This window comes from Nicotiana tomentosiformis, chromosome 8, assembly GCF_000390325.3.
Source record: "Nicotiana tomentosiformis chromosome 8, ASM39032v3, whole genome shotgun sequence".
NCBI lineage: Eukaryota > Viridiplantae > Streptophyta > Magnoliopsida > Solanales > Solanaceae > Nicotiana > Nicotiana tomentosiformis.
The window spans coordinates 67,541,490-67,613,578 of record NC_090819.1 but is presented as its reverse complement, the minus strand read 5'-3'; the positions used below and the strand labels follow the sequence as shown (position 1 = coordinate 67,613,578).

The following is a 72,089-nucleotide window of genomic DNA, read 5'->3' as shown; positions in this document are numbered from 1 at the left end:
CAAAACACACTGTACCTGCCAACAGGCGAACTCTCCCCCAGTGGAAACACATAATGCCAGCAAACCCTTAAACACTCGAAATCGTCCGTGTCATCAAGAACTCATATACTTCCCTTTGAAACTATCTGCAACCTTGTACGTGCAACATTTCAACCCCACACGGCGCATCGCCTCTAATATGCTAACTTGCAACACTACGAAAATCTCATAGTCAACTATGAACCATAAGAAAACTGAACACCTCATCAACCGAGAATCTTTCATTTAACTCAATCCAGGAGAACACCACCATATGCAATATAACTTTTATACCTATGGTAAACACCAACCCCGACCGTGGTCATAACCATGATAAATTCTTCGAAACTCAGTATCACATAATCGAGTAATCAGAACCAATCGCCTCTAACTCAATCGGGTCACGCAGGCTGCCAACCCAAAAGTGACTTAATCCGATATGACCGCCCTGGGAACCCGAAGCCATTTCTTGCATTACTCCAACATTGACATGTAGACCTTTCTTGACAAGGAAATACCACCGATCTGATTACCATACGCTACCAATTTCAAGTCTGCCCGTAGACAAATTCAAAAGTCCTTAAAGGCTACATAAGACCTGGAACTCGCTAGAACCTCCTCGATGACTACTCATCTTACTCTGATCTTAAATACACAGCTATTTCGTGTCGAGCAACCCATTTTTCACCAGCATGTGCCCATTCAAAGGAATAACCAAGCAATCTCTCGGCCCAGAAACTGATACGGCCCATGATCCTACAATCCCATCGCATTAGCAGACTCCACCACTTAGTTCGAAGCCATAGATCACCTCATCAGTAATCCAAAGTACCATATCTTCACAGCATGTCCCGATTTCGCATGACTATTTAGCTGAATACTTCAAAACTCATGCAATATCGATCATAGAACACCTCGAAGACTCTGCCAAGTGCTTACCTATCATTGCAATAGTCAAACAACTTCCCCAAATGCTCTGAAATAATAACATATGAACTCCACCGAATTGAACCTCATACAAGACACACGATCCAAACTCATCATACAGGAGATGGCCCACCGGTTATACTCAAATCGACACCTTGCCATGAACTCACCTTAACCACAATGGCCAGGCCACCAGCCAACCTTCCCAAATTTGTGCTTACCAACTAGACATATGAACCCGCCTCATACCACAATTGAACAACTAGAAAATTTAACATTGCATCTGCTTCTGAGGCTAGACAACACATCGCGACGGTAATTAAGCATCAATGGCCCATTGTAATCCATCTGCAGCATCCCGATCGTCGGCACATAGCGAATCATGAGCACACAACATCACATATGAGCGATCGAGAAGAGTCAAAGTCATAGATTTCAAGCTGAAATAAGGCCGCACGATAAGGAAAGAAGAAAGGGAAATTTTTCCTAAATTCCCTATAGCCTCCCGAAGATAGGTATGGACGCCATCATACCGATCCGCAGGACTCTACTAGACACTTGCTCATGACTCGTAGAACCTACGAACCTACTGCTCTGATACCAACTTGTCACGACCCAAAAATCACAAGTCGTGATGGCACCTAGCTCGACCCGCTAGGTAAGCCAACTAACAAATGATACAAGCCAACACTACTAAAAATTCGGCAAAAACCGACCAAGATCGACCGACCAACTTTGGTCGGTAAAAACAACCGACCAAAAAACCGACCAAAGTTGGTCGGTTTTTTAAAATATTTTATTTATTTATTTATTTTTTACAAAACCGACCAACTTTGGTCGGTTTTCTTTGGCGCAAAAATGCGGAAAACTATTTTTGAGTCCCGCAAAATTTATGTTTCAAGAAACCGACCAACTTTGGTCGGTTTTTTAATTAAAATAAATAAAAATTAATATTAAAAAAAGGACCAAAATTGGTCGGTTAATTCGGCGGGTCATTTAAAAAAACCGACCAACTTTGGTCGGTAATTTTACTTTTTAATAAAACCGACCAACTTTGGTCGGTTATTTTCGTGCGAAAATACAATTAAAGAGTATAAATCAAATAAAAGACAATCTTAAAACAAAATGTACCAATGATCTAGTGGTAGAATAGTATCTTGCCACAGTACAGACCCCGGTTCGATTCCCAAATACTGAATTTTTTTATTACATAATTAAAATACCGACCAACTTTGGTCGGAAAAAACCGACCAACTTTGGTTGGTTTTTTTTGCAATATTTTTTTTTTTGAATTTAATTGACCGACCAAAGTTGGTCGGTAATTTCCGACCAACTTTGGTCGGTATTCCTTTCCGACCACAAAAACACCGTCCATACGTAAATCGTCGCGTTTTGGTCGGTTTTTGGCTATTACCGACCAACGTTGATCGGTATTTTTGGTCATTTTTTACCGAATTTCTAGTAGTGCAATTGAATTTATAAGAAAGTAAAATAGGATTATCTAAACTTTTACAAATTTTTCCAAGAACTGGTAGTACATATCATGAGCTTCTAAGACTTAGGATTTACAAAAGAAATCTGATACAAATAATTACATGACCTGTTTTCAAACTACATAAATAGATTATCAAATTCTAAAGCTACCAAGGACAAATGGCAGCTTTTATCCAGAATACACGAACATCTTCAGGGTCAACTCCCGACATCACTAGCAGCTCCGCTCTAAAATTCTGCACGCAATGTGCAGAAGTGTAGTATCGGTACAACCGACACCATTTACTGGTAAGTATCTTGTCTAACCTCGTCGAAGTAGTGACGAGGCTTTGGTTAAATGATGCCTACTGATAAAATCTGCAATGTAAACTAACGATAGCACTATACTACAGTGCAACAGAATAGAGCACACGAAACAAATATACAAAGCAATAACGGAGTACTATAAGAAACCACAACTCATCAGGTATCAATATCTCACCCAATCCTTTCCTTAGAGAGAAAGCCAATAAATCACAATAATCACCTCAAAATTTTCATAGTGTGAGAAACATACTCAAGACATCAAATCCAACGGCACGACAACACCCTTCGTGCATTTATCTCATCCTCACCAATACAAATAATTTATATGTCAAACCAATTAGCACGGCAACACCCTTCGTGCGTTCAACTCATCCTTTCAAATGTACATATAACAGAACCAATCAGATGATAGAAACATCGATAAAAGGAATTACAAAGTAGAAAATATACAAGTAACAACAATGGACGAGAATATACATGTGGGAAACAATAAAACACTAGGCGGAAAGCACGTGAGTAATAACAACAATTGGAAAACAAAGAGTATCAACTTCAATTAACTAGCATAATGGAGGCCTAAGTACAAATATAGCAAAAGAGAAGGAAACACATGATCTTTACAAGTTAACAAGTAAGGGCATGAATGACTAGCATGGTGGAAGGCTTATACTAAAGTGCAACAGAATAGATATGACATGAGTATAATTATAAAAGCAGGAAATAGGCATGGCATTTGCAAGTTAAGCAAGCAGAAGATATGAGCAACACAACAACAATTGAGATAGAGATCATGACAAATCAATAGCAACAAATCTCATCAGATCTATAATTATGACAATAACAGTTCAAGGTAAAGACATGAACATATACACGGGAAAACGGATATCATAACATAATGCATGTCCCTCATCCTCGCCTGCACGGAAACACCGATCGTGCCATGACCTCACGATAATATAAAAGCATACCAGTACAAACAAAATGGCACGACATCATCCTTCGTGCTTTATACTCTTATAACATGGCACGGCATCACCTTTCGTGCTTTTACTCTCAATAATATGGCACGGCATCATCCTTCGTTCTTTTACTCTTAATAATATGGCACGACATCACCCTTCGTGCTTTACTCTCAACAATATGGCACAGCATCACCCTTCGTGCTTTACACTCTCCCTCACATGATAATGTATAAACAATGGCAAAGTATCACCCTTCGTTCTTTACACTCTTCCTTACCAAGTATATGAATATCAATGACAAACAAGGCAGGAAGCATAAATAAGATCAAGGAGAGTGTTTTAACGATATTCCAAATAAATCCCAATCACAAATTTCCAAGTCAACAATGATTCAACAACCCTCAAGAACCGTATTTGTCATGCCCCGAACCTAGGAGCGAGACAAGCACCCGGTGCCTCACCTAACCTAGCATACCAAATTGCGACGAAGGGACTCTGAACACATAATGTCATACTTTGGCCATGGGGCCACCTTGTAAGACAATTTGCGAAGCAAAATATAAAACTGAATGGAAACTAGCGCTAACTAAACAATCAATATAAAGCTAGGCTGAAAAGGCCGTCATAGCTACTACAGCTGACAAACCACCAAATTATACATACCAGGCCTACAAACCCAACATACTGCACTAACCAACAGGATATGTCTACAAGCCTCTACTGATAGATGTACTATGATCGGAACAGGGCCCCGACCTACCCATAACATATATACAGATATACATAAGATGTACACAACACTCTAGACCTGGCAACTCCGAAAGACGTGGAGCTTACCGATCAGGCTGAACTCGGGAAACACCTACTGAGGAGATCTACTCGTCTGTCTATCTGAACCTGCATGCATGAAATGCAGCGTCCCCGGAAAAGGGACATCAGTACGAAATAATGTACCGAGTATGTAAGGCAATAACATAACTGAAAATCGAAACTGAACTGATAATATAATAACTGGAAGTAACTGGGAGTCAAAGATGATCTGGAGATATACTTACCTGCTGATACTGACTCAACTCCTTCAATATAGTAAGTAAAATAATTGTACGGCCTTATAAGGCTCGGTATATATAACTGCTCTGCCATAGTAGGCTCGCTCATAGGCGCTCGGCCATACTAGGCTATGTATCTCGACCATGCTGGGCTCGCTCATAGGCGCTCGGCCACAGTAGGCTCGGTATATAACTTTCCATCTGATCAGAGGTTGCCCAATAGGGGCCTGCCCATCGATTATAGCTCGATGGTAATGAAAATACTGTAATACTGTATATATAGGCTTGCTGCTCTCTTGACTGGAAGAAGACAATACTAAAATTGAATATAGAGTCTCGATAAGGAATAATATTGTAACTTATGAGACTAGAATAGTGTGAATAAATTCATGAATATGAACTTCTCTTTTTGTCTCATTACTAACACATGTAGCTACGAGATCATGCCAAAATGAAGGAAGGCTTAGCCTTAACATACCTTATCACAATCTTTCCAATCACCAAGTTGAACTCACCTCTTTGCACCTTAATCTACAAGAACGATAATAATACTATCGTTAAGTTATGAAAGGTACAACTATCGCACAACGAACGACAAACTTATTTTGTATTAAAACGGGCAACATCTCCCCTATAATCCTTACTTCCTCCAAATTCAAGATAACACCAACAATACAAGAACAGAAAAATAACAACATATATACATCATTTTCCAGCCCTATATACACCATCAAATACTACCAAACAGCCCAACACACCCCAATCTCTTCGTACACAAAACGACCACCGTAGTAGTGTCAAACGACCCGAAAATGTTATGACGAATGACCAGCCAACCACCCTACATTTATATAGTGTTTATAAACCCCCTTCCTCCTCCAAAACCCCACAAAATAGTTGTAAAACACGCAGCCCAACAGCAACACAAAACAGTCCACAAAACAGTCCGCTACAAGTGAATAACTCGAACTCACGGCTTCCGATCACCATCCCGTGAGTTCTTACAAGTATAGAATGACTTACCATGAATTTACAGAAGAAAAATTGGATGAAAGAGAGCAGTAAACTCACCTTATTTGTTGGATAACTCAGCTCTTATCTTGGTTCTTCAAACTCTAGGTTTTACCTCCAATTGGAACTTGAAAGGGAGAGAAAATCAATTAGGGTTTGTGGGAAATTTTTGGGAGGATTCTTTGCAGAGCTTATGTCTGGTTATTATGCTCTATTTTAAGTCTAATATATGAAGAAAATAGGCCCTTAAAAGGCCTCTTTGGACGACCCGAAATGGCCCATTTTTTTGGGCTCTCATTTAAGCAAGTAGGTGACACACCTACTTGTCACCTAGCAGCTTGCGCAGTATTGCACAAATGCCCATATCTTTCTACTCCAATGTCTTATTGACAAACGGTTTAATGTGTTAGAAAATAGACTCATAGATCTTTAATTTGATGGGTGGAACACCGCATAACTCTAAGTATATTGGGAGAAAATCGCAGTTACATTTGACCCAAAGTTTCAGTAAAACTTATGAATGTAACTTGTGATGACTTTCATCGACTTTTGTTCCACAACTCTCTTGACTTCCAAACATAACACACGGATGTCATACGACTAATATAAATCATAACATAATCTCCTTATCATGTTAAGCACCCTAGTCTCACCCCAAAGGTATATGTTATAACATTCCCAACTTGTCGACTTTCGACGAAACATTATTTTCTTCAATTGCTTTAGCTTCTGAACCGTCCAACCCTCTTTGTACTTGTTGTTCATGATCTTCAATATTTGTAACCTCAGAGGTAACATGATTAAATTAATTTATATACTTTTAAATATTATCTCATTTTTGGTCCTACATTAGTTTGCTTACGATGCATTTTTATGTACGAAAATATAGGGTGTAACATCATTCCCCCCTTGGAAACATTCGTCCTCGAATGTTTACTCTTAGAGACTTTGGAAACTTTTGCCAGAGTATCCTTCGTACACTAGGTTAAAACCAACCTGTACGTAGCTAGAAAACATACTATGCATGCCACACATGGCCAATGTTTATAAATAGCAACACTTTGCCTCACCAACCGTAAATCATAAATACTAAAAGTGAAAAATAAAAGCTTACCTGCTGACCTGCTAGCCTGAATAGAGCTGTGTTGTAGCATCCCATCTCGAGCCATATCTTCAGTTTGAAATAGGTGGGGGTATTTAGACTTCATTTCTTCCTCCGATTCCCACGTCATCTCTTCTACATTCTTGCTCCTCCATAAAACCTTTACGGAAGCTACCTCCTTATTTCGTAGATTGCGGATTTGTCGGTCTAGGATGGCAACTGGAATTTCCTCGTATGACAAGTCCTCTGTAATCTGTACATCATCCGTGGGCACCACTCGGGTAGGATCGCCAATGCACTTCCGTAGCATAGATACGTGAAAAATCGGATGGACAGACTCCAATTCTGAGGGCAACTCTAACTCATAAGCTACTTGGCCCACTCTCCGAATGATCCTATAAGGCCCAATATACTGTGGGCTAAGCTTGCCTTTCTTGCCAAACCTCATCACGCCCTTCATAGGTGATACCTTTAAGAATACCCAGTCATTAATCCTGAACTCTAAGTCTCGTCGCCGCACATCAGAATATGACTTCTGATGACTCTGAGCTGTCAACAGTCGCTCCCGGATAAGCTTTACTTTCTCTATGGCCTGTTGAACCAGGTCCTGGCCCATATAACCCAGATTCCCCAACATCAAACCACCCTATAGGAGATCTGCACTTACGCCCATACAAAGCCTCGTACGGAGCCATCTGAATACTGTAGTGGTAACTGTTATTATATGCAAACTCGACAAGAGGTAGATGTTCATCCCAACTTCTTTTAAAATCCAACACACATACTGTAACATATCCTCGAGCGTCTGAATTGTGCGCTAGGCTTGTCCATCAGTATGTGGATGAAAAGCTGTGCTGAGATTCACCTGAGTACCTAGACCTCTCTGAAATGACCTCCAAAAATGTGCTGTAAATTGAGCCCCACGGTCAGATATAATAGAAACTGGTACTCCGTGTAGCCGCACTATCTCCTTAATATATAACTTTGCATAATCTTCTGCTGTATATGTAGATTTGACCGGTAGGAAGTGAGCTGATTTCGTGAGCCTATCGACTATCACCCATATGGAATCGAACTTACGATTAGAACGAGGTAAACCCGTGATAAAGTCCATGTTTATCGCCTCCCATTTCCATGTCGGGATCTCTATAGTCTGCATTAGCCCTCCAGGCTTCTGGTGCTCTATCTTCACTTGCTGGCAACTAGTACATTGGGCGACAAACTCAGCAATGTTCTTCTTCATATCATTCCACCAGTACACATCCTTAATGTCATGATACATCTTCGTCGACCCAGGATGGATGGAATACCATGAATAATGTGCCTCTGACATAATCCTGTCTCGTAGCCCTGCTACATCTGGAACACACAAACGACCCCTATATCTGAGAACCCCATCTCCCTTTAGCTCTAACAGTGGTTTCTTCTGCTGCGGAACTCGCTCTCTCAGCTCGACCAACTCTGGGTCCTCGTACTGCCTTTCCTTGACTTTCGCTATGAGGGATGATTTTGTAGTGTTTTGGAGTACAACTCCACCATCCTCAGAATCTACTAACCGAACCCCCAACGAAGACAATTGATGAATCTCTCTAGCTAATTGTCTTTTCTTGGGCTCTACATGTGCTAAGCTACCCATAGATCGGCGACTTAAGGCATCTGCTACAACATTAGCTTTCCCTGGATGGTAGAGAATGTTAACATCGTAATCTTTCAATAACTCAAGCCATCGCCTCTGTCGCAAATTCAACTCTTTCTGCTTGAAGATATATTGTAGGCTTTTATGATCAGTAAATACATCAACATGAACACCATATAAATAATGCCGCCATATCTTAAGTGCATGGACAACCGCAGCTAACTCGAGGTCGTGGGTCGGATAATTCCTCTCGTGCTTCCTCAACTGCCTTGAAGCATACGCAACTACCTTCCCATGTTGCATCAGGACACATCCTAACCCGACACCTGATTCATCACAATACACGGCATAACCCTCTAGACCCTCTGGAAGTGTTAGAACTGGAGCTGAGGTCAACCTGTTCTTAAGCTCTTGGAAACTCCGCTCACAAGCCTCTGTCCATTGAAACTTAGTTTCTTTCTGTGTCAACTTTGTCAATGGTGCCGAAAGGGAAGAAAAACCCTCTACGAACCTCTGATAGTATCCTGCTAAGCCTAGAAAGCTACGAACCTCTGTCGGAGTGGTAGGTCTGGGCCAATATTTCACGGCCTCAATCTTCTGAGTGTCAACCTTTATCCCTTCATCTGATACAATATGCCCCAAGAATGCTACAGACTTCAACCAGAACTCACATTTAGAAAACTTAGCATGCAACTTACGATCACGGAGGGTTTGGAGTACTGCTCGCAGGTGGTCCGCATGCTCATCCTCTGAACGGGAATAAACTAGAATATCATCAATAAATACTATCACGAACAGATCTAAAAATGGCCGGAATAGGCTATTCATCAAGTCCATAAATACAGCGGGTGCATTAGTCAACCCGAAGGACATGACAAGGAACTCGAAGTGGCCATATCGGGTCCTGAAGGCTGTCTTCGAAATATCTTTTTCCCGAACTCTGACTTGGTGGTACCCCGACCTCAAATCTATCTTTGAAAAGCATCTAGCCCCATGCAACTGATCAAACAAGTCATCGATCCTTGGAAGTGGATACTTATTCTTAATAGTTACCTTGGTCAACTACCTATAATCGATACACATCCTCAGCGAGCCATCTTTCTTCCGCACAAATAATACTGGTGCACCCCAAGGTGAGGTACTGGGCCTGATGTAACCTTTCTCCAACAAATCTTTTAACTGCTCCTTCAACTCATTCAATTCGCCAGGTGCCATTCTATACGGAGGGACGGATATTGGTTGAGTTCCTGGAAGCAAATCGATGCTAAAATCAATCTCTCGCTCTAGAGGAATACCTGGAAGCTCATCTGGAAACACATCTGCATACTCTTTGACTACGGGAATAGACTAAAGTGTAGGTATCTCAGCATCTGCATCTCTAACTCGAACAATATGATAAATGCACCCTTTTGCGATCATTTTCCTCGCCTTCAGATAGGAAATAAACCTACCTCTGGGTGTTGGTGTATTACTTACCCATTCAAGGACGGGCTCACCCGGAAAATAAAATTTGGCTGCCTTTGCTCGGCAATCAACTGTGGCATAGCAAGCTGCCAACCAGTCCATGCCCATGATAGCATCAAAATCTATCATCTCTAGCTCAACTAGGTCAGCTGAGGTCTGACGACTACAAATTGTCACCGTACAACCTCGGTAAACCCGTCTAGCAATAATCGATTCTCCGACCGGTGTAGATACCGAAAAAGGATCACTTAGTATTTCAGGCACTATACCAAACTTCCTCACGACAAATGGGGTAATATACGATAAAGTAGATCCTGGGTCTATCAAAGCATAAGCATCGTGAGAGCAAATGGTTAATATACCTGTCACAACATCTGGTGAAGACTCCTGGTCCTGTCGACCCGCTAAAGCATAGATACGGTTCTGATTACCACTTGAACTGGAACCTCTACCTTTGCCCCGACCTCTACCAGCCGAAGACTGAGACTCGCGCCCTGAAGGATGCACGGACATAGATGATCCTGTTGCTGAACTCGCTGGCTGTGCCATTCCCCCCGAATCTCTATTTGGGCAATCTCGCATCATATGCCCTGGACGCCCACATGTATAACAAGCATCAGAACCTGCTCGGCATTAGCCCAAGTGTCCTCTACCACAGATGTCACACCGTGGAGGAAATGACCATGTCTGCGCAGATCCTCGCTGTCACTGCAAACCCGACGCCCGTGAGCTCTCACCTGGTCCTGACTGAGTATAGCGGTCATACTTGTAACCCTGTAACTGAGGTGGCGGAGGCCTAGGTGGCCGTCCGAAGTACTGGGTCCTATAACTACCCTGAGATTGCTCCTGAGACCTGGGAAATCTCATCCTCTTACGTTGCCCTTGCTCAGCCCTCTTTGTACCCTGCTGCCGACGCCTACCCCTTTCTATATTCTGGGCGAATGCCTGAATCCGGGAGATATCCATACTATCCTGCAATGCAGCGGTGGCACATGCCTCGGTTAACTCTGGGGCTAACCCTGCTATAAACCTGTGAATCCTGTCCCGCATAGTAGCAACTATGGATGGTGCATATCTGGCCAATGAGTCAAAATGGAGACTATACTCTCGAACACTCATATTACCCTGCTTGAGGGCTAGAAACTGATCGACTCGAGCCTGTCGGATCTCCCGTGGTAAGTACTGGTCAAGGAAGGCATCTGAAAAATTCCCCCAAATAGCTGGAGGTGCATCACGTCCCCTGGACCTCTCCCATCCCTCATACCAAAGGATGGCTATATCTCGGAGTCGAAAAGCTGCTAGCTCAACTGCCTCTTTCTCCGTGGCATGCATAACACGAAAGATCCTGTGAAGCTGATCTATGAAATCCTGTGGGTCCTCCCTCTGATCTGTCCCCGTGAACTCTGGGGGACTCAAAGCAATAAACTCTCGGACCCTTGAACTCCCAGACCCCTCAGAAGTTCCTGCACTAGCTGATGCCCTAGCCTGTTGCTGGGTAGCTACCAACTGTGTCAACAAATGCACCGCACTCCTTAAGTCCCGATCTGATGGAAGTGGAGGGGGAACTGGATGTGCGGTTTCCCTAGGAATCTCCGTAGTTGGTGGAGGAGCCGGTAATGGCTGAGTAGGGGTCTCACCTTGAGCCTCAGACTGGGCCCCATCTACTGGGGGTACCCTGCTGGTCCCCTCACCTACTACTGTATCTCTCCTCTGGCTAGCCGTAGTCTTCCTAGTCACCGTCATCTGTGCATGCAAACACCAACACATAAGTTTAATTCAAATTTCCTATAACTCAGTTCTATAGCACGATTTAGATTTCAAAGAAGGGTAACCAACTCCTAAATGCCCTGTAGTTCCCTGCTTATATAATGTGGTGCACAACACATCTATAAACAAGACCCTACTAGACACGGCTTGTAGACTTCCTAGGACAGAACTGCTCTGATACCAAGTTTGTCAGGCCCCGAACCTAGGAGCGAGACAAGCACCCGATGCCTCACCTAACCTGGCATACCAAATTGCGACGAAGGGACTCTGAACACATAATGTCATACTTTGGCCATGGGGCCACCTTGTAAGACAATTTGCGAAGCAAAATATAAAACTGAATGGAAACTAGCGCTAACTAAACATCAATATAAAGCTAGGCTGAAAAGGCCGTCATAGCTACTACAGCTGACAAACCACCAAATTATACATACCAGGCCTACAAACCCAACATACTGCACTAACCAACAGGATATGTCTACAAGCCTCTACTGATAGATGTACTATGATCGGAACAGGGCCCCGACCTACCCATAACATATATACAGATATACATAAGATGTACACAACACTCTAGACCTGGCAACTCCGAAAGACGTGGAGCTTACCGATCAGGCTGAACTCGGGAAACACCTACTGAGGAGATCTACTCGTCTGTCTATCTGAACCTGCATGCATGAAATGCAGCGTCCCCGGAAAAAGGGATGTCAGTACGAAATAATGTACCGAGTATGTAAGGCAATAACATAACTGAAAATCGAAACTGAACTGATAATATAATAACTGGAAGTAACTGGGAGTCAAAGATGATCTGGAGATAAACTTACCTGCTGATACTGACTCAACTCCTTCAATATAGTAAGTAAAATAATTGTACGGCCTTATAAGGCTCGGTATATATAACTGCTCTGCCATAGTAGGCTCGCTCATAGGCGCTCGACCATACTAGGCTATGTATCTCGACCATGCTGGGCTCGCTCATAGGCGCTCGGCCACAGTAGGCTCGGTATATAACTTTCCATCTGATCAGAGGTTGCCCAATAGGGGCCTGCCCATCGATTATAGCTCGATGGTAATGAAAATACTGTAATACTGTATATATAGGCTTGCTGCTCTCTTGACTGGAAGAAGACAATACTAAAATTGAATATAGAGTCTCGATAAGGAATAATATTGTAACTTATGAGACTAGAATAGTGTGAATAAATTCATGAATATGAACTTCTCTTTTTGTCTCATTACTAACACATGTAGCTACGAGATCATGCCAAAATGAAGGAAGGCTTAGCCTTAACATACCTTATCACAATCTTTCCAATCACCAAGTTGAACTCACCTCTTTGCACCTTAATCTACAAGAATGATAATAATACTATCGTTAAGTTACGAAAGGTACAACTATCGCACAACGAACGACAAACTTATTTTGTATTAAAACGGGCAGCATCTCCCCTATAATCCTTACTTCCTCCAAATTCAAGATAACACCAACAATACAAGAACAGAACAATAACAACATATATACATCATTTTCCAGCCCTATATACACCATCAAATACTACCAAACAGCCCAACACACCCCAATCTCTTCATACACAAAACGACCACCGTAGTAGTGTCAAACGACCCGAAAATGTTATGACGAACGACCAGCCAACCACCCTACATTTATATGGTGTTTATAAACCCCCTTCCTCCTCCAAAACTCCACAAAATAGTAGTAAAACATGCAGCCCAACAGCAACACAAAACAGTCCACAAAATAGTCCGCTACAAGTGAATAACTCGAACTCACGGCTTCCGATCACCGTCCCGTGAGTTCTTACAAGTATAGAACGACTTACCATGAATTTACAGAAGAAAAATTGGATGAAAGATAGCAGTAAACTCACCTTATTTGTTGGATAACTCAAGCTCTTATCTTGGTTCTTCAAACTCTAGGTTTTACCTCCAATTGGAACTTGAAAGGGAGAGAAAATCAATTAGGGTTTGTGGGAAATTTTTGGGAGGATTCTTTGCAGAGCTTATGTCTGGTTATTATGATCTATTTTAAGTCTAATATATGAAGAAAATAGGCCCTTAAAAGGCCTCTTTGGACGACCCGAAATGGCCCATTTTTTGGGCTCTCATTTAAGCAAGTAGGTGACACACCTACTTGTCACCTAGCAGCTTGCGCAGTATCGCACAAATGCCCATATCTTTCTACTCCAATGTCGTATTGACAAACAGTTTAATGCGTTGGAAAATAGACTCATAGATCTTTAATTTGATGGGTGGAACACCCCATAACTCTAAGTATATTGGGAGAAAATCGCAGTTACATTTGACCCAAAGTTTCAGTAAAACTTATGAATGTAACTTGTGATGACTTTCATCGACTTTTGTTCCACAACTCTCTTGACTTCAAAACATAACACACGGATGTCATACGACTAATATAAATCATAACATAATCTCCTTATCATGTTAAGCACCCTAGTCTCACCCCAAAGGTATATGTTATAACATTCCCAACTTGTCGACTTTCGACGAAACATTATTTTCTTCAATTGCTTTAGCTTCTGAACCGTCCAACCCTCTTTGTACTTGTTGTTCATGATCTTCAATATTTGTAACCTCAGAGGTAACATGATTAAATTAATTTATATACTTTTAAATATTATCTCATTTTTGGTCCTACATTAGTTTGCTTACAACGCATTTTTACGTACGAAAATATAGGGTGTAACAGTATTATTCAAATACTTCCACAAATTTTGCAAATGATCCACAACACATGCATAGAGTGTAGTATCTCAAGAATATCAGCATGTAATAATGATTTCGCATAGAGATGACCGAATTAGACACATCAATGTATTCTCAGAATTTCCGTCAAGTTTGATCATGTTGTAATGAGCTAAGTCTAGAATTTCCGTCAAGTTTGATCATGTTGTAATGAGCTAAGTCTTGATTTCTATCATTTAATATTATGTTCTTAGTTTCTAAGAGTCAAGTAAGGCATGAACCAGGAGATCACGAAATTCTACAAACATAAATGTAACATAGTCCACCCCTCTCCCCCTCCCCTCCCCTCCCCCCGAGCATGATTAACCCTTGCATATACATATACGCTCGTCACCTCATATATGTATCACCCCCGCATGTGGCAAACAATGACAAATAGGAGCAAAATTCCTTCAACAAAGTTAGGCAAAACACTTACCTCAATTCGGCTAACTCAATACTCAATTTAGCTTTTTCCTTTACAAATTCACCTCCGCTCGGCTCAATCTAGCCAAAGATGACTTAAATACATTACACAATGCAAGGGAAAATAACTTCAATTAATAAAGCTGTGATTTTTATTCAATTTCTAAAAAGTCAATAAAAGTCAACTCCTCGAGCCCGCACCTCGAAAGCCGATAAATTTTACAAAACCCCAAACACCCATTCCGATACGAATTCAACCATACTAAAATTATCAAGTTCTGTTACCAATTTGTCCTTCAAATTATCATTTTGCATTTTTGAAAGATTTTACAATTTCCCCCAAATTTTCCTTCAGATTCTCATGAATTTGATGTTAAATCATATATATAATCATGAAACGTAGTTGGGAAATGATTAAAGGTACTTACCTAATGATTTGGTATGAAAATTCCTTCACAAAATCGCCTCTTCTCAGACCTAGGGTTCAAAATGGGATAAAATGAAGCTAAGTCCCGAAATGGGTGTCTTAATACCAGCCTCAGATGTCGCATTTGCAACATCAGGATCGCAAATGCGACAAAAGTATCGCAAAAGTGAAAGCTGACTAGCTCTGCTCATGTTGCAAATGTGACAGAAGACTTGCAAATACGAGCTCTGAATGTTTCGCAAAAGCAACAGTTGGCATCACAAATGTAGAGCTACTATCGCAAATGCGTTGATGTTTTTTGCAATTGCGAACTGGAGACTTTCCTGCTAAGGTTGCATTTGCGACCAAACGCTTCGCAAATGCGAAATGGGGCCATCGCAAATGTGAGAAATTCTTCGCAAAAGCGAACTCCTGCCCAGCAGCCCAGGTTTCGCAAATGCGATGGCTGCTTCGCAATTGCGACTGTCGCATTTGCAACTAATACATCACAAATGCGATGATACCAGTACTAGCAATCAAAATTTATGAAGAATCAATCCGAAACTAATCCGAAACTCACCCGAGCCCTCAAGGCTCCAAACCAATCATTCACTCAGGTCTAGAAACACAACACGAACTTGCTCGCGCGCTCAAATCATCAAAATAACTTCTAAAATCACGACTCGGACGCCAAAAAGCATGAAGATCAACTAAACTTCAAGAACTTCTAGAATCGCAACCGAGCGTCCGAACAATATCAAATCAACTCCGAATGTCGCCAAATTTTGCAGACAAGTTCCATTTGATGAAACGAACCTACGTAAAGCTTCAAATCATACATGACAATCTCGAAATGATGAATCACACCTCAAGTCAAAATCTATGAACTTTGAAACTTCAACTTCTATAACCGATACCGAAACCCCTCAAATCACCTCCGGTTGTCCTTAAATTTTGCACATAAGTCACATTTTCCATTACAGACCTATTCTAACTTTCAGAATCAAAATCTGACCCCGATATCAAAAAGTCCACTCGCGGTCAAACTTCTCAAAAATCCAACTTTTGCCAATTCAAGACTAATTTGACTACGGGCCTCCAAATTACAATCCGGACGTGCTCCTAAATCCAAAATCACCCAACGGAACTGACAAAACTCCATTCCGAGGTCAAATGCTAAAAAGTCAAACTTGGCCAACTCTTTCAAGTTAGAGCTTAAATCTTGAAGTTCATTCTTCCTAATCGATTTCGGATAACTTGAAAATCGACACTGACGATTTACGCAAGTTATAATACATCATGCGGAGATACTCGAGCCCTCAAAACACCAAGCGAAGTGCAAATATTCAAAACGACCAGTCGGATCGTTACACAGTCATATTCATTTCATTGCATATCATATCTCAGTCTTTGTGAGCCCATGAGAGAGAGACTGGAGAGATTGATGACTGAGGAAGGCCGAGGGCCTAACTGTGAGGACCTTTTTGGGATCGGGCTACACACCGCATCAGAACATGTTGGCTTTATATATATTATTATTATTATGTGGATCGGGGCTGCCCGCCTGCAGTAGGCCTTATAGGCTTTATATAGCACGTGAGTTGTCCGTGCGGTTTATAGCGCTTGGGATGAAGGTGCCCCTCCAAAATCTACACACACCCCTAGTGAGCGCGTTTGATATTATTGAGGGATGGATCTTCCCTGGATATGGATCTTGTCCGAAGCATTATATACATGGAGATGGATCTTCTCCACGGGCTGGATTGGCCCTACTTGGTACTGAGTGACTGATGATCAGTTGATGTGTATATTCCAGGATGGATCTTCCCTGGTCCGGATTACAGTACCGAGTGATTGAGCATGATGAGTGAAATGTGTGAGAAAATGAGATTGAGTACTCTGAGAGTGTGAGTACATGAATTCATCTCTAAAATACATTGCATTAACATACACATATGGCATACATGCATAGAGATGTATTTTCCTCATGTTGTACGGTATTACATCTTTCATGATTTCTCACACATGTTGACAAATGGGCATAGTGATGCATTTGTTTTACACTGGTTATCTAGAAAGAAAATAAAACATCTTATTTATTATTGAAATGATTTTGGGAGAATTATTGTTTTCAAACTTACTCTTATTTTTGGCAACTTCGGTAAACGATTTGAGTTCTTTACTGATATACTTGAAAGACAGAACCATTTTTAAAAGTCATGATTTAGCTGAGAATTTATTCTTTGAGTTACTTCTGGTATTACTTGATTTATATTGTTATGAACTATTGTTGGTTATGGAAGTTGGACTCTGACCTTGGTACAAGCTCGTCACTACTTTCAACCTAAGGTTAGGTTTGCTACTTATTGAGTACATGGGGTCAGTTGTACTCATACTACACTTCTGCACCTTGCGTGTAGATGTTAGCTGTTGATGTTGCTACATTCTTTGGGAGCTGGATCTGAAGATATACCTGCGTTCCGATTGTAGCTGCCTCTTGTTCATGGTAGCCTTAGATTCATAAAACTCTGTTTATGTACTTTTCAAACAGATGATGTATTACTTCATACCAGCTTTGTATACTCTATTCTTAGAAGCTCATGATTTGTGCTACCAGTTTTTGGAAAAATGTATAAGATTAAGATATTTAATTACTTAATTGCTTTATAAATTGTTATTGGAATTGGTTAGTGGTTAATTGGCTTACCTAACGGGTTGAGTTAGGTGCCATCACGACTAGTCGGATTTTGGGTCATGACATAAAGGCATTGGAAAACAATCACACTTGGGATGTTGTCACACTGCCAACAGGTAAGAAACCTATAGGCTGCAAATGGATTTACAAAGTCAAATATAAGGCCACAGGTGAGATTGAAAGATTTAAAGCTAGATTAGTAGCTAAAGGTTATAGCCAAAAAGAAGGAATTGATTACAAAGAGACATTCTCGCCAGTGGTAAAAATGGTAATGGTTAGAACTATTTTAGCCTTAGCATCTGCAAAACAATGGCATATACACCAAATGGATGTGTATAATGCCTTCCTTCAAGGTGATCTTCATGATGAAATTTACATAGATTTACCCCAAGGATTCTCAAGTCAGGGGGAGAATAAATTAGTATGTAGACTTATCAAATCCTTGTATGGGTTTAAACAAGTACCAAGACAATGGAATGCAAAACTTTCTAAAGCTTTACTGAGGTTTCATTTCAAACAGAGTCAATTTGATCATTCCATGTTTATCAGAAAAACCACTGAAGGAAGTGTAGTGGTATTAGTTTATGTTGATGATATGTTAATCACGGGAGACAGTCTAAGACTAATTGAAGAAACCAAACAGTCATTGCAGAAAGCCTTCAAGATGAAAGACCTGGGAGAACTAAAATATTTCCTAGGAATTGAATTTGCAAGGTCAAAGTAAGGGATCATTATACATCAAAGAAAATATGCCTTAGAGCTCATCGCTGAAGTTGGATTGTTAGCAGCTAAACTTGCAATAACACCTATCGACACTAACATGAAGCTCACATCTACGGTGTATGATGAACATATTGGAAAAAATGTCAAAACAGAAGAAGATCCTCTCACTGATCAAAATATTTATCAAAGACTCATTGGGAAACCCTTATATCTAACTGTAACAAGGCCTAACATATCATTTGGTGTTCAAACACTTAGTCAATTTCTTCAAAAGCTTAAGAAATCTCATATGGAGGCAGCATTGAGAATTGTAAGATACATAAAGAATCAGCCAGGCCAAGGAATATTACTGTCAAGCAAATTCAGCAACACAATTACTGCATATTGTGATGCAGATTGGGCTTCTTGTCCTCTTACCAGAAGGTGTGTAACAGGCTTCCTAATTAAGATAGGTGATTCATTAGTTTCTTGGAAATCTAAGAAACAGACCACAGTGTCTAAAAGCTCTACAGAAGCTTAGCAACCAATGTAGCAGAATTGATTTGGCTCATTGGATTGTTGAAAACAATAGATGCAAAAATCAAGCTACCAGTTGAAATATACAGTGATAGTAAAGAAGCCATTCAAATAGCTACAAATCCTGTATATCATGAATGGACCAAGCACATCGAAATAGATTGTAACTTTGTAAGAGAAAGAATTCAACAAGGCTTAGTGACTACCAAGTATATTGCAACCAAGGACCAGCCTGCTGGTGTTCTGACAAAATGACTTAGTAAAGTCCAACATGAATATCTAAACTCCAAGCTAGGTGTTCTAAACCTTTTTACACCACCGAGCTTGAGGGGGAGTGTTAAAGAATAAATGATAGTTCAGTCATTTCACACTAAGTGGTTAGCTGTTAAGAAATTTAACTTAGCCATTATTAGTAAGGTTGTTAGGATTCCTAATGTTAGTTAGTCATCACTATTTAAGCTTAAGAACTCCCATTTTGTCAACTGTCATGACCCGAAATTTCCCACCGACGGGACCGTGATGGCGCCTAACATTTCACTTGCTAGGCAAACCAACGTTAGAGAATCATTTACCAATTTCTTATTTTCATTCAGTAATTAACAATAATTAACTAAGATAAAAATATAATAAGTGCGGAATATCATAAAACTGTATTAATTACTACCACACGGATCTGGAGTCACAATTGACGAGCATTCTAGAATTTATTACAAGTAATATCCTGAAAGAAATACAACTATCTGAATGAAAGAAAATAGTAGGACATAAAAAGATAGACGAGGACTTTAAGGTCTGTGAACGCCGACAGATCTACCTTGAGTCTCCGGATAGCGGACCAATAGCAAATCTCGATCAACCTGAGCCGGTATCAAAATCTGCACAGAAAGTGCAGAGTGCAGCATCAGTACAACCGACCCCATGTACTGGTAAGTATCGAGCCTAACCTCGACAAAGTATTGACGAGGCTAAGGCAAGGCACCTACAATCAACCTGTATAAATCGACGGTAATAGCCCGCCAAGCCCAGAAAACTACGGATCTCTGTAGCTGATGTGGGTCTAGGCCAGTCCTGAACTGCCTCAATCTTCTTAGGATCCACCTACATACCCTCTGCTGATACAACGTAACCTAAGAAAGCAACTGAACTCAACCAAAACTAGCATTTTGAGAACTTAGCATATAACTGGCTGTCTTTCAGAGTCTGAAGAACGATCCGAAGGTGCTGCTCATGCTCCTCACGTCTGTGGGAGTAGATCAAGATATCATCAATAAACACAACCACAAAGGAATCCAAGTAGGGTTTGAACACTCGGTTCATTAAATCCATGAATGCTGCTGGGCATTTGTCAGCCCAAATAACATCACTAGAAACTCATAATGCCCATACCGAGTCCGAAAAGCTGTCTTAGGAACATCGGATGTCCTAATCCTCAACTGATGGTAGCCAGATCTCAAATTAATCTTTGAAAACACCTTAGCACCCTGAAGCTGATCAAATAAATCATCAATCCTCGGCAATGGATGTTTGTTCTTGATTGTGACTTTGTTCAACTGCCGATAATCTATACACATCCTCATCGATCCATATTTCTTCTTCACAAACAACACAGGTACACCCCAGGGCGAGACACTAGGTCTAATAAAGCCATTATCCGGCAAATCTTGTAACTGCTCCTTCAATTCTTTCAACTCTGGCGGGGCCATGCGATATGGCGGAATGGAAATAGGCTGAGTGCCCGGAGCCAAATCAATGAAGAAATCAATATCCCTATCGGGTGGCATCCCCGACAGGTCTGCAGGAAACACCTCTGGAAACTCACGATCAACCGGCACCGAATCTATGGAAGGAACCTCCGCACTAGAATCGCGGACATAAGCCAAATAAGCTAGAAACCTCTTCTAGACCATATGCCGAGCCTTCACATAAGAGATAACCCTGTTGGCAGAATGGCCAAGTTTCACTCTCCACTCTAATTGAGGCAACCCCTGTAAGGCTAAGTTCACCGCCTTGGCGTGACAATCTAATATAGCATGATAAGGTGACAGCCAATCCATACCCAGTATGATATCAAATTCAACCATGTCGAGAAGTAAAAGATCTACACGAGTCTCAAGACAACTCCCAATGGTAACCACACACAAACGATAAACACGATCTACAACAATAGCGTCTCCCACTGTTGTGGACACATACACATGAGTACTCAAAGAATCACGGGGCAAAACTAAATAGGATGACACATAGGAGTAAGTAGATCCCAGATCAAATAGAACTGAAGCATCTCTACTGCAAACTGAAACAGTACCTGTGATAACAGCGTCAGATGACTCAGCCTCAGGCCTGGCTGGGAAAGCATAACACTGGGGCTGGGCCCCACCACCCTGAAGTACGTCCCTGGGACGGCCTCTAGCTGGCTGGTCTCCACCTCTAACGGCCTGATCTCTACCTCTAACTGTTTGGCCCCTACCTCTGGCTGCATGACCCCTGCCTCTGGCTGGCTGAGCAGGTGGTACAGCAACTGGTGCCGGAACCATGGCTCGAGAACTCTGATGTTGTGAGCTTCCCGTTGCCCGAGGGAAAAATCTAGAAATGTGCCTCAGATCACCACAAGTATAACATAACCTCGGCTGCTATGACTGCTGACCCCGAACTAACCCTGTCGACCTGAATAACCACCATGATAACTCTGGAGTGGAGGTGCACTAATAGGAGTTGGTGGTGCACTGTAGGCAAGCTGGTCGGAATAATGCATCTGAGGACCACGACCACTTGAGGCACCGTGGGATGCCTGGAGCGCTGAATGAAATGGCCTGAGAGGATGGCCTCTATCAAAAGTACTCCTGCCTCTAGATGAGGCACCGCTGAACTCACCGGAATGACGAGGCCTCTTGTCAAACCCCTAACCTCCCTAAGTAAGAACCATCTCGACTCATCTGGCGACATTAACAACCGCCTGAAAAGAAATCTCACTCCCAGTCTCCTTAGCCATCTGCAATCTGATAGGCTGAGCAAGTCCATCAATAAACCTCCTCACCCTCTCTCTCTCTCTCTCTCTGTGGGAAGCAGAAGAATAGCATTACGGGCCAAATACACAAAATGGGTCTCATACTGAGTAACCATCATACTGCCCTACTGGAGACGCTCAAACTGACAGCGACGCTCCTCTCTCAATGTGATAGGCAGAAACTTCTCTATGAAGAGCTGAGAGAACTTGTCCCAAGTAAGAGCGGGTGACCCAGCTGGTCTGGTCAACAAGTAATCTCTCCACCATTTCTTGGCGGAACCAGTCATCTGAAATGCAGCAAAATCAACCCCATTAGTCTCCACTATACCTATATTTCATAGAACCTCGTGACAGCTGTCAAGATACTCCTAGGGTCCTCTGAAGGGGCACCACTGAAGTGAAGAGGAAAGAGCTTGGTAAACCTGTCCAATCTCCATAAAGCCTCAGAAGACATAGCTGGCCCATCTTCGACCTGTGCCGCAATAACCGGCTGAACTAATCCGATTGGCTGAGCTGCTAGAGCCTGATACTGGGGAGCTATCTGCTCCGGAGCGGGAGTGGTAGGAGTTTAGGCTCCTCCTCTAGCCTGAGAGACTGCTGGTGCCATGGGAAATGCGCCAGTCTGAGCCACACTCTCCATAAGGCCCACCAAACAGACCAAAGAGTCCTGAAGTACTAGGGTAGCAATGAACCCCTACGAAACCTGAGCTGGTCCGACAGGAACAGTCTAGGCTGGAACCTCCTCATCAATATCTATCTGAGGCTCTACTGCTGGGGCTACTGCTCGGGCCCTTGGTTGAGCCCTGCCCCTGCCTCGGCCTCTGGCACGAACTCGGCCTCGACCTCTGCCCCGCGTGGGAGCTATCACTGGAGGCTCTGGCTGCTGCTCAGCTGAGGAAGCGGTACGTGTTCTCGCCATCTGCGAGAGAATAAGAGTAGAAGAGTTCAATCAGTGTTGAGAAAGCAAAATCACATGACAAAGAAGAATAGAAGTGAAACTTGTTCCTAAACTTCATAGCCTCTGGAAGATAAGTACAGATGTCTACGTACCGATCCTCCAGACTCTACTAAGCATGCTCGTGAATCGTGAGACCTATGTAACCTAGTGCTCTGATATCAACTGTCACGACCCGAAATTTCCCACCGACGGGACCGTGATGGCGCCTAACATTTCACTTGCTATTTTCGAAATCCCTATTTTCTACCCTAACCCCTAATTCTACCATGAAAACTCTAGATTTTAGGTTGAAAATTCAAGAAATATAATGGGTAATTGAAAGTAGATGGTTTAGAATCACTTACCAACAATTTGGGGAAGGAATGACTCTGAAAAAATCACCCCTCACTGTTTGGTTTTTGAGAAAAATGAGTTTTTTGGCAAAAATCCCGTTTTGGGTTCTGTTAAGGGCTGGGCGACAGTGTTCATCGCGTTCGCGAGAGCACTATCGCGTTCGCGAAGTGTATGGCCTGCCAAGCCTTTGCGTTCGTGAGGCAGTACCCGCGTTCGCATAGGCTACCCTTCCCTGGTCTTCGCATTCGCGAGACATTGCTCGCGTTCGCGATGAAAAAAAGGCTGACTCCCCCTCCCCAGTGCCTAACGCTACGCGTTCGCGATGGGCTTGTCGCGTTCGCAAAGGGTAACGCCCCCATCGCTTCGCGTTCGCGACCATCGCTTCGCGTTCGCGAAGAAGAAATCCTCAGCTTCCCAGTTTACTCTTCGCGTTCGCGAGAGTACCTTCGCGAACGCGAAGAAGGACATGCCAGAACACAGATTCTGCAGAAAACCTAGATTTCCAAAGTCCAAAACATCCTGTGGCCTATCCGAACTCACCCGAGCCCTCAGGGCTCCAAACCAAACATGCACACAAGTCTAAAAATATCATACGAACTTGCTCGCGCAATCAAATCGCCAAAATAACACCTAGAACTCTAAATTTAGCACCAATTCAAATAAAATTCTCAAGAACACTTTAAAACTTCTAATTTCTCAACTGGACATCCGAATCACGTCAAATCAACTCCATTTCTCACCAAATTTCACACACATGTCTTAAATATCATAATGAACCTGTATCGGGCTCCGAAACTAAAATACGGACCCGATACTAACAATGCCAAATATCAATCAATTCTTAAAAATAAATAATTTTTAAACTTTTAATTTTCATCAAAAATTCATAACTCAAGCTAGGGACCTCCAAATTCGATTCCGGGCATACGCCCAGGTCCCATAATTCGATACGGACCTACCGAAACTATCAAAGCACGGATCCGGGCCCGTTTACCAAAAATATTGATCGAAATCAACTAAAATCAACTTTTAAGGCAAAAATTCTTATTTTTATTAGTTTTCAACATAAAAGCTTTCTGAAAACCTGTCCGGACAGCGCACACAAATCGGAGAGGGTAAAATTAAGATTTGTAAGGCTTAAGAGCGCAGATTCGAGTTCTAAAACATAAGATGACCTTTTGGGTCATCACATAAACACACGGAATAATTGTCTCTCTCTATTCATCTCTCTTCATCTCTCTACTTTGTCTTCTTCATATAAATTTACAGTTCTCCTCTTTATTGAATTAAAATAATATTTATGCTAATATATTTCTTGGACGACAACGTTTTCGACATATTTTTGAATATATGCAACTTTATAATAGTAGGGGTAAATAAATTTTTATAGTTTTCAAGTATACAAATTTTATTAAAGTCAAAAGGAAAAATCAAAGCCTGAAATCAAAGGGAAAATGAATAAAGTTTTTCCTCTAACACTACTCCATCATTTATTTAAATTTGAATGAAGGCGATAGATTTAGTTTAATTAAGATGTCGAATCGATGCAGGCGTGGACACGTTGTCTTGAATCCAGTACTCATGCATGTACGTATTACGTACATATAGATTATTGAGCATTAATGTCAAAAACTCATTAAGCATCCTTTAATTAATTTATCATTAGATTAGCATTAAAAAATAATATCATACTATATATACTAGGAGTATTCAAGGAAACACCTTACTAAGTTAGTACTGAAGATGAGTCAAATCCAACAGATTAGCCAGTTGGCTATGTTGGGTTGACTCAAATTTTTTATACGTAATAGCCCTAATTAGTCATGCTCCATGTTTGTCCATACTCCATAATTTCTAAAGTTTTAGTCATAAATTTGAAAAATTCATCGTTAATGGCCAAAAATGTTTGTGAGGAAATGGGCTATGATTTTCTTTTTTTCTTCTTCGTAGTCAACGGCTTATCTCTATTAACGCATTGACTATTTTATTTGTTAAAGATGTTTTAAGTATTGACAAAATGTTTTGAGAGTACAACTTGTATATACTGTATCATATATAGTGTATGATCATTAATTGTTATTTTCAACATTTTCTTTTATTTTCCATGCAGATTTTGTTATTAGCAGAGTTAAGGAAAATTCATTTGTAAATGGAATGAAAATACAACATTCTCAAGGGAGACTAATATATCTACAGCTTAAACCAGGATGACTCAAGGGAGCAACTTAATGCTAACATAAATACTAATAAAAATAAATAAACATATGCAAACAAAATAGATAAAAGAGAGAAGTCAAATCCAAATAATGTCAGTTGGCCCTGAATGCATCGCTAAACCACTTTAAACAAGTCATAAGTAATCATGCTTAGCTTAACTATTTTGTATTTCTTGTTCTTTAATCTCATACTAAATGTTAATTAATTGATAATGCTAGTAGGTGTCTAAAATTGACTCGTTATAAAGTCAATTAGATATTTAATATGGCTAGAGTAGACTTTGAGAAGTTTAGAGATAGCGTTCAGTAAATGCAATTTAAAAAGATAAATTTTTAATATTGTCTATATTAGAAGTATGATATATATTAAAGAATTCTTGCCTCATGAGCTCATTAATGTCATTGCTTACGAGCTTATTAAAACTCTACCCTTAGCTCATAGTGTATTATAGACCGAATTTAAAATTTGAACTTTATGGGTTTTTATTCAGAAATTTATCAAATCATATTTAATTTACTGGATTCTGAATAAATTATTTCTGCTTATTTAATAAAATTTTCAAAAATATACAAGATCTAAGCAAAATTACTCACAGGTTTGGGTGAATCCGTAGCTTCTTTACTAGGTCAAACACTTGGTGCTCATGCATGATTGACCTAATTAAGGAGACTTCAACCCAATTTTTTTTTTTTTTTTTTGCTAAGTAATATATTTCTTCTTTTGACTTACAAGTTGACTTCGATTGATGCAACAAACTTTTCACTAAGAGTACCTTCTCTTTCATTTGGGATCACTACCACTTGGTGTTTTAAAGAGACGTTTGATAGTGAGGAGATCACATAATTTTATAACTTATTTCCTTACATAAGAATATAATTTTTTTTTTCATATTAGCTAGAATAAAAGGTTGTATAAATGTGGATATGTTACATCTAATTCAATTTTTTTTAAACTAACTATCGTACAATAAATTATTTTTTAAGTAGACAAAACTCTTAGGATAAAAAAATAAAGTAAAATCATTTATAGTATAGTAACTTTAAATTGGCTAAGAGAAAATTTAAAGCAATAAGGATGGAACAATTGAAGACAATATTTCTTAACTCAATATTATTTAGGATGGAACAATTGAAAAATATTAACTCAATATTAGTTTTTTAGGATTTATGTTGTCACTTACCATTTTTTTCCGCAATCGTAGGCCAACCATGTTATTCCAAAATTTCTAGAAGACTAATAGAGTCATTTTTTCAATTTATGCTACTTCATAAATTTTAAAAAAAATCATGATAAGAGCATTTTTCTATACTTATTTGTTTTCAATAGGTCGCATAAATAATAATAATTTTCATAAAGTATTCCTACAGAAATCCTCATGCAACTACAGTGGGACAATAACTAATGATAGATAAGTTCTATTTTGCAGTTTCTTCTTTTATTGAGTTAGTGATATATAATCAATATTCATCAACCTCAAAATTTACGCCTTTTATTTTATGACTCAAAGAAAGACTTTAATAAAATAACTATGTGATTATTTTCAGAAAAACGTTACTCATTGAGATAGGGTACACACGCAATGCGCATATCCTAAAACTAGTATTTATAAAGATATGTGTCATGTATTTGTTAAATATCCGGTGCGAGTAAGTTTTTACCCTTGATTTCTTAACTCATTCGAAAAAGGACAAAAGAATTAGTTATGGGCCTTTTCTATCAATGGGCTGGAGAACCCAAAGCACTAAATTTGGGGGCCGTCCATCAACCCAGTAATGTAATAACTAAGAAAATTTTACCTCCTATAGCAAAGGTATACACCTTATTTATTATAAATCAAAATTATTTTAAAATATTATTTTCTATAGCTACCTTTTATATTTTATAGAAAAATAAGTATTTATGGTATATACTACTATTGAGGCATGAAACAAGGTATGAAATACACTATTTATATTTTTCCTCTCTCTTTCTTTCAATTAACACACGAATTTTTCTTCTTTCTCTCTCTCTCTTCGAGCAAAATAGGCCGAATCATATATACACGAAAGAGAAATAAATCATGAAAGAAAGCCTAAAAATCTCAAAATCAGAAACATGAAAGTAAACCTATAATCAAAAAAAGAAAGCGGAGAAACCTTGGGCGACAGATAGATTGAAGAGAAAGAGAAATTCCTAGCGCGGTAAGTAAGAGAGCAAATAGGAAGAAGCAGTCGAATTAGAAGCCTTGTAAATTATAATGGAAGAGGTAGTGAAGTGATACAAGGAGTCTTGGCCGGAAAACGCCATCTCCGACGAACGTTCTTCTCTTCTTTGCTATACATTGTATTATGTACAAATTCAATCAAACACATTGTATTTTTATATAAAAATATTTTTTGGCCTATGTTTATGTATTTCGAAGGTCTGTATTTAATACAGCTGAATACACATGTATTCATGCATATTGTACCTACATTATGCCTAAATATAGGATATAAACATTGAAATATACTGAATACAATTATTAAAATAGAACAGAATATAAATTGTGAATACATTTAATTTTAAAATACAATAAAATATAATAAAATACATTGAATACAAATAGAAATAAAGTGAATACAACCAATGAAATATACTGAATACAACAGTAATAACATGTATTAGGAATAACTAAAATATTGTTAATACAAATACATTTGAATACACTGAATATAAAATAGCGAATACAGTAAATACAAATATTGAATCTAATGAATGCAACAGTAAAAGAAAATATTGAAGCACACTAAATACAAAAGTTAAATACAACTGAAAAATTATTATAATTAATTGGGTTGATAATAAGGCATGTTAGAATTGATTTTGTTGAGTTATATTAGGAGTGTATCATTCTAATTGATATTATTTCCGTTATTAGATAGTTGGGCATACTTATTTTTAAGGTGATTGTCGTTATTGTATTCATGAATACATGGCGCGAATACATGTGAATACATTCGCGTACAGCTGGACTGCTCTGATTTTAGGTGCTTTTTGCTAGTGTATTCATGAATACAGCAGCGCGAATACATGTGAATACATACGCATACAACTGGACTGCCCTGATTTTAGGCACTTTTTGCTGCTATTTAATTCATGGCGTGAATACATGTGAATACATGCGCGTACAGCTGGACTGCCCTGATATTTAGGCGCTTTTTGCTGCTGTATTAATGAATACAGCAACGCGAATACAGCGAATACACTACCGTAACAACTGAATAGTAGTTATAGGAAGTAATTATGTATATGGTAGTTATAGGAAGTTAATAGCCACTAAACAATAGTGATTTCTGAAAATTCCTCCTTCCAAAGAGGAGTTCACAGAAATGCATCGGATTCCAGAAACACAAGGGGTAATTTCTTTTGTAAGAAATGAAAAGGGGAAGGAACTTGGAAAAATGTGATGACCCAAAATGTCATCTTTAAAGTTAATATTTAATTCTGTATTCTAAGACCTCGAAAAGCACTATTTATCATTACTTGACTTGCGTGCGCAGCCCATAAAATTTTTCGAAAAGTTTTTATGTGAGAAAAAATGGATTAAAAGGTGAATTAGAGCTTTAAAACTCAACTGAGTTGACTTTGGTCAATATTTTTAGCAAACGGACTCGGATCGGTGTTTTGACAGTTTCTGTAGGTCTGTATCTTGATTTGGGACTTGGGCGTATGCCCGGAATCAAATTCTGAGGTCCCTAGCACGAGATATGAAATTTTAATAAAAAATTAAAAGTTTAAGTTCAAATAGTAAATGGATGTCGAATTATGTCCAAATGACCCCAGAATAGAATTTTGATGATTCCAACAGCTCTGTATGGTGATTTTGGACTTAGAAGCGTGATCGAAACATTATTTGGAAGTCCGTAGTAAAATTAGGCTTGAAATGGCTAAAATAGGAATTTAAAGTTTGGATGTTTGACCGGGGAGTTGACTTATTAATATCGGGGTCGGAATCCAATTCCCAAAATTTTAATAGCTCAGTTATGTCATTTATGACATGTGTGCAAAATTTAAGGTCAATTAAACTTGATTTGATAGGTTTCGACATCGAATGTAGAAGTTGGAAATTATAAGTTTCATTAAGCTTGAATTGGAGCATGATCGTGATTTTAGCATTGTTTGATGTGATTTGAGGTTTCATATAAGTTTGTATGATATTTTAGGACTTGTTGGTGTATTTGGTTGAGGTCCCTAGGGCCTCAGGTGAGTTTCGAATGGTTAACGGATCAAAAATGGGACTTAAACAACTGCTGCAAAGTTTCTTTTGCTGAGCAATCGAGCCCAGATGTCGAGGGCCATGATAGAAGGCAAGCTCGAAGGCCACTGATCGAAGGCTCAGGATCGATGCCATGATCGAAGGCCCAGGATCTATGCCATACCGAAGGCCCAGGCTCGAGCCTGTGATCGAAGCCACGATCGAGGCCTAGGCTCGAGGGCCATGATCAAAATCACGATCGTTGCCCAGTTCCGAAGGCTGCCTGGGCAGGTTTATAAAAGAGGGCATTCGTCCATTCGCCGTTTTTAACAAACTAGAGCTTGAGCAGAGGCGATTTTTGATTGAATTTTAAGGAAAGACAGTGGGGTAAGTGATTCTAACTCGGATTTGGTCCATATACATGAATATATCATTGTTTTCACCATTTAATTAGTGTATTGAGATGGAAATTTGGGAAAATTTTAGAAATCTCATAAAAATGAATTTTTGAGATTTCGATGTCAATTCGGAGTCGGATTTAAGTGAAACTGGTATGGTTGGACTCGTAATTGAATGGGTTGTCAGATTTCGTAAGTTTTGTTGGATTCCGAGAGGTGGGCCCCACGGGCAATTTTTAGCTAATTTCAGATTTTATTGAAAAATATAGTATTTTCTTATGAAATTGACTCTTATAATTTTTATTGATTGTATCGAATTAATTATGACTAGATACGAGTCGATCGAAGTCAGAAAATTGAGGAAAAGGAATACTACTTGGTTAAATTGGAGCAAGTCGAAATAAGTGACTTGTCTAACCTTGTGTGGGGAAAATTTTCTCTAGGATTGGTATTAATTATAATGTGATGAAAGTCGTGTACACGAGGTGACGAGTATGTACACAGACTAAATGTGAAGGATTATATTTTTTTAAATTGTGTAAATCACTATTGCATATTAATTAAATTATTAAATCTTGTTATATTCCCCATCATTGATTTGATTTATATACTTTACATTTTCTTGACCTTTTCATGCTAATTATTTTACCTGTTTAGTTGAAACTTGGTTTTTTTCATTCTGTGCATTATTTGAAGTTGATTTTCTTTAAATTAAATATTATTAATATGAAGTATTTGATATTTTTAAATTTGGTATTGAAGCAACGTATTAAAGATTTTGAAATATTATTTTGCTGAATTATTTATTCCTGAATATTTTTGTAAGATTTTTGTACTCATTGTGATGGAGCCGTAAGCTTTTTATTGTGGAAAAATATTATTGATGATTTATGTTGGCATGAGTCGTGAGCTCTTTATTGTGGAAAAATATTGTTGTTGAAGTATTTTGGCAAGTTAAATTAATTGAGCACTTGAGGTGCAAATTGTGATATATTGTGATGTTGATATGCATGCGGTGGTATAAGGTCTGGGTATTGAAACGCATGCGGTGAGATAAGGGTGGTTTGATAAGGGTGGCTAGTAGGGGGAACTACTAGAAGTCATGCGGTGTGATAAGGATGGCTAAAACATGGGATGCTATTTCGGGAAAAAAATATTTTCTTTAAAATAAATTGTGAAGGATCCTGCAGTGAGATAAGAAAATGAAATTTTGTGAATTTATTTATGATTTGGGACTACGAGGCGGTACCTCGTGAGTGCCCTTGTTGATATTGATTTATGGCCGTAGTTGCCTTTGATTTTGTTGTGGGTTTTCTTAAAGTTGAAAAGAAATTTTGTTTTGTTTCACGAGGTATTATTTGCCATTATTTGTGTAATTAAATGGTGACCTACTACTTGATTCATTTCCATTGTAATTTTATTTTATTATATTATGAAACATTTTACCATGCCATTTATTATTATTTTTCAGTAGGGCCTGACCTGACCTCGTCGCTACTCTACCGAGGTTAGGCTTGGCACTTACTGGGTACCACTGTGGTGTACTCATACTACGCTTATGCACATCATTTTGTGCAGATCCAGGTACACCTTATCAGACCAGGCATCAATAAACTAGCTGTACGAGGAGACTTCGAGGTATATCTGCCAGCGACCGCAGACTCTGGAGTCCCCTTTTATCTTACTATGTTGTCTTCCTTATTTGATTTAGACTCTGATGTATAGAGACATAGTGAATAAATTCTTAGAAGCTTGTGACTTATTTCTACCGGGTTTTGGGAGTTGAAATTGTTTGAATTGTAGTTTATTTATTTCAGATATTTATTATTATTCCGCATTGATAGGCTTACCTAGTCTTAGAGACTAGGTGCCATCACGACATCCTACGGAGGGAATTTTGGGTCGTGACAAGTTGGTATCAGAGCTCTAGATTCATAGGTGTTATGAGTCACAAGCAGGTTTAGTAGAGTCTTGCGAATCAGTACGGAGACGTCTGTATTTATCTTCGAGAGGTTATGGAACTGTTAGGAAATATTCGCTTCTTTGATTCCTTATCGTGCGTAATTGTTGACTTCAAAATTTTAAACCATTGTCTTTCTATTCTCTCACAGATGGTGAGGACATGCACAACTGGATCCGATGATCAGACACCCACGCCCCTTGTTGGAGCCACAAGAGGCCGGGGTCGGGGCAGAGTCCAAACCAGAGGCCGAGGAAGACTACGTGGTGCAGCCAGAGCACCTGCACGAGCTGCTGCACTAGAGCCATCAGTAGCTCCAGTTGGAGAGCAGGCACTTGAGACGCCTGTTACTACTCTTGCACTTCAGGAGACTCTTGCCTAGTTTTTGAGCATGTTTGGTACTCTAGCTCAGGCAGGGTTAATTTCATTTGCTCCTACCACATCTCAGGCCGGGGGAGGAGCACAGACTCCCGCCGCCCGTACTCTAGAACCACGGGCCCAAGTTGACCATGCCCAAGAGGTTATACCAGTGCAGCCAGTTGTCCCAGTTCGGCCTGAGATTAGGACAACAGTTTTAGAGGGGGAGCAGCTCAGGCTCAAAAGGTACAAGAAGTACCACCCTACCACTTTCAGCGGCTTAGCTTCAGAGGATGCTCAGGATTTTCTGGAGGAATGTCACCGTATCCTTCGTACTATGGATATTGTGGATTCCAATAGGGTTTCTTTCACGGCATTCCAGTTTAGAGGAGCAGCCTACCAGTGGTGGCGGGTATATGAGTTGGATAGTCCCACTGAGGCATCTTCACTCACTTGGATTCAATTTTCAGATATGTTCTTAAGGGAGTATGTTCCTCAGAGTCTTAGAAATGTATGGCGCGCAGATCTTGAGCAGCTGCACCAGGGCTCTATGACCGTGTCAGAGTATGCGGTCTAATTCAGTGATTTGGTGAGGCATGCACCAGCCTTGGTTGCTACTGTTCGAGAGCGGGTTTGCAGATTTATTGAGGGTCTCCACCCTAATATCAGATACAGTATTGCCCGAGAGCTAGAGATAGACATCACATACCAACAGGTGGTGTCAATTGCTAGGATATTGGAAGGTATGAGGATCCGGGAGAGGGAAGAGAGGGAAGCTAAGAGACCCGGAGATTCTGGCACATATAATAATTCTCGTGCCCCAGTTGCAGCCCGTCATGGTAGAGGTTATGTGACTCATCCTATTCATTCAGCATTTCCAGCTTCCAGTGGTATTCCGGCTACTCCCAAACCTCAGGTTCCATATTATGCACCGCCAGTGTCTACTGTACCTCTTGTACGGGGTGCTTTCAGCGTGCAGTCTAGTCGATCAGGCCCGAGCCAGTCCCAGCAGCCAGGTCCTACGAGGGCTTGTTTTGAGTATGGTGACACTCGTCATATTATGAGAGATTGACCCAGATTTATGAGGGGTGCACCTCCACGGATTTCTCAAGCCCCACCTATTCCACAGGTCCCTCAGGCTTCTCAGGCCATGATTATTGCACCAGTTTCCACTCCACCTACACAGCCAGCCAGAGGTGGAGGTCAGACAGGTAGAGGTCGCCCTAGAGGGGGAGGCCAGGCCAGATATTATGTTCTTCCTGCTAGGACAGAGGACGTTGCATCCGATTCTGTTATCACAGGTATTATTCCGGTCTGTCATAGAGATGCCTCAGTCTTATTTGATCCAGGCTCCACTTATCCTTATGTGTCATCTTATTTTGCCCCGTATTTGGGCGTATCACGTGAGTCCTTGAGTTCTTCTATTTATGTATCTACATCCGTGGGTGAATCTATTATTGTGGACCGTGTGTATCAGTCGTGTTTAATTATTATCAGTGGTTTTGATACCAGGACTGATTTATTATTGCTCAGTATGGTGGATTTCGATATTATTTTGGGCATGGACTGGTTGTTGCCCCATCATGCTATTCTTGATTGTTACACTAAGATGGTGACGTTGGCTATGCCAGGTCTACCGTGACTAGAGTGGAGAGGTACCTTGGATCATATTCCTAGCAGGGTTGTTTCATTTCTTAAAGCTCAACGAATGGTTGAGAAGTGGTGTGATGCGTATCTGGCCTATGTGAGAGATACTAGTATTGATACTCCTTCTATGGAGTCAGTTCCTTTAGTAATGGATTTTTCTGATGTATTTCCAGCAGATCTTCCGGGTATACCACCTGACAGAGATATTGACTTTGGCATTGATTTATTACCGGGTACTCGGCCCATTTCTATTCCACCATATCGTATGGCCCCAGCAGAGTTGAAAGAATTTAAAGAACAATTACATGAGTTGCTTGATAAGGGTTTTATTCGGCCTAGTGTATCACCTTGGGGTGCTCCTGTCTTATTTGTGAAGAAGAAGGATGATTCTATGCGGATGTGTATTGATTACCGCCAACTGAACAAGGCTACAGTGAAGAACATGTATCCATTGCCACGCATTGATGATCTATTTGTTCAGCTTTAGGGTGCCAAAGTATTCTCTAAGATCGACTTATGCTCAGGCTATCATCAGTTGAAGATTCGAGAACCAGATATCTCGAAGACTGCATTCAGGTCTCAGTACGGTGATTACGAGTTTCTTGTGATGTCTTTTGGGCTAACCAACGCCCCAGCAACATTTATGCACTTAATGAATAATGTATTTCAGCCCTATCTTGATTCTTTCGTCATTGTGTTTATTGACGATATTCTGGTGTATTCCCGGAGTTGGGAAGATCATGAACAACACCTGAGGACTGTGCTTCAGATTTTGAGAGAAAATAAGTTATATGCAAAATTTTCAAAGTGTGAATTCTGGCTTGATTCAGTGGGAGTTTTGGGTCATATAGTTTCGTGCGAGGGAATCAAGGTAGATCTGGAGAAGATTTAAGCAGTGCAGAGTTGGTCCAGACCGTTCTTAGTTACGGAAATCCGAAGTTTCCTTGGTTTGGCAGGGTATTATCGCCGATTTGTAAAGGGTTTCTCTTCTATTGCTGCATCTATGACCAAATTGACCTAGAAGGGTGCTCCGTTCAGGTGGACATAGGAATGTGAGGAAAGCTTCCAAAAGCTCAAGACAACTTTGACTACAACCCTAGTATTGGTATTACCTATAGGTTCAGGGGCTTATACTGTGTATTGTGATTCATCGCATATTGGTCTCGGCGTAGTGTTGATGCAAGACGGTAGGGTGATTGCCTACGAGTCTAGACAGTTAAAGGTGCATGAGAAGAATTATCCTGTACACGACCTTGAGTTAGCAACTATTGTTCATGCTTTGAAGATTTGGCAGCATTATTCATACGGTGTCCATTGCGAGGTCTACACTGATCACCGAAGCCTACATCATCTGTTTAAATAAAAGGATCTTAATTTGTGGCAGCGGAGGTGGTTGGAGTTGCTTAAGGATTATGATATCACCATTCTCCTGGGAAGGCCAATGTAGTGGTTGATGCCTTGAGTCGTAAGGCGGAAAGTTTGGGTAGCTTAGCATATTTACCGGTATCAGAGAGTCCTTTAACCTTGGACGTTCACGCCTTGGCCAACCAGTTTGTCAGATTGGATATTTCCGAGTCGAGTCGAGTTTTGGCTTGTGTGATTTCTCAGTCTTCTCTTTATGATCGTATCAGGGAGCGTCAATATGATAACCCCCATTTGTTTGTCCTTAAGGATACAGTTCAGCACGGTGATGCCAAGGAAGTCACTATTGGAGATGATAGTGTATTACAGATGGAGGGCAGGCTATGTGTACCCAATATAGATGGCTTTCGTGAGTTGATTCTCCAGGAGACTCACAGTTCACGGTACTCTATTCATTCGAGTGCTGTAAAGATGTATCAGGACTTGAAACATCACTAACTACTAGAAAATAATTTTATTGGAACGGTTATTGTGCAACGGTTTTGTAACTGTTACAATAGATCATATATTGGAACGGTTTTAACCGTCCCAATAGAGTCAAAAGGCTTTTGGGACACTTCTGAAGAATAAACGTTCCAATAGTATAATAACCGTTACCAAAAGTAAATATATGGAGACGGTTTGTAAAGGCGATGCGATAGAGTTACCTATGGGAATGGTTTGATAAAATAAAAGTATATTGGAACGGTTTACTTTTCCCCCTTTACTTTCCCTCCTACATATTTATTAAAAAAACAAAATAAATGACCCCACTAATATTTTAATAACTCTTTAATATAGAAATATTCCGTCACTCTCTCTAAACTCTCAAAACCTTGAAGACCGTCTCTCTCAGCCTCAACCTAGAACACATCACCATCGACGAACTCTGCCGGCCAGCTCCGGTGAAGGACGACAACTGTCGATGGATGACGACCAGTTTCGGCTAACATATGAGCAATCTCCGAGGTAGGCTAAACCTTGAAGACATCGGCTCTCTCAGCCTCAACCCAGAACACATCGACCTCACCATCGACGAACTCTGTCGGCCAGCTCCGATGTAGGATGACAACTGCCGGTGAATGACGACCAGTTTCGGCTAACATACGAGCAATCTCCGAGGTAGGCTATCGATTTTTCCCATGTTTGATGTTTGTATAACTATTCGATTTTCGCTTTTTTTTCCCCTTATGTTTTCTTTATCTGGTAATAGTTCTGATAAACACATTATTTTGCTTCTGCTTTGTTTATATTACATGATACATTTGTGATTTCTAGTTTGCAAAATTGGGGGATTTATTTGTTAGGTTTTGATTTTCTGTTTGAAACCATGAGATTTTCTTTATTCGATGTTTGCTATCGATGTTCGATCTTCGCTGTTCGCTGTCTTGGTTATTCAGAAAAATTGTTTTGCTGCTCCTTTTTTCTTTCTCTGGTAATATTTTTTAAAAACACATTCTTTTACTTCTGGCCGATTATGCTTGTGCTGCTTTCACTTAAAATTGTGTGATTCGTTCATGTTTGAGCTTTTGTCTAACGGGTAATTGTTTGCCTTCACGTCTATTAGACATTGGGGTTATTCTTCTCAGACAAATTGCTTGCCTTTCTAAATTTTCTTGCTTGGTAAAAATGATGCTATCTAATCCTTAAAATCCATCTAATAAACTTTCGGAAGTAGAGATTTTTCGACTTATAGGTAGTTCGTCAATCATACTCTCATAGTTGTAATTAATATCTTAGTGCAAAAAACGAAAAGCTATAAGCATTTTGTGCAAGTTGTAAACTGTTGAGGTCTTTTCTTTTTAATTACGACCTAGGAAATTAACTTACCCATTTCCAATTACATATTTTGTCCAATTTTATGATGTTATTTGGTCACAGTATGTCCTAGAATAGTAGAACTTTCCTAGAACAGTGAATATCCAAACCTCTTTCTAACCTCAAGTCCTTAAACTATTATATGTACAGTAAACTTTTAAGCAAATAAAAGGGACTATGGATAGAAGACATGGAAACACCTCAATTACAAGCAAATGAGTAGACTGTTTCTAACATAATTGTTGCTTCATGTCATGTATTAGCATAATAATTGCATTATGGTGAAAATAAGTTCATCACATAGTGATCCTATGAATCTTTTGGAGAATAGAGCTCCTTTGGAGTAAAGCAGTGATGTTACAGTTAGAGATTAAGAATTAAATTATCCCATGTCCTTTATCTAAAAGAAACTTTTAAAGAGTTGAAGTTATCATGAATAAGTGTATTAGTATCTATATGAATACGAGTGTATAGAAGTACAACTTGTCCACCCAAAAAAGGAAAATATTATATAACTAAAAACAGAAAGAAAGATAAATCTAGAAGTTCAAGTGCTCAACTGAAAGGATGGTTACTAGAAAGTTGATTCATTTTGCAGTTTCAGGTTTGCTAAGTAGTATCTGAAGTAGTTTTAGATGCCTCATCTTATTTATGAAGACGATAATGTGCAGTAATTATTTGAAAACTGTGACATGTATTTGGAAAATGATGTGGTGATGTCCCTACTTGTCTTTGGTTGCCCCATTCCTCATGTCTTTCCTCCTCTCTTGGACATCATCAAACCTTTGCCTTCTTATTTTTTCTCATGGTGCTGCTCACAAATTAGCTACACAGAGAAAGAATATAGAGGTCGTTGAATCTGTTGTTGTAGCAGGAAAATCTGATCCCGATAGGAAAGTCAAGCACTTCACACTGGAGGTAAGTGTACTTTTTCCTTTCTCCCACAACATAGTATCTAGCTGCTTTCCTCAATGAGTGTTGAGTACAAAGGGCCAGTTAAATTTCCAAGCGGAACTGCAAATTGTGACATTGTAATCTCTATCAAAAGAAAGGTGGAGAGATGTGATGTATCTGAGCGTGTTAATAAATGGAATGCTATTTTGATGATATAGTATACTTCTGTTGATGTGTTGAAATGCTGCATAATGTGGTTGCGGCCGAGTGCACCACCATTCCTTCTGCTAGCCCTTCTCATCTCTGTCGTTTGTTCCCCCCCCCCCCCCAAATCCCCAAATATGGAAAATGAAGGGCCATATTTGTTCTGATCATGTTGCTTGTAATTTAGGCGTAGTAGTAGTTGTTGTAGGAGTTCTTCATCCTTAGTTTCTTGTCCTGTCTGATGAGTGTTTAGAATTCGGTCTCAATACATCTTCTAAACCAGATTCTGCTCATTTATTATAATTGGCATTTGTGACTTTATAATCATAAGGGTTATTAGATGTGCATGAGTGATAGTATATGGTATGGTATGTATATCGTTGTCTTAGAGTAAATATTCAGATCTTTCTTGTTCTCTCTCTCTCTCTCTCTCTCTCTCTCTCTCTCTCACACACACACACACACACACACACAGAGACACACACACACACACACATATTGGATAGGCATGCATTAGGCAATAAGCTGGTTCCTTTTCTATGTTAAATGCTTAATTCTGGCAAATTTGTAGAAGAAACCAAAAAGGTAGAAAACCAGAACTAGAAGTAGTAACTCATACAACTTAGAGTCGTCGGTTTAATGCAGCTCAATTGATTTTCTTGCATCTTCATACCTGCTGTTTAAATTAGATATACCAGATGAATATAGGTACTTAGACATAAAACAGGATACTGGCAGTTTGCTGGGAAAGAGATTAAGGAATCATAAGTTTACCATACATATTATTTTTCTATGCTTTGTACCTAAGATAATATCATATTAATTTGGAACCTAAAGAATAAACCCCTATATTTGCCTAGCAAAAAGCTTCGTGATATTATTAGGATTACCACTTTATGGACAAGGCTTTCTGAACTTGTAGATTATTTGTTGATCATTCAACCCAAAGATTTGTAGTTCTAAGAATACAGTTTCTAGTAGAGGGTAAAAAAGAAATGAACTTAACTACATCATCTTTCAGATGACACAAGACATATCAAGTTGTGCTTAAAAGCAAAGCTAACAGCAGAAGGTGCTTAAGCTATGTATATACACCTTTTTATATGTCAATTGTACATCTCCTTATGTATGGAGACATTAATCAATTTCTCATTTTGCTTTCATAAATATCAGAAATTATAATTTGTTGCAATAGAGAATATAACCGTTTCAATAGACCTAGCAAATAATAAAAGTAGCCCCTAATAGCCGTTACAATATGTTATAATATCTGTTGCAATATGGTACTGATAATTGTTCCAATATATCACAAAAACCGTTGCAATATGTCATGAAAACTGTTGCAATAGACTTAAAATATCGGATGTATTATTATAATAGAACGGTTTATAACCGTCCCAACAGAAAAGAAAACTATTCTTATAGATAGAACAATGGTAGTTGTCCAAACCGTTACAATATCCCTATATATGGAGACGATTTTTAAACCGTTGCAAATAATCGTTCCAATAGACCTATTGTAATGCTGAATCCCGGAACGCGTCCAAATCCGTCCCAATAGCCCTATAGGGACGGTTAGTGTATCTACTGCAATGGTTTTCGAAGGGTTGCCATAACTGTAATTTCTAGTAGTGACTATTGGTGGAGGCGGATGAAGAAAGACATAGTGCAGTATGTAGCTCGGTGTCTAAATTGTCAACATGTGAAATATGAGCATCAACGACTGGGTGGATTGCTTCAGAAGTTAGAGATTCCAGAATGAAAATGGGAGAGGATCACTATGGATTTCGTTGTTGGGATCCCACAGACTCAGAGGAAGTTTGATGCAGCTTAGGTGATTGTGGAAAGATTGACCAAGTGAGCTAATTTCATTCCTGTGGTTACTACTTACTCTTCGGAATAGCTGTCTCAGGTCTATGTTCGCGAGATTGTCAGACCCCATGGCGTACAGGTATTTATCATCTCTGACTGGGGTACACAGTTTACATCATGGTTCTGGAGGGCAGTACAACATGGGTTGGGTACTTGGGTAGAGTTGAGTACAATATTTCACCCTCAGACGGACGAGCAGTCTAAACGCACTATTCAGATACTGGAGGATGTGCTTCGTGCGTGTGTGATAGATTTTTGGGGTGCTTGGAATCAGTTCTTACCACTTGTGGAGTTTGCATACAACAACAGTTACCAGTCAAGCATTTTGATGGCTCCGTATGAGGACTTGTATGGTAGGCGGTGCCGGTCCCCAGTGGGTTGGTTCGAACCGGGCGAGACTAGGCTATTGGGTACAGACTTGGTTCAGAATGCCTTGGAAAAGGTTAAGTTGATTCAGGATCGACTTCGTACAGCTCAATCTAGACAGAAGAGTTATGCAGATCGGAAGATTCGTGATGTTGAATTCATGGTTGGTGAGCGTGTATTGCTCCGGGTTTCGCCTATGAAGGGTGTGATGAGGTTCGGGAAGAAGGGCAAGTTGAGCCCTAGGTATATTGGGCCTTTTGAGATTCTTGAGAGAGTTGGAGAGGTGGCTTACAAACTTGCACTACAATGCACTACAACCTAGTCTCTCTACGGTTCATTCGGTATTCCATGTTTCCATGCTTCGGAAATATCACGGCGATCCGTCTCATGTGTTAAACTTCAGTTCGGTTCAGTTGGACAAGGATCTATCTTATGTTGAGTAACCAGTGGCTATTTTGGATAGGCAGGTTCGAAAGCTGAGGTCAAAGAACATTGTTTACGTGAAGGTTCAGTGGAGGGGTCATCCGGTCGAAGAGGCAACTTGTGAGACCGAGCAGGATATACGCAGCATTTATCCACACTTATTGATAGCATCAAGGACAAGGATAGAGTTTTGGAAGCTCCAAGGCCATTTACAAGATCTCAAACTAAAGAGTTGCACTCTAAGGTTGCTGGACTTCAATGGCAAATAAAGAAGCTTTTAATTGTAGAGGAAGAGCTCAAACCCAAAGTAGATGAATTATCCAAGTTTTATAATTATTTGGTGATCCAAATTGAAGTCCAAGAGGAGGAGATTGGGCCACCAAATCAGCCCTTGAAGTCCACCAAAGGGGCTCAAAATGAGCTTAAAAGAGGTCCAAAAGGGGGTATTTCAAAGGGAGCCCAATTGGAGTCCAAATCAATGGCCCAAACTAGTAGTTTTAAGGTCCAAATCTGCCCAAAAGGGATTTGGCCGCACCCCACCTAATTGTAATGACTTTTCTTACTCCTTAGCAATCACCCTACCTAATTGTAATGACTTTTTATGCCTTAGCAACCACCCTACCAAATTTTAAGGACTTTTTGTGCCTTAGTACTCCTATAAATAAGGAGTTCTTCTCATTCATTGAGACACTTCATTATTGATTAAGTATATCATACTTTGAGAGTTCTTTTGAACCTTTGTTACTTGTGGTTTGAGATTTATCTTTCAACCTTTACTAGTTCATAGTTCAAGGTAGTAAGATTACTTTTCTAGTGTGATATATTTGATTTCTTTGTGGTATTCTTAGAAGGCGATTAATACTAGTTATTAATTGTTGTCTCAAGTTACTCGTAAAGCGGTCAAGATCCGAATCTATTGTTTTGATTTTCTTTTAAGTAAAGGCGTTTGATTTCTTCAATAAATCAAGACGTTGTTGCTTTGATCTTGTCAAGGCTATATAACTTGCGTTCTTGGAAGTTCTTGGAATTCTTTCCTTGAATTTTTCCATATCCTTTATTTTCTGCCCTTTAGTTCTAGTTGTTCAATTCCTTATTGTTATTGCTTCCGCATTTACTTTTCAAATTCTTACTCTAGTTTGGATTCACCGACCTTGTCGTTATCACTTATTCACCAGCTCAGGTACTTTTTCTAACTCCGTTTGAGGACGAACATTTATTTTAGAGGTGGAGAATGTGATGACCCAAAATGTCACCTTTAAAGTTAATAATTAATTATATATTCTAAGACCTCGAAAAGTACTATTTATCATTACTCGACTTGCGTGTGCAGTCCGTAAAAATTTCCGGAAAGTTTTTATTTGAGAAAAAATGGATAAAAAGGTGAATTAGAGCTTTAAAACTCAACTGAGTTGACTTTGGTTAACATTTTTAGCAAACGGACTCGGATCAGTTTTTTAATGGTTTATGTAGGTCCGTATCGTGATTTGAGACTTGGGCATATACCCAGAATCAAATTTCGAGGTCCCTAGCCCGAGAGATGGAATTTTAATGAAAACTTAAAAGTTTAAGTTCAAATAGTGACCGGATGTCGAATTATGTGCAAACGATCCCGGAATAGAATTTTGATGATTCCAACAGCTCCGTATGGTAATTTTTGGACTTAAGAGCGTGATCGGAATTTTATTTGGAAGTCCGTAGTGAAATTAGGCTTGAAATGGCTAAAATAGAAATTTAAAGTTTAGAAGTTTGACTGGGGAGTTGACTTTTTGATATCGGGGTAGGAATCTAGTTCCAAAAATTTTTATAGCTCCGTTATGTCATTTATGACTTGTGTGCAAAATTTGAGGTCAATCGGACTTGATTTAATAGGTTTCGACATCGAATGTAGAAGTTGGAAATTATAAGTTTCATTAAGCTTGAATTGGAGAATGATTCGTGATTTTAGCGTTGTTTGATGTGATTTGAGGTTTCAAATAAGTTCGTATGATGTTTTAGGACTTGTTTTATATTTAGTTGAGGTCCCGAGGGCCTCGGGTGAGTTTCGGATGGTTAACGGATCAAAAATGGGACTTAAACAACTGCTGCAAAGTTTCTTCTGCTGAGCAATCGAGCCCAGAAGTCGAGGGCCATGATAGAAGGCAAGCTCGAAGGCCACTGATCGAAGGCTCAGGATCGATACCATGATCGAAGGCCCAGGCTCGATGCCATGACCGAAGGCCCAGGCTTGAGCCTGTGATCGAAGCCACGATTGAGGTCTAGGCTCGAGGGCCATGATCGAAATCACGATCGTTGCCCAGTTCCGAAGGCTGCTTGGGCAGGTTTATAAAAGAGGGCATTCGTCCCATTGGCCATTATTAACAAACTGGAGCTTGAGCAGAGGCGATTTTTAATAGATTTTCAAGGAAAGACATTAGGGTAAGTGATTCTAACTCGGAATTGGTCCATATACATGAATATATCATTATTTTCGCCATTTAATTAGTGTATTAAAATGAAAATTTGGAAAATTTTTAGAAATCTCATAAAAACGAATTTTTGAGATTTCAGTGTCAATTCGGAGTCGGATTTGAATGAAACTGGTATGGTTGGAATCGTAATTGAATGGGTTATCAGATTTCATAAGTTTTGCCGGATTCCGAGAGGTGAGCCCCACGACAATTTTTAGCTAATTTCCGATTTTATGGAAAAATATAGTATTTTCTTATGAAATTGATTCCTATAATTTTTGTTGACTCTATCGAATTAATTATGACCAGATACGAGTCGATCGAAGTCAGAAAATCGAGGAAAAGGCATACTACTTGGTTAAATTAGACCAAGTTGAGGTAAGTGACTTGTCTAACCTTGTGTGGGAAAATTTTTCCCTAGGATTGGTATTAATTGTAATGTGATGAAAGTCGTGTACACGAGGTGACGATAGTATACACACACTAAATGTGAATGATTATATTTTTTAAAATTGTGTAGATCACTGTTGCATATTAATTAAATTATTAAATCTTGTTATATTCACCATCATTGATTTGATTTATATACTTTAAATTTGCTTGACCTTTTCCTGCTAATTGTTTTACCTGTTTAGTTGAAACTTGGTTTCTTTCATTTTGTGAATTATTTGAAGTGAAATTTCTTTAAATTAAATATTATTAATATGAAGTATTTGACATTTTTAAATGTAGTATTGAAGCAACATATTAAAGATTTTGAAATATTATTTTGTTGAATTATTTATTCCTGAATATTTTTGTAAGATTTTCGTACTCATTGTGATGGAGCCGTGAGCTTTTTATTGTATAAAACTTTTATTGATGATTTATGTTGGCATGAGCCGTGCGCTCTTTATTGTAGAAAAATATTGTTGTTAAAGTATTTTGGCAAGTTAAATTAATTGAGCACTTGAGGTGCAAATTGTGATATATTGTGATGTTGATACACATGCGGTGGTATAAGGTTTGGGTATTGAAACGCATGCGGTGAGATAAGGATGGCATGATATGCGTCGCTAGTAGGAGGAACTACTAGAAGTCATGCGGTGTGATAACGATGGCTAAAACGCGGGATGCTATTTCGAAAAAAAAATATTTTCTTTAAAATAAATTGTGAAGGCTCCCGCGGTGAGATAAAGAAATGAGATTTTATGAATTTATTTATCATTTGGGACTACGAAGCGGTACCTCATGAGTGCCCTTGTTGATATTGATTTATTGTCGTAGTTGCCTTTGATTTTGTTGTGATTTTTCTTAAAGTTGATTTTTTTTTTGTTCCACGAGGTATTATTTGCCATTATTTGTGTAATTAAATGGTGACTTACTACTTGATTCATTTCCATTGTAAATTTATTTTATTATATTATGAAATATTTTACCATGCCATTTATTATTATTTTCTTGTAGGGCCTGACCTGACCTCATCACTACTCTACCGAGGTTAGGCTTGGCACTTACTAGATACCGCGGTGGTGTACTCATACTACGCTTCTGCACATCGTTTTGTGCAGATCCAGGTACACCTTATCAGACCAGGCATCAGTAAACTAGCTGTATGAGAAGACTTCGAGGTATATCTGCCAGCGACCGCAGACTCCGGAGTCCCCTTCTATCTTACTATGTTGTCTTCCTTATTTGCTTTAGACACTGATGTATAGAGATATAGAGAATAAATTTTTAGAAGCGTGTGACTTATTTCTACCGGGTTTTGGGTGTTGAAATTGTTTGAATTGTAGTTTATTTATTCCATATATTTATTATTATTACGCATTGATAGGCTTACCTAGTCTTAGAGACTAGGTGCCATCACGACATCCTACGGAGGGAATTTGGGGTCGTGACAAAAAAGTAGTAAAATAATATCAATACTTGAAAATTTTAAAAAGGAATTAACCATATTATAGTAATTTTCTCGTCAATGCAAAGTATGAATATTGAAGCAGACGGTACAATGTATGAGCTAATAACTCGATGAGAAGTGACCCCAGTCTACTACTGTAGAAATTGAAACGAGTAAACTTTAGGTTTTATAAGTTCTTGGTCTTCATGGGCTTGGCCCAACTAGCAATGATACACTTGCAAATTAGTTCATTGGGCTAAAATTCTGTATACCTACATCGATCGTATAAGGTAATTTGACACAATTCTGAACGATTTTTGTTAACATTGTTTTTTCTTGTTTACTGAACGATTTATGGCAAAGATAGCTGATTTAGAAAAAATAGGAAAGGAATCAAAGATGAAAATTCCTCAACTGGAAAATACTTTGTTATTTTAGAGTCCACCGGGACACAAGAAGGGGTTGAATTGCGTCTTGCCCGATATGCGTGATTTTAGAAAACCTAGTTCTTTGAACTAAAAAATAGACACAAAAAGAAAGTAAAATACGAAAATTAAATAACACAATAATTTTACGTAGAAAATTTCCTTGCTCAAGGGAGTAAAAATCATGACCTATCCTACTAGGATTTACCTCTAAAACTTCATTAACTTCAAAGAGCAGTTTTGGGTTACAACTCTATAACCAAGAAAACTAACTCTAGTGCCCTTTCCCTACAATCAACTTAACTGTAGCTATCCCTTTCTATGTGCCTCGGATCACCACGAGTATAACAAGACATCGACTTCTGTGACTCTGACCCTAAAATAGTCCATGTCGTCCTGAGTAACCACCTTAAAAGCTCTGGATCGGTGGTGCACTGATAGGAGTTGGTGGTGCACTGTAGGATGCCTGGAGCACTAAATGAAATGGTTGGGAGGATGACCCCTACCAAAATTACCCCTGCCTCCAGACGAGGCACCACTGAACCCACTGAACTTACGAGGCCTCTTATTAGACCCCTACCCTCTTTCCTGTGCAAGAACCACCTCTATCCTCCTAGCAACATTAGCAGCCGCCTGAAAGGAAATCTTACTTTCGGTCTCATTGGCCATCTGAAGCCTGATAGTGTGAGTAAGTCTCTCAATAAACCTCCTCACTCCCTCTCCCTCAATAGGAAGTAAAAGGAGAGCATGACGGGCTAGATCCACAAAATGGGTCTCGTACTGAGTAACAATCATACTGCCCTGCTATTGCCCTACTGGAGACGCTCAAATTGCATGCGGTAATCCTCTCTCAATGTGATAAGGAGGAACTTCTCTAGAAATAGCCGTGAGAACTGCTCCCAAGTCCGTGTAGGCGACCCAACTGGTCTGGTTAACATAAAATCTCTCCACCATCTCTTGGCGGAACCCGTCATTTGAAATACAGCAAAATCGACCCCATTGGCCTCAACTATACCTATGTTACGCAACACCTCATGGCAGCAGTCAAGATAATCCTGTGGGTCCTCAGCAGATGTAACCCTGAAGTGAACTGGAAAGAGCTTAGAAACTTGTCTGGACTCAATAAAGCCTCAGACGATATGGCAGGCCTATCACCGGCCTGTGCTGCAACAACTGACTAAACTACCCTAACTGGTGGGGCTGCTGGAGCCTGATACTGTGGAGCCATCAGTTCCGGAGCAGGAGTAGTGGGAGTCTGTGCTCCTCCTCCAGCCTATGAGACGGTTGGTGCCACTGGAAATGTACCATTCTGAGCCACGCCCTCCATAAGACTCACCAAACAGACTATAGCATCCTGAAGCACTAGAGCAGCTATGAATCCTTCCGGAACCTGAACTGTTCCAACAGGTACCGTCTGAGCTGGAACCTCCGCTCCTAAATCCACCTGAGGTTCTACAATAGGTGTGGCTGCTCGAGCTCTAGATTGAGCTCTGCCTCTGCCTCTACCTCGGCCTCTGGCACGACCTCGGCATCGGCCTCTACCCCTAGTCATAGTTGCCACTGGGGACTCTGGTCCCTATCCGTCGGTAGATGTATTACGTGTTCTCTCCATCTGCGAGAAAATAAGAATAGAATGGTTCAATCATCGATGATAGAATAGAATTGCACGAAAGAATAACAAAGGAGTGATATTTTTCCTAAACTTCATAGCCTCTGAGAGATAAGTACAGACGTCTCCGTACTGATCCTTCAGACTCTACTAAGCTTGCTCGTGACTCGTGAGACCTATGTAACCTAGTGCTCTGATACCAACTCGTCACGACCCGAAATTTCCACCTTCGGGACCGTGATGACACCTAACATTTCACTTGCTAGGCAAGCCAACGTTAGAATAATCTTAACTATTTTTAAACAAATTAAATTAAACGGAAGTCAATTAATAAAATAAACTGCGGAAGACCATAAATACTGAATCATCAAAATACATCTCCGAATCTGGTGTCACAAGTGCACGAGCTACTAGAATAATACAAATAAAGGTCTGAATAAAATTCAAGTTGTTTGAAAGATAGTACACAGCTAAGATAAGATAGAAGGGGACTTCAGAACAACGGACGTTGTGCAGTTATACCTCAAGTCTCCTCTGGGTAGCTGAATCCGAGCAAGTCTATGGTACTCCGCTGGGACCAACTCCAAAATTTGCACAAGAAGTGCAGAGTGTAGTATGAGTACAACCGACTCTATGTACTCCGTAAGTGTAGAGTCTAACCTCGACGAAGTAGTGACGAGGCTATGACAAGACACGTACGTAAATAACTTGTACAAGCATATACAAATACGAAGCAACAATAACACAATAGTTAACAATTTATAAATTTGGGCGGGGACATGCGAAGGGGAATGATATAGAAATTTCAGCCGGAGGAGTGCCACGTCGCAGCCAATTAGTTCATCAACAATAAAATGAGCAGCTGATAATATGAAAATGGCACGGCACCACCCTTCGAGTTTTTACTCTCATTCTTTCCAAAAATTTATAAATAAATAATAATATTGGCACGGCATCACCCTTCGTGCTTTAACTCTCTTTTGGCACGGCATCATCCTTCGTGCTTTAACTCTCTCCTGGCACGGCATCACTCTTCGTGCTTTTACACTCTTTAAAAATGGCACGGCATCACCCTTCGCGCTTTAACTCTCTTCCTCACTTCATAATTCAATAAATAATAATGTGAAATTGGCACGGCATCACCTTTTGTGATTTTACACTCTTCCTTATCATGAAAATAATAATATAAATTCGGAAGAGTATTTAAATGTGGGGATATATACTTATCAATCAATTCAACACCAGAATTCCGACTTCACCTTCCAAAATATTCTACAATAATTAAACTAGAAATAATCTCAAGAAAATGATCAGATAAACAATAATAACTTAAGCAGGAATATCTTAATTAAATAGAAAATTATTCACAATAAACAAATTCCACCCGCATGCTTTGACTCAACCACAACGTATAAGTACTCGTCACCTCACATATACGTTGTACCCGCACATTAAATCACGGAACAAATAGACAATTAAGTCCTACTCCCTCAAGTCAAGGTTAACCCCGATACTCACCTCGATTTGCAACTGAATTCAAGATTCCACTAAACCTTTGCCTCACGAATTCATGTCTGAAATCCTCAAATCTAGTCATAAACAATTCAATATACTCAATACAAATCGTAGGAATTGATTCCATATGAATTTACTAATTTTTCGGATTAAAATCCGAAATTCATTTTAAAAATCAAAAGTGGGACCCATGTCTCAAATCCCGAAAAAACTCACGAAATCAGAACACTCATTACGAGATGAGTCCAACCATATAAAAATTATCAAATTTTGATGTCAAATGGACCTTCAAATCCTAAATTTTCGTTTTTGAAAAGTTTTACAAAAAATCCAATTTCTTCCATCTAAATCCGAAATAAACGATGAATATTGATATGGATTTATGAAATGTAATCACTTTTGGATATAGAATACTTACCCAAGTAAAAATCGTGAAATATCCCATTGGAATCGCCTAAATCCGAGACTCAAAACTCAAAAATGAGTAAAAATAGTTAACTCCCGTTTTAAGCACTCTGTCCAGCATTTTTTGCATTTGCGGACCTATTTTCGCACCTGTGGACATGCATTTGTGAGACAAAGCTCGCATTTGCGGAGCAGGGCAGCCTGTCCAGTGGCTACATCTGCACCCAGGAATGTCGTACCTGCGACATCGCAGAAGCGCTCCAGTGACCGCAGAAGCGGTCTGCCTTGCAAAAGCAGCTCGACCATCGCGGAAGCGGTTGCGCACCTACACTAATTTCTCCGCAGAAGTGGATCTCGGCAGGGCTGTCCAATGTCGCAGAAGTGACTGGATTTCCGCAGGAGCGACCACGCACATGTGCACAGAATGTCGCAGGTGCGACGCACCAGAACCACAACTGGGCAGCAGGTTCCAATTGCTCCGTGGCTCATCCGAAACTCATCCGAGCCACTCGGGACCTTGTCCGAATATTTCAACAAGTCTAGAAACATAATACGGACTTACTCGAGGTTCCAATTCATGTCAAACAACACCAAAATTACAATTCACACCTCGATTCGAACTTATGAGTTTTAAAATTTTTAATTTACAAAACTTGTGCCGAAACATGTTAAATGAATCCTGAATGATTTCAAATTTGGCACACAAGTCATAAATGACATAACGGAGCTACTCAAATTTTCAAAATTGGATTCCGACCCCGATATCAATAAAGTCAAATCCGCGATCAAACTTTGGAATCTATAAGCTTTCAAACTTACAATTTTCAACAAATGGCGATAACTCAAGCTAGGGACCTCCAAATTAAATTTTGGGCATACGCCCAAGTCCTAAATCACGATACGAACTTACCGAAACTGTCAAAACACTGATCCGGGTCTGTTTGCTCAAAATGTTGACCAAAGTCAACTCAGTTGAGTTTTGAAGCTCTATTTTACATTTTAATCTATTTTTCACATAAAAACTTTTTGGAAAATTATACGGACTGCGCACGCAAGTCGATGAATGATGAATAGTGCTTTTCAAGGTCTTAAAATACATAAATGAATGTTTAAATTAAAGATGACATTTTGGGTTATCACACACACACACACACACACACACACACACGCGCGCACACACACACATATATATATATATATATATATATATATATATATATATAGTGTAACGACCCAACCTGTCGATTTGATTTATTACCCTCCTTTCCACTATTTGAAGTCTTGAATAGATCATATGATGTATTATGACTTGTGTGCAAAATTAGAGGTCAATTGGACTTGATTTGCTATATTTCGACATCGATTCTTCAAGAATACATGGTGTTACATTAAGCAGATGAGCTCCAAATTCAGTTTTGATTTAAGCATTAGATCCGTATTGAAATTTTTGAGCCATAACAAAATGAATCGTCAAATTCGGACATCGTATGAGAAAGTTATGCACATTTTCGTGTCATGAACAATTTTTCGTCGCCGTCAGCGCCCAAGATAGCGTGGGGCGCTAGCCCTGGCGCTAGGATGTTAAAGGTACTGTAAATAGCGCCACAGGTAGTGCCCTACGCTACTTGTGGCACCCGAAATAGCTGACACCCTATAAACGGGGGTTTTCTACCATTTTTGACAAAAATAGAGTTGGGGAGCTCGGTTTTCTACCATTAAAATCTTCCAAATATGTAAAATAAAGATTTGAAAGTCAATCCGATATCGGAATTTGATAAAATTGGTATGGGTGAACTCGTAATTGAATGGGTTGTCGGATTTTGTGAGTTTCGTCGGATTCCGAGACGTGGGTCCCATGAGCGAATTTTGAGTTAAATTTCGGATTTTGTTGGAAAATTAGTATTTTCATATAGAATTAATTCCTACTATTCGTGTTGAGTATATTGAATTGTTTATGACTAAATTTGGAGATTTCGGACACAAATTCGCGAGGCAAAGGTTTATTAAAATCTTGAAATTGGTTGTGAAACGAGGTAAGTATATTGCCTAACCTCGAGTGGGGGAATTACCCCTTAGGCATTGAGTCTTATATGGAAATTGTGTAATTGAAAACCATGTACGCGAGGTGATGAGTACGTACTTAGTTTATATGTGCAAATTATATCGGTTGAAATTCGTAGACGCCCTTAAGTATTAAGTTGGAAAAATTGTTGTAACTTATTAAATCCCTTATTTGTCATGTCTCATTCCTTGTTTGCCGAGGTTGTTTTTATATGATAATTTGTTGTGATTGTCACTTGACTTTTATGTGAACTCTATGTTTGTTTGAGTTGTCATTTTTATGAAAAATACTTTTATTATTGATTTTACTTACAGATAATTAAAATGGAAAATTTAGTTAATAAGATGAATAAATCTATTTATTCATTGAAGTTGTGATTTAAAAGAGGTGTTGTTCCTGGATGAATTACTTGTTAGTTCACGTTGTTTAAAATTTGGTATTGAATTATAAAGGCCGTGAGTCATATTGAGGCAAAGTACCAAATTGTAAAATATTATTCGGTTGAGTTGTTCACTCCCGAATATTTTGTTAAGCTGTTGTGCACATTATGATCGAGTCGTGGCTCCTTCTTGTGGAAAAATAATGTGTTGTAACAATTGAGCATTTAATGTGCAATTTGTGATATGTTGTAAGAATTGAGCACTTGATGTGCAATTTGTGATATGTTGTAAGATTTGAGCACTTGATATAAAATTCGTGATATGTTGTAAGATTTGAGCACTGGATGTGCAATTTGTGATATGTTGTAAGACTTGAGCACTTGATGTGCAATTTGTGATATGTGGTAAGATTTAAGCACTTGATGTGCAATTCGTGATATGTGAGCACTTGAGATGCAAGTTCTATTATGTTGTTATATTTGGGCATTTGAGGTGCGATTTGTGAAATATTGTGATATTGATACGCATGCGGTGAGATAAGGGTGGCATGAAATGCTTGGCTAGTAGGGGAACTACTAGAGTCATACGGTGATATAAGGTCAGGGTGTTGAAACGCATGTAGTGAGATAAGGGTGGCTTGAAACGTGTGGCTAGTAGGGGAACCACTAGAAGTCATGCGTTGTGATAAGGGTGGCAAAAATGCGGGATGCTATTTCGGAAAAAATGATTTTTTAAAGAATAATATGTGAAGGTTCCCGCGGTGATATAACGAAGGATTGTGATTTTATTTATGATTTGGGACTACGAGGCGGTACCTCGGGAGTGCCCTTTTGTTGATATCTCTCTATGGCTGCACTTGCCTTTGGTTATCTTGTTTTTCCGTAATTTGTAAATTCTTGTATTTTCCTTGATGTATTGTGTTGACCTTGACCTTTTCGTACGAGACTTTGAGGATTTGTATTTTTGGGTTATACTTGTTTTTTTATGATTGAGTTATTTTAAATAAAATAAAACTTTCTAGTATGTTTAAATTAATAAATTTTATATCCAAAGCAATAGTTTATCTGATGCTTTATTTTAATGAAAATGTCATTTTTCCTCACTCAAACGTTTTCTAAAATAAACTTTTTTTTTTGTTGATTTCTTACTTGAATTAAAGATTTTAACCTTACTTTATTGAAAATAAATTGATCCTACTGATCTTATATACATTGATATTTTGGTACGTGAGTTGTCCGTGCAGTTATTAAAATAATATGGGCATGAGGTTCCAGGAAAAAATATGATGATTTTATTATTGACACGTGAGTTGTCGGTGTGATGGTGAAAGAAATATGGGCACGAGGTGCCATGAAAAATATAAAAGTAGGCCGAGACCCGTAATTTTTATGATTGTGATATTAGGTGTCACATGGTGACTTTTACTTAAAAATATATTTATTGGAAAGAAGTATATTCGAAAGATATTTATCTTAAAGAATAATATGTGAAGGATTTATATTTGAAGGACTTGACTTATTGATTGACTTGTGTTCCTTATTCGCCTGAGTAATAATTATGATGTTCTTGTTGCCTTGTTGTTATATCACTAGTTTAGTTTGTTGTTATCATTGCTAGTTGTTTTCTAGTACTATTATATACTGTTATATTGCACAGATTAGTTGACTAGTGAGTGTCTTGACTGTACCTCGTCTCTACTCCACTGAGGTTAGTCTTGATACTTACTGGGTACCGACCGTGGTATACTTATACTACATTTCTGTACATTCTTTTGCAGAGCCAGGTATTGGAGGTATTGGACCCGGACAGAGTTAGAGTCGGATCGCAAGGATTCGAGGTAGAGCTGCTTGGTCATCGCAGTCCCTTGGAGTCTGTTCATTTTATTGTACTGTTAATTTTTAATCAAACAGTATTGTGAATTTGGTCCTCGTGATCATTCTATGTATTCAGTTAGAGTTCGTGACTCAGTATTCCCAATCTTGGAAGGTGTTATAATTATTTCTGTTGTTTGTTTCGTTTCTAAAAAATAAAAAAAAAATGGCTTGAATTGTAATTAAAATCGGCTTACTTAATCTTAGAGGCTAAGTGCCATCATGATGCCTGTGGTGGGATTTTGGGTCGTGACAAGTTGGTATCAGAGCTCTAGGTTCATAGGTTCTATGAGTCACGAACGAGTCCAGTAGAGTCTTGTGGATCGGTACGGAGACGTCTGTACTTATCTTCGAGAGGCTACAGAACTGTTAGGAAATTTCCACTTCTTTCATTCCTGTCGTGCGGAATTTGTTGAATTTGTAATTTGAGCCTTTGTATCTCTATATTCTCACTGATGGTGAGGACACGTGCTACCGGGTCATCTGAGCAGACACCCATGCATACTTCTAGGGTCGCAAGAGGTAGAGGATGAGGTAGAGGCTGAGGAAGGGCACGTGCCGCGACTAGAGCACCTATCAGAACAACAGTTGAGGAGCCGCCAGTAGCTCCAGTTGGGGGATAGGTACCAAAAGCACATGTTGTTACCCCCGGACTTCAAGAGACTTTAGCACAGTTACTGAGTATGTTTGGTACATTAACTCGGGCGGGATTGATCTCTGTTGCATCAAATATTTCGCAGATTGGGGAAGTAGCTCAAACTCCTACCACGACTCCAGAGGAGCAGGTTCACATTAGTCAGGTTCCGGGTGTAGTACCGGTATAACCTGTTATTTCGAGTCAGCTTGAGGTCAGGCCAAGGGCATCAGAAGAAGAACAAAAGAGAATTGAAAGGTTTAAGAGGTATAGTCCACCTACTTTCAGTGGCACAACTACAGAGGATGCCCAAGGATTTCGAGAAAAATCGTCACCGTATTCTCCATACCATGGGTATTGCGGAAATGAACAGGGTTTCCTTTACTACATTTCAACTATCAGGCGCAGTGTATCAGTGGTGGAAAATCTATGAAGAAGGTAGACCAACCGATGCAACACCACCAACTTGGGCTCAATTTTCGGAAATGTTCTTGAAAGAATTTATTCTCCAGACTCTTCGAGATGCATGGCGCACAGAGTTTGAACGGTTGAGTCAGGGCACTATGACAGTGTCAGAATATGCTATCAGGTTCAGTGAGTTAGCCCGTCATGCACCTATCTTGGTTCCTACAGTCATAGAACGGGTCCGCAAATTCATTGAGGGGCTCAATTATGATATTAAAATATGCATGGCTCGAGAGTTGCAAACTAATACTCCATTTCAACAAGTAGTGGAGATTGCAAGAAAGATTGAGGGTGTTTTAGGCGAGGAAAGGGAGTCTAAGGAGGCCAAACGGTCTCGAAGATCTGGAGGGTTAAGTAAATTTTACTCTTCAGCTAGGACCTATTATAGCGGAGGCTCGAATAGTCGGCAAGTTCAGTCCGCATATCAGATTATTCGGGGTGCTCCAGTAAGTTCTTATAGTGCACCACCGACACGAGATTATTACAGTGGTTATTCCAGCTATCCGGCAAAGACTCAGTACGAGTAGTCGCGACCTCAGAGGGGCTGTTATGAGTGTGGAGACACTAGGCACATTATGAGAGATTGTCCCAGACTCGGGAGGGATAAATTTTATTAGAACACTCAGACTATGGGCCCAGTGCAGCTACTACCGCACGTGCACGGCCAGTTAGGGGTGGAGGAAAGACGGGTAGAGGGCGCCTAAGAGGTGGAGGCCTAACCCGTTGATATAATCGCTATGATTTGGCTAAGGTCGATACACCAGATGGTGTCATTACAGGTATGATCCTGATTTTTTATAAAAGGATAATTCTCCTTAATTTGATTTGGTTCTAAATATTGAGGTGAGTCCTCCTATTATACTCCGCTTATGGGTGAGCATCGTAATTTTGTGAACCACTTATATGTTCATCCCTGTTGGGAGGTTTGATGATGTTAGCCCGTGTCTATCATTTTATTTTTGGGCACCGTTGAGGACTATAAGTCCAAAAGTAAATTTTATTACTCACTACAATGGGTTTTGATGTGATTTTGGGATATTTGATTTCAATTTTATGAATTATATGTCCTACCGGTAAGGGGGTTCATTATGTATTGTGAAAATTGTTTACAAATTTATTGAAAAGAAGAAAGAAAAGAAATTGAAAATTTCAGTTGGCACAATGTGCAAAATACTTGTGATTCGGAGTTGAGGACGAGATTCTTGCATTTTTATATGATGTAAAATATTTAAACCGGTCTACAAGCCGTAGTGGAAATTATATAAGGACGAGGTCCTTGTGGTGAAATATTTATGAGTTTAAATTCTCCCTTTGTGAAGCTAAATTTGTACTATGGTACTAATAGGGAGTTATGCCTGATAGGCTTATGTGATAATTCTCTTATGTATTTTTGTGCCATAATTGTGTTGTAATTATTGAACTTTAGCCTACGAGGTGAGTGCCCAGGTGGCATTAAATGTGACTCGTTAAGTAGGGTAAATAGTTATGAGGTCTTCATGCCTCACATTATATTGCCAGTGTTGTGAAAATTCGAAATGAGATGTTGGTTAATATGAGATTAATTGATGATGCTGGAATTAATTATGAACAACTTTTAAGACTAGAGATGTAGTGATGAGCATACATATGATGTGCTTCATGTCCTGATATCATTATGTTAATGCAATGCTTGTAATGCTGAGATTAGTGTTATAGATATATTCCTTGTGATGTTTTGTTGGGTTGTGGAGGTGCTGTTAGGAGTTATTTTGGTGTTACTCTGGCAGATGGATAGGCCCAATTACAGGGGAGACTCTGTCGAAATTTCTGAAAAATTTGGGAGTTAGTAAAATTTGGGGGAGTGAGATTTGCAAAAGAAGGGATAAGTTATGTTATATGTTTGACGACGAATGATCCTAAGTAGGGGAGAATGTAACACCCCGGAAAAATTTTGAAGTACCCCAACACTATCAAGAAAGTTGATGTGTACGTAGGCACGGGTTGCTATAGCCAATGTAGATGGTGTTGTCGGGCTTACGTCGAATAGGGTCACGTGGGATCACCCCCGGGTATGTGCGCGGTAAGATGGAATAGTGATTTGATGGCTTGGAAAATAACTCTTGGCACGTTCGAGGACAAACATATGTTTAAGTGGGGGAGAATGTAACGACCCGAACATTCGATTTGAGTTATTACTCTCCTTTCTACTATTTGAAGTTTTGAATAGCTTCATATGATGTATTATGACTTGTGTACAAAATTAGAGGTCAATCAGACTTGATTTGCTATATTTCGACACCAATTCTTCAAGAATATGTGGTATCATATTAAGAAAATGACCTCCAAATTCAGTTTTGATTGAAGCATTAGATCCGTATTGAAATTTTTGAGCCATAGCAAAAAGAATCGTCGAATTCGGACATCGTATGAGAAAGTTATGCTCATTTCCGTGTCAGGAATAATTTTCCATCGCCGTCAGCGCCTAGGGTAGCGTGGGGCGCTAGCCCTGGCGCTCGGATGTTAGAGGTACTGTAAATAGCGCCACAGGCAGTGCCCCACGCTACCTGTGGCGCCCAAAACAGCTGAGGCCCTATAAACGGGGGTTTTCTACTATTTTTGACAAAAATAGAGTTGGGGAGCTCGGTTTGGGCGATTTTCATGGGTAAGCCTTGGGGTAAGTGTTCCTTATCCTATATTGATTATATTTTATGATTCCATACTTATTTACATCATGAATCCGTGAATTTATAAAAGAAAAATCAGATTTTTGTAAAATCTTCCAAAAATATAAAATGAAGATTTGAAGGTCAATCCGATATCGGAATTTGATAAAATTGGTATAGGTGAACTCGTAATTGAATGGGTTGTTGGATTTTGTGAGTTTCGTCGGATTCCGAGACGTGGGTCCCATGGGTGATATTTGAGTTAAATTTCAGATTTTGTTGGAAAATTAATATTTTCATATGGAATTAATTCCTACGATTCGTGTTGAGTATATTGAATTGTTTGTGACTAGATTTGGAGATTTCGGACACAAATTCGCGAGGCAAAGGTTTATTGAAATCTTGAAATTGGTTGTGAAACGAGGTAAGTATCTTGCCTAACCTCGAGTGGGAAAATTACCCCTTAGGCATTGAGTCTTATATGGAAATTATGTAATTGAAAACCATGTACGCGAGGTGACGAGTACGTACTTGGTTTATATGTACAAATTATATCGGTTGAAATTCGTAGACGCCCTTAAGTATTAAGTTGGAAAAATTGTTGTAACTTATTAAATCCCTTATTTGTCATGCCTCATTCCTTGTTTGCCGAGGTTGTTTTTATATGATAATTTGGTGTGATTGCCACTTGACTTTTATATGAACTCTGTGTTTGTTTGAGTTGCCATTTTTATGAAAAATACTTTCATTATTGATTTTACTTACAGATAATTTAAATGAAAATTTTAGTTAATAAGATGAATAAATCTATTTATTCCTTGAAGTTGTGATTTAAAAGAGGTGTTGTTCCTGGATGAATTACTTGTCAGTTCACGTTGTTTAAAATTTGGTATTGAATTATAAAGGCCGTGAATCATATTGAGGCAAAGTGCCAAATTGTGAAATATTATTCGGTTGAGTTGTTCACTCCCGAATATTTTGTTAATATGTTGTGCACATTATGATCGAGTCGTGGATCCTTATTGTGAAAAAATAATGTGTTGTAAGAATTGAGCATTTGATGTGCAATTTGTGATATGTTGTAAGAATTGAGCACTTGATGTGCAATTTATGATATGTTGTAAGATTTGAGCACTTGATGTTCAATTCATGATATGTTGTAAGATTTGAGCACTGGATGTGCAATTTGTGATATGTTATAAGATTTGAGCACTTGATGTGCAATTTGTGATATGTGGTAAGATTTGAGCACTTGATGTGCAATTCGTGATATGTTGTGATAGGTGAGCACTTGAGGTGCAAGTTGTATTATGCTATGATATTTGGGCATTTGAGGTGCGATTTGTGAAATATTGTGATATTGATACGCATGCGGTGAGATAAGGGTGGCTTGAAACGCTTGACTAGTTGGGGAACTACTAGAAGTTATGCGGTGATACAAGGTTAGGGTGTTGAAACGCATGCAGTGAGATAAGGGTGGCTTGAAATGCGTGGCTAGTAGGGGAACTACTAGAAGTCATGCGGTGAGATAAGGGTGGCTTGAAATGCGTGGATAGTAGGGGAACTACTAGAAGTCATGCGGTATGATAAGGGTGGCTAAAACGCGGGATGCTATTTCGGAAAAAATAATTTTTTAAAGAATAATATGTAAAGGCTCTCGCGATGATATAACGAAAGATTGTGAATTTATTTATGATTTGGGACTACGAGGCAGTACCTCGGGAGTGCCTTTTTGTTGATATCTCTATATGGCTGCACTTGCCTTTGGTTATCTTGTTTTTCCGTAATTTGTAAATTCTTATATTTTTCTTGATGTATTGTGTTGACCTTGACTTTTTCGTACGAGACTTTGAGGATTTATATTTTGGGTTGTACTTATTTTTGATGATTGAGTTGTTTTAAATAAAAAAAAATTTCTAGTATGTTTAAATTAATAAATTTTATATCCAAATCAATAGTTTATCTGATGCTTTATTTTAATGGAAATGTCATTTTTCCTCACTCAAATGATTTCTTAAATAAACTTATTTTTTTGTTGATTTCTTACTTGATTTAAAGATTTTAACCTTATTTTATTGAAAATAAATTGATCCTGCGGATCTTATATACATTGATATTTTGGTACTTGAGTTGTCCGTGCAGTTATGAAAATAATATGGGCATGAGGTGCCGGAAAAAAATGTGATGATTTTATTATTGACACGTGAGTTATCAGTGTGATGGTGATAGAAATATGGGCACGAGGTGCCGTGGAAAATATGAAAGTAGGCCGAGACCCGTAATTATTATGATTGTGAAATGAGGTGTCACATGGTGACTTTTACTTGAAAATATATTTATTGGAAAGAAGTATATTCGAAAGATATTTATGTTAAAGAATAATATGTGAAGGATTTATATTTGAAGGACTTGACTTATTGATTGTACTTGTGTTTCTTATTCTCCTGAGTAATAATTATGATATTTTTGTTGCCTTGTTGTTATATCACTGGTTGAGTTTGTTGTTATCATTGCTAGTTGTTTTCCAGTACTATTGTATACTGCTATATTGCACAGGTTATTTGACTAGTGAGTGTCTTGACTGTACCTCGTCTCTACTCAACTGAGGTTAGTCTTGATACTTACTAGGTACTGACCGTGGTGTACTCATACTACACTTCTGCACATTTTTGTGCAAAGTCAGGTATTGGACCCGGACAGAGTTAGAGTCTGATCGCAAGAATTTGAGGTAGAGCTGTTTGGTCGTCGCAGTCCCTTGGAGTCTGTTCATTTCATTGTACTGTTAATTTTTAATCAAACAGTATTGTGTATTTGGTCCTCGTGATCATTCTATGTATTCAGTTAGAGTTCGTGACTCAGTATTACCAGTCTTGGAAGGTGTTAAAATTATTTCCGCGGTTGGTTTCGTTTAAAAAAAATAAAATGGCTTGAATTGTAATTAAAATCGGCTTACTTAGTCTTAGAGACTAAGTACCATCACAACGCCTGTGATGGAATTTTGGGTCGTGACATAGAGAGAGAGAGTCAAATAGTCATGTAAGTTTAAAGTTATATATAGTTAGTCGAACTTATAATTCAACAAATGTTCTATGTGTTAAATTGCAAACTCTAGGTTCCATGTACGTACTTTTCACGTATATTTCCAATTAATTGTTATAAAACGTATTTTAAAAAGATATATTTTTAATTGCATGTATTCACCAAGTATATAGATAAAAAATAATTAAATATTTCTTGAACCTTCCAAGATGAATGATTAAATTAGATTATGGGTGTCCTTGTTCTAGATATAAATAATTAAATATTTTCTAAGAGGAATGTCTTTCCTTAATAGGAAAAAGTGCAGAGCATGATGTATCTGATAGGCTACCTCAAATCTATGGTGAGAAAGAGAACTGAATTAGAATCCCAGGGGCAAATGTAGTGGTCATTAAATCTATTTCTTCACGTTATTTTCTTCTAAAATAAGCTACATGTTAATCACTGCAAATTCCAAAGAAAAAAAAGAGGGAAAAAAAACAAAGAAAAAGAATCTAGGGAGAAAACCTTAGTGTGGTGTAAATCTTAAATATTAGACATAGGCCTACGAAAGATACCAAAAATAGGAGAATCGAAGTGGTAAATTTATACTTGATTTCAAAGTTCCATGTCTTGTAGTTTAATTCGAAAAGGAATTCCATCATTAGGTAATTTACAATTAGATCCTTAAATTATACAAATATTTAAGGGCATAAAAGTTCGATCAATATTTCAAAGATATTTTAATCGTTCAACATTTAGCATACATTATTCGTGCTTTTATAATAATATAGATAATAATAATAATAATATAATATAGATATAGATATAGATATAGATAGATAGATAGATAGATAGATAGATATATTACTAGTTAATTTTTAGGGATAAATTCCAGGGACTATCTTCTAGGTTTGCCTCTATCACACAACTCTCCCTTGTGTTTTGCAATATTGTATTTACCTCCCTTATTTTGATTTTTAACAAAACTAATTCAAATGGTAAAATTTATGTAATGCTCCAGAATTACCCTTTGTGGCACTAACCTTTTGTAACACAATTCTTTTATGCTACAAATAAAACTACGTATACTATTCAAATTGATAAGAGAATTGGAAAAAAAACTCCTTTTTCTCACACTTTAATTTTATGATATTGATATATAATGAGAGATTTCTAAATGTATATCAATGTCACAACCAAAAAATAAATCAAAACAATGCAAAAGAATATTAAGAAACTAATGGAAAAAATTGCAAACTAAGGATTGAATCTCACGTATTAGGTACGGAACGGAATGTAAGGAAAACTTGAAGAAACCATTATAGAAAATAAAAAATTTATTTTATTGAAACTTAAAACATAAAGACAAAATCACAATTGTTACTCAAAGTCCGATATTTATTTCAATTAATTTTCCTTTTTGATATTTCTTTAACTTTTGTAAAATATGTTATAGTTTATATGTGCTGAAATATTTTCATATCTTCAGATGTGGTGCACATTCTTGTTCTTATTTTCTAAGTTTTGAAAAAATAAACTTATAGTTTGATAAGTATAATGTAATGTTATAATTTGACTTATTTTAAAATCCAAATATGAGGAAAAAAAATTATTTACATGTTTTCTTATTTTAAAGAGATTGCCAAGGATTGTACGTGATATGTAGCAAAAAGAGTTATTGAGGGAAGTTCATGGTATAAAACTTAGCATCTTATAAATAAGGCTAGGAAGGTCAGTTTTGGAATATTTTACAATTTTTTCATTTGAAATAACTTCGATTACAAAATACTCAAACTAAAGGAGGTGCGTGTAATATCTCAAACTACAAGGAAGGGTGGTGCGATAGAGACAAACTTGAAGGGGTCTTAAATTCTTTGTTTTAATTGAATAAGCTATAACTTAACAACGGTATACATCAGTTCTGGTGCATTTTGTATACAAAGAATTCAGTAATAAGAAATGAAGTACTAACCTTGTATACAGCCAACGCTTGTAATATAATTTAAAAGATAATATACATTGTATGTACATATAGACTAATCAGGATGCGATGTTCTTGGTGACCCATGTGTCTTGCTCTTTTAGGGTCATTTAATTAATATGTATAAATAATTTATTTCGAACCTTGTCCTAAAATCTAGAACCCATATACTTAAATCCTGGAGCCGTCTCAGTGCCCAGTCATTGCCCCGAATTCAGCTCGGGACAGGGTGTGCTCATTATAATAAGACACAAGTTAAATAAAAATCAACATACTCTTACTAAAAATACGCGCATGCTAATTAAATAGTAAAATAACTAACTTTCTTTTTCAATATATTTGAATCATAATCTCACTAGTACAGATTACAGTTGGAATTGGGATGATCAGTTGAACAATGTTGGGTTACAAAAGAATCATCACTGGGAGAGGGAGGGAAGAAATTGGTGCAGCGTTGGCACAAGCATGTATTATGGAGGCAAATGTTAATAGCATCATCTCCGCAGTTGAGATGGCAATCTCCAGGTTTCTGGCAAGGTTGTTCTGGAGCTGCATTGCCTGTAACTCATATTCATTAGACATAATGAACAAGTGAAAGTAGTAACTAGTAACAAGTTTAACATGTTTGTATAAGGATTTACTACAAATTAATTGCTAGCCCTACTTTGGGGTAATAGTGGGGGGGGGGGGGGGGATTAGTTTGTCAAATAGGTATATATATCAGAGTAAAATGTATTAAGAGGGTTTTCTTGACTAAAACAATTCTTGCTTACCTTTCCAAATGAGCAAGAGGGTGAATAACATTACCACTTTTAAGGAAATCATATGCATCTTCTTTAATTAGAAAATAATTTGGTGACTATATGATAATTCTTCCTATTGACAAATTACCATCATCACAACTATTATATTTATAGGGAAGTGAAGTCAATCCAAAGAAGAACCTATGGTAGGTTCCTAAATGTATAATCTATTGCAAGGGATTTTATATATCAATCATTAGGCCTTTTCTCTATAAAAGGAAGGTAGTTAAATAGTTTTGTATGGTGGGAAATTTTTCATTATTCCAAGGAATCAAAAGAATAAATTATCTGACTTTTGCTTTTTTTTTTATTGATTTAATTACTTATTTACTTACTATTTTATTTACTTACTTACTATTATATTTTTGGGTTTTGAACGATGGTTCTTGCTTAAGAAGAAAAGCTTTTTATCACTTTTATATATGCATTTATCTATCAAATATAATGTACATACGTAAAAAAAAAAAAGATCACGTAAATTAAATATAAAATCTGAAAAGTCTAATGAATTTGAATTCTTGAAAATTATGAAATTGTACAAAAATGAGCCAATGTCGCATTTTGGACGTTCCAAAATGGGCATGAATGATGGATAGAGTTACAAGGTATCTGTTGCTAGTGGGCAGTAACAGGTATCCCATAAAATTAGTGTCGGGACATCACAGTTATAAAAAAATGGGAATGAATGAATATTACTAGTATTTAATCGAATGAATGAATTAATATTAATCATTCGGGATGAACAAATTTAAGTGTGTTATAAAATATTATATTATGTAGTGGATGTTTATAACTCCTAAAGAAGTTACTCTCACTACTTCTTACCATTATGATTGTAACTCCCACATCTCCATAATGTAACGACCCGATCGGTCATGTAACGACTCGACTTGTCGTTTTAAAAATTTACACCCCGTTCAATGACTTAAGGTTTCGAGCGGCCTTGCTATATGTATTATGACCCGCGTGTGCGGTCGAGTTTGATTTACGGATGATTCGGAGAGATTTGGGACACTTAGTCCCTGAGATGGAAGCTTAAGCCTTAGGATTTTTACCGTAGTCGGAACTGTATGAAGACGACTCCGGAATAGAGTTCTGTCGGTTTCGTTAGCTCCGTTGGGTGATTTTGGACTTGGGAGCATGTCCGAACTGTAAATATGAAGTCTGTAGCCAATTTAGGCTTGAAATGGCGAAAGTCGAATTTTTGGGAAGTTTGACCGTAGGGTTGACTTTTTGATATCGGGATCAGAATCCGATTCCGAGAGTTGAAATAGCTCCGTTATATTATTTGGGATTTGCCTGCAAAATTTGAAGTCATTCCGGATTGATTTGATGTGTTTTGGCACAAGTTATAGAATTTGAAAGTTCAAAGTTCATAGATTTTGATTTGGGGTGCGATTCGTCGTTTTGATGTTGTTTGAGGTGATTTGAGAATTCGACTAAGTTCGTATGATATTTTAGGACTTGTTAGTGTATTTGGTTGTGGTCCCGGTGGCCTCGGGTGTGTTTCGGGGTGGTTTCGGATCATTTTGGGATGTTTCGGAACTGCTGTATCTGGTATCTGACTTCTTTCTTTGCGAACGCGAAGAGAGTCATGCGAACGCGAAGAAGAGTTTTGAGGCTGCTAACATTTAGCCTTCGCGAACGCGAAGGTATGCCTGAAGAACCTACGCGAACGCGAGGGGCAAGTCGCGAACGCGTAGAAGGAAGGAGGGGACTGGGCCTGGAGTCATCGGCCTTCGCGAATGCGATGCTTGTAACGCGAACGTGAAGAAGACATTAAGGCAGCGAGTTTTTGGCCTTCGCGAATGCGAAGCAATGGTCGCGAACGCGAAGAAGGCCTATCTGGGCAGAATTAAAAGTCCCAAAAATGGGGGTTTGAGTTCATAACTCAAGATCTAATTTGGAGCTCGGTAGAAGGCGATTTTTAGAGAGATTCTTGCGTGGGTGTTTGGGGTAAGTAATTTTTATCCAGTTATGATTAATTTCCATGATTATGTCTTTGAATCCATCATTTAATTCGGATTTAATGGAGGAAAAATCAAGATTTTTGTAAAATCTTCCAAAAACGAAAATTTAAGATTTGGAAGTCGAATTGTTATTGGAATTCGATAAAATTGGTATGGTTGAACTAGTATCGGAATCGGTGTTCAGATTTTATAAAAATTATGTTAGGTTCCGAGAGGCGGGTCCCGCGTTGACTTGTATTGACTTTTTGGAATAAATGTTTAAGTCGACGTATTATTATCCGGAATTATTTCCGAAGAATTTTAATGAAATTATACAATTAATTTGGATAGATTTGAACGGTCCGGAGGTCAATTCAAATAAGAAAGCGATTTTTGAATATCGGCATAACTTCAAAGAGGTAAGTGTCTTGCTTAACCTCGAGTGGGGAAAATTCCCCTTAGGCATTGAGTCTTATGTGCAACTTGGGTAATTGAAAACCATGTACGCGAGGTGATGAGTACGTACTTGGTTTATATGTGTAAATTTTATTGAGTTAAAGTCTTGAGCATATTGTGTAGTAAATTGAATAATTGTTGGCATATATTTAATCATCTACTTGTCGTGCTTAAACCCTTGTTGTTGACTATGTTGTTATATGACAATGTGATGTGATTTTTATTTGATTATTTATGAAATTTCGTGAATTTGCTGGTTTGATAATTATTGGAATTTAATTTAATTTTGGATTTTTTCCTCTGTAAATAATTAATTAAATGAGCTTAAGAAGAGGTGTTTATATAATTATTGATAATTTGATCTTTTATGAAGACTTTGCTTTATGTTGAGTAATTTCTATCTTTATTGATTGTTTATGGGTGTTGTACATATTGTGTGGAGCATTTGGCTATTTGCTGCGAAATTAATTGACTTGGTTGTAGGGTTGAAATTTGGTTGTGGCTAGTGGAGCAATAAGGGTGGCAATAGGAGCGATAAGAGTGGCTATTGATATTGCCTGGGCGGAGTGATAAGGGTGGCTATAGGAGCGATAAGGGTGGCAATAGGAGCGATAAGGGTAGCAATTGTCAGGGCCGATATGTGATGATGTGGGGTTGTGGTGTTGACAATTTTCATGTGATGTTGTGATTTTCTTTTGTTTATTTTTATACCTTGTGCAACTTGTCTTGTTGTTAGTAAATTGATAATAATCTGATTTATGTTGAAATTGGGAGCCTGTGGCAATGGCCAGGCAGTTTATAAAATGAAATGTGGGCACAAGGTGCCGTGAATTGTGATATGAAATGGGGATATTGGAACGTGAATTGTCCGTGCAGTTGTGATATAAAATATGGGCACGAGGTGTTGTGATGTAATGATAATGATATTTGGCACGTGAATTGTCCGTGCAATTGTGATATGAAATGAGGGCATAAGGTGCCGGGCAAATATGATGATTTAATTATGGGCACGAGGTGCCATGAAAATATGAAAATGGGCTGAGACCCGTATTTACGAAAAATATGAAAATGGGCTGAGACTCGTATTTCGATGATTTTGAAATGAGGCGTCACATGGTGACTTTTTAATTGAAATAATTATATTCAAAATATTTATTTGGAAGGATTTTTACTTAGAAAGTATTATATAAACGAATTATATTTTGAAAGATATTTATTTGAGAAAATTGTATTTAAAAGGATTTATTGAAAGAATTATATTTGAAAAATAATTATTTGAGAAAATTATATTTGAAAGAGAGTTATCTGGAAGAACTATGTGAAAGATATTTATTTGAAGGTCTTGATTTAATTGGGTGTAATTGTGTTTATTAATTGTTGAGTGATATTAGTGGTATTCTTGTTGTCTGTTGTGCATATCACTGGTTGTTTTATCCTGCCTTTATTATTATTTGTTTCCTATTATTTTGTATATCATTTTGCACAGGTTATTAGACTAGTGAGTGTCTTGACTGTACCTCGTCTCTACTCCATTGAGGTTAGTCTTGATACTTACTGGGCACCGCTGTGGTGTGCTCACTCTACACTTCTGCACATTTTGTGCAGAGCCAGGTATTAAAGATAACGGACTTGAGCAGAGTTAAAGTGGGATCATAAGGATTCAAGGTAGAGTTGCTTGGTCTTCGCAGTCCCTTGGAGTCTTTTCATTTCATTGTACTGTTAACTTGTAATCAAACAGTATTGTATATTCGGTCCTCGTGACAAGTCATTCTATGTATTCAGTTAGAGTTCGTGACTCAGTTTTACCAGTCTCGGGAGGATTTATATTCATATTTGTTCCGTTGTCAGTTTTGATTATTTATTTAATTAAAAAAATGGCTTCAAAAGGTTTTTGAAATCGGCTTACCTAGTCTTAGAGATTAGGTGCCATCACGATGCCTGTGGTGGGATTTTGGATCATGACAAGTTGGTATCAGAGCTCTAGGTTCATAGGTTCTATGAGTCACGAACGAGTCTAGTAGAGTCTTACGGATCGGTAAGGAGACGTCTGTACTTATCTTCGAGAGGCTACAGAACTGTTAGGAAATTTCTATTTCTTTCATTCATGTCGTGCGGAATTTGTTGAATTTGGAATTTGAACCTTTGTATCTCCATTCTCTCATAGATGGTGAGGACACGTGCTACTGGGTTAGCTGTGCAAGAATCCGCACATACTGCTAGGGCTGCAAGAGGCCGTGGCCGAGGTAGAGGCCAAGGTAGAGGTCGAGGAAGGGCACGTGCTGCGACTAGAGCACCTGTCAGAACAACAATTGAGGAGCCACTAGTAGCTCCAGTTGGGGGACAGGTACCAAAAGCACATATTGTTACCCCAGGACTTCAGGAGACTTTAGCACAGTTCCTGAGTATGTTTGGTACATTAACTCAGGCGGGATTGATCTCTGTTGCACCAAATATACCGCAGATTGGGGGAGTAGCTCAGACTCCTATCACAACTCCAGAGCAGCAGGTTCACATTGGTCAGGTTCCGGGTATAGTACCGGTACAACCTGTTATTCTGGTTCGGCCTGAGGTCAGGCCCGAGGCATCAAAAGAAGAACAAAAGAGACTTGAAAGGTTTAAGAAATATGATCCACCAACTTTCAGTGGCACAGCTACAGAGGATGCCCAAGGATTTCTAGAAAATTGTCACTGTATTCTCCGCACCATGGGTATTGTGGAAGTGAGCGGAGTTTCCTTTACTACATTTCAACTATCAGGCGCAACGTACCGGTGGTGGCAAATCTATGAAGAAGGTAGACCAGTCGATGCCACACCACCAACTTGGGCTCAATTTTCGAAAATGTTCTTGAAAGAGTTTGTTCCCCAGACTCTCAGAGATGCGTGGCGCGCAGAGTTTGAATGGTTGCGTCAGCGCACTATGACAATGCCAGAATATGCTATCAGGTTCAGTGAGTTAGCCCGTAATGCACCTATCTTGGTTCCTACAATCAGAGAGCGGGCCTGCAGATTTATTGAGGTGCTCGAATATGATATTAAAATATGTATGGCTCGAGAGTTGCAAACTGATGCTCCATTTCAACAAATAATAGAGATTGCAAGGAAGATTGAGGGTGTTTTAGGCGAGGAAAGGGAGTCTAAGGAGGCCAAAAGGTCTCGAAGATCTGGAGGATTCAGTGGATTTTACTCTTCAGCTAGAACCCATTATAGCGGAGGCTCGAGAAACCGGTCATCTCAGTCCGCACATCAGATTACTGGGGGTGCTCTAGCTTATAGTGCACCACCGGCACGAGATTCTTAAAGTGGTTATTCCAGTTATCCGGCACAGACTCAGTACGAGCAGCCGCGACCTCAGAGGGGTTGTTATGAGTGTGGTGATACTAGGCATATCATGAGAGATTGTCCCAGACTTGGGAGGGGTGAATTTCATCAGCACACTCCAGCTACAAGCTTTATTCTAATTGATACTCCACATGCACAGTCAGCTAGAGGTGGAGGACAGGCGGGTAGTGGGTGCCTAAGAGGTGGAGGCCCGACCCGTTGATTCAATCACTATGATTTGGCTGAGGCCAATACACCAGATGGTGTCGTTGCAGGTACGATCCTGATTTTTATTATAAAAGGATATTTTTCTTAATTTGATTCGGTTCTGAATAATGAGGTGAGTCCTCCTATTATGCTCCACTTATGGTGAGCTTCGTAAATTTGTGACCCACATATATGTTTATCCCTGTTGGGAGATTTAAAGATGTGAGCCTGTATCTGTTATTTTATTTCTATACACCATTGAGGGCTATAAGTCCAAAAATAATTTTTATTATTCATTACAGTGGGTTTAATGTGTTTCGGAATAATTGCTTCCAATTTTTATGAATTATACGTCCTACCGGTATGAGGGTTCATTATATGTTGTGAAAATTATTTATGAAATGTATTGAAAAGAAGAAATAAAGGAAATTAAAAATTTCAGTTGGCACAATGTGCAACATAATTGTGATTCGGATTTAAGGACGAGATCCTCGCATTTTTTCATGATGTGAAATATTTAAACTGGGCTGCAAGCCGCGATGGAAGTTATATAAGGACGAGGTCCTTGTGGTGAAATGTTTATGAGTTTAAAATTCTCCCTTGTAAAATTTAATTTGGGCAATAATATTAATAGGGAGTCATGCCGGTTAGGCTTATTTGATAGTGCTTGTATATTTTCTATTCATATTCAGCCATTTTCGTCCTGTAAATATTGAGTTTTAGCCCATGAGGTGAGTTCCCAGGTGGCGTTAATATGACTCATTAATCCGAGTAAGTAATCATGAGGTCTTCATGCCTCACGTTCTCTTGTCAGTATTGTAAAAATTCGAAATGAGGTGATGGTTAATATGAGATTAATTGATGATGCTGGAATTAATTATGAACAGCTTTTAAGACCAGAGATGTGGTGATGAGCATACATATGATGTGCTTCATGTCCTGATATCATTATGATAAGGCAATGTTGAGATTAATGTTATTGATATATACCCTGTGGTATTTTGTTGGGTTGTGGATATGTTGTTAGGAGTTGTTTGGGTGTTACTCTGGCAGGTGGATAGGCCCAATTACAGGGGAGACTCTGCCGAAATTTTTGAAAATTTTGCGGGTTTTTATAATTTGGGGGATTGATATTCGCAAAGGAAGAGATAAATTATGTTATGTGATTGAGGGCGAATGATCCTAAGCGGGGAATAATGTAGCACCCCGGAGAAAGTTTTGAATTACTTCGACACTATTGAGGAAATTTATATGTGCATAGGCACGAGTTGCTATAGCCAGTTGAGACTAATACTGTGCGTTGTTGCGAGAATGCAGGCATTTTTGGAAATGATTGGAGAGTTAGGGATTTTGCTTTAAAGCTTATAAGAATGGAGAAAAGAAATAATCTCAATTGAGATGGTGTTGTCGGACCCGTGTTAAATTGTGAGAATGTAAAATCACTCATAAGTATGTGAGCAAGAATATACTCAGTAACTTAAAGTCCTCAGAAAGATTCTTAGCATGTTCGAGGATGAACGTTTATTTAAGAGATGGAGAATGTAACGACCCGACTTGTCGTTTTAAGAATTTACGCCCTGTTCAGTGACTTAAGGTTTCGAGCAACCTCACTATATGTATTATGACCTGCGTGTGTGGTCGAGTTTGATTTACGGATGATTCGGAGAGATTTGGGACACTTAGTCCGTGAGATGGAAGCTTAAGCCTTAGGATTTTTACCGTAGTCGGAACTGTGTGAAGACGACTCTGGAATAGAGTTCTTTAGGTTCTGTTAGCTCTGTTGGGTTATTTTGGACTTAGGAGTGTGTCCAGATTGTGAATCTGAGGCCTGTAGCCAATTTAGGCTTGAAATGGCAAAAGTCGAATTTTTGGAAAGTTTGACCGGAGGGTTGACTTTTTGATATCTGGGTCGGAATGCGAGTCCGAGAGTTGGAACAACTTCGTTATATTATTTGGGACTTGCCTGCAAAATTTGAAGTCATTCCGGATTGATTTGATGTGTTTCGGCACAAGTTATAGAATTTGAAAGTTCAAAGTTCATAGATTTTCATTTGGGGTACGATTCATCGTTTTGATGTTGTTTGAGGTGATTTGAGAATTCGACTAAGTTCGTATGATGTTTTACGACTTGTTGGTGTATTTGGTTGAGGTCCCGGGGGCCTCGGGTGTGTTTCGGGTGGTTTTCGATCATTTCGGGCTGTTTCAGAACTGCTGTATCTGGTATCTGACTTCCTTCTTCGCGAACGCAAAGAGACTCATGCGAACGCGAAGAAGAGTTTTGAGGCTGCTGAAATTTAGCAGTCGCGAATGCGAAGGAGGTCTCGTGAACGCGATCGTATGCCTGAAAAACCTACATGAACGCGAGGGGCCAGTCGCGAATGCGTAGAAGGAAGGAGGGGACTGGGCCTGGAGTCATCGGCCTTCGGGAATGCGATACTTGTAACGCGAACGCGAAGAAGAAATTGAGGCAGCGAGTTTTTGGTCTTCGCGAATGCGAAGCAATGGTCGCAAACGCGAAGAAGGCCTATCTGGGCAGAATTAAAAGTCCCAAAAATGGGGGGTTTGAGTTCATAACTCAAAATCTAATTTGGAGCTCGGTAGAAGGCAATTTTTGGAGAGATTCTTACGTGGGTGTTTGGGGTAAGTGATTCTTATCCAGTTTTGATTAATTTCCATGATTATGT

The 72,089-nt window shown here is 38.8% G+C and overlaps 1 long non-coding RNA gene across 2 annotated transcripts; it reads left to right on the top strand.

Annotated features, from left to right (window-relative positions):
- The first annotated feature begins 36,565 nt into the window (after positions 1-36,565).
- On the top strand, positions 36,566-45,592 carry LOC104107878 (uncharacterized). Of its 2 annotated transcripts, none has more exons than XR_011410389.1 (5): positions 36,566-36,881; positions 38,404-43,751; positions 43,884-43,978; positions 44,093-44,161; positions 45,334-45,592. It is a non-coding gene; the product is annotated as an uncharacterized lncRNA (long non-coding RNA). The 2 variants fall into 2 exon arrangements; XR_688890.4 differs by having other exon boundaries at positions 45,230-45,592.
- Positions 45,593-72,089: the final 26,497 nt, after the last annotated feature.